Raw genomic sequence first — 72,089 nt, 5'->3', positions numbered from 1 at the left:
GTGAGGGTCCGTGTACCTTCGCATTTTTGAATGTTCCGGATTTGTTCATGTGGGTCCGTGTGGTCTCGTTCAAAGACAGTATCTTGAAGATTTTGAAATGTTGGGAACGGACCCAGACACGGAGGGTGCACAGAGTTCGTGAATTTTTATTCAAAAAGTTGGGTTTTGTGCAGATTAATGCACGGACTCGGGCACGGAGGGTGTGCGGGGTCTGTGATTGCTCTTAAAAAATATTCTTTGACCTTTTTGTTCCTGATTTTCTGTTGATTATTGAACGATCTTTCTTTGATTAGATGATTAGAATCTGGTTCCTCACATTAAGCGGTATCATAGCGATAAAATATTGGATAGAATTAGAGTGAGTGGGGTAGATCGAGTCCGCATAAATTGAATTCTCACATGTGATTGAATTATTTAAATGATTATTTAAATGTCATGCGAGCATGCTTTATTATTCCATGAACTATTTGAATTACATGATTGTGTGATTTAAATTATAAAGCATGATATATTAGAAATGCAGATTTGAATATTCCTGAGATGGAATGAAATTTTTGAACAGAGATTAGGAACACGAGATTACTGAAATTGAGATATTTGTGCCCTAATTCTCTTGAATATGAGATATGTTTCCTCAATGAATTTTGAACATGAAACATTCAATAGCGAACTCCGATTGAACAGATTTGTTTTGCGACTGAAAGAATGGATGTCACTCCGACACCAATGGAAGCATTATTGATGAGGTTTCAGTCGTTCAACCCACCGAATCTGAAAAGTACTGAGAATGCTGTGGAGTGTGAGAATTGGTTAGAGGAGATCGACCAGTTGTTTGATTCTCTGGAATACACCGATGACCGACGAATTCGGTTAGTTGTGTACCAACTTCAGGGGATGGCCAAAGGTTGATGGATTTCGAGGAAGAAACCTTGGAGAATCAAGGCACGATTGTTTCTTGTAGCTTGTTTAAAGCCAAACTTATTCGGCAGATCCCATTCTAGAAATCGACCGGATATAGAGGAAGTACCACTAGGGATCATTTGCAACCAAAAGGAAAATAATTCAAGAAGTCTGGGAGTAGTTTTTTTAGCTCTAGCGGATCAAAACAGTTTGGTTCAGGATAGAGTTTTGGATCTTCAGGAATTTTTTGCAACAATTGTGGAGGTCGTTACCTCAGTGAGCATTGTCTGGGAAATTATGGTAGTTGCAATATCTACCATCAGACAGGACACTATGCTAGGAGATGTCCACAGCATAACACCGTTGGATCTCGATCGGGGAGTTCTTTTAGACCGATGGTTCAGTAGGGACGACAAGCTTTTGTGGTTCATTCCTTCCAGCCGCCGCAGCAAAATTGACCAGGAGGTTATCCGAGTGTGAATCAACCTCCGATGCAACAAATGTTAGTCTTCGCTCTTAACGAGGATCCGCGTACTAGAGCTGTACCTGAGGATGACTTAGCAGGTAACCGTTCGAATTTTGGTTTTTCTGCTTTTATGACTGATAGAATTGGGTAAGTCCCCTTATTTTCTTATTGAGGAATTTAGTTTGATGTATTCCCTTTTTGTTGAGCTTTTGGGTTACTATAGTTGCAACCCTTGATTTGAATGGAAATAAGATTGAACTGGGCAGTATGATACTTAGGTTATCAAATTTTGATTTTTATTATCCGTTGAGCTGCTTTAACCAAGTACATGGCATCCGAGGAATATTTTCAGAAGTTGACAGATTCAGATCTGAATCGTTAGACGAGTAAAAATCCTTCGGTAATAATTCTTGATTTAAGGATTTCCTAGATATTTGTTATGTAGAATGACCGTTTATTACAGAATGTGCGGAGAATTCTCGATGCTGCAGTTGATGTCCTGAATTGTAACCCGAATTGGTTGATTTACCAGTGGTTACAGAGTGTGCCGACGTTGATCCGGATGAGATTCTCGAATTGCCTCTGATTCTTCAGATCGAAGATAACTCTGACTTGAGACCAGGATATCGCAGTTGAGAATTGAGGGGAAGTGTACGATCGCTTTGAATTTTGTCATGCCGTTTGAATTGACAGACGCTCCTGCATCATTTATGAATTTTAGGAGCCAAATTGTTCAGAGATATTTAGATGAATTCAGGACTATTTTTATCGATGAATTTCTTATCCCTTCGAAGAGTCGTACTGATCTTTCAAATTCTTAGAGAGCTTGTTGCAGATTTGCATGCCGATCAGTTCTATATTATTCTATCGACGTCTGAATTATGATGGGATCGAGTTGTCTTTCCTCAATCATATTATCTGGAGGTGGAATTTTTGTTGATCACCTCAAGACCGGAGCTGATATGAATTGTTCTAGATCGACATCCTTACCTGAGATTTGAAGATTTATGGGTTCTATCCCTGATTCATTGAGGAATTCTTATCGTTCGTGAAGCCGAGTACTTAGCTAACTCCAAAAAATGCGTCTTTTGGTCTGAACTAAATTTTATTAGACTAGTTCTTATTGATTCGAAGAAGAGATTGATCAGCGCTTTAGTATTCTTTATTTTTTCTGTATTGATGATCTTACAGTGCATTGCACTTGTTCTTATTGAGATTGGAGGTATATTCTTGTTCAGAAGAGTCACTTAATAGCTTGAGCATCGAGACAGCTAAAGACGCTTGAGACTCAATGTTTTATTCTTGATTTTGAGCTCGCAACGATCTTATTGATTAGAAGATCTGACATCATTCTTTTTATGAGGAGATTTTCATAATCTTTCCTGATCTTGGAAGTTGGAGTAATTGTTTCGCCGTCTGAACTGGATATGAGAAAAAAAATATGATTAGATATACTGAGGAAATTCTGATTGGGAATCTGATTCTATTCGAGGAAATCGAATGCAGCAGCTGATGCTATGAGCCGAGAGATCTGTTCTTGTTTTATCTACTATCGGTATTTCTTTTGATTGATGAATACTGCACTTCCGATTTAGAATTTGAAGCAGATAGGAGTTCTATCAGAATTGTTTCTTTGAGCCGGATCAGAATTGTTTGAAAAGATCAAGAACGTACAGAAATTTTATTTGATTTATTAGAATTCAATGAAGAAAATACAGAACTGAACCAGTCTGAGTTTTAGGTTGGTGTTGATGTTTTATTTGCGATTAAGATTATCGTTGTGCCAAATAGTTCCGATTCACCCTGGAAGCATGAAAATGTATAAGGACTTGCAATCTATGTTCTGGTGGAAAGTAATGAAGCGAAGTGTGTATTAGTTCGTGTCTAAATGACTATGAACTTTGTCACCCACTTGCCTATGACCTCTAGACAGTGTGATGCTACTGGGTCGTTGTGGATTGATTGACTAAATCTGCATACTTTATTCATTACAATCGTGAGTAATAATTTGATTGCATGGCACGCTTATACATCCAGGAGATTGTGAGATTCCACGGTGTTCCATTGAGCATTGTTAGTGACCGAGATTCACGATTTACCTCAAGTTTTTGGGGTAGTTTTCAACAAGCACTAGGTACCACACTGAGTATGAGTACAACATATCATCCTGAGAAGGATGGAGAGTCAAAAGAGGACAATACGTACTCTTGAGGATATGTTGCGAGCTTCTGTCATGGACTTTGGTTTGTCTTGGAAAAATCATTTACCTCTGGTTCAGTTTGCCTATAATAACAGTTATAACTGTAGCATTGGTATGGCTCCCTTCGAAGCATTGTATGGTTGTCGTTTCCGCACACCTATTTTCTGAGATGAGGTTGGTGAACGACAGGTGGAGGGACCAGAACTGGTGCAACAAGTTGCGGATAAGGTGGAATTGATCAGGTGACGAATTAAAGTTGCCCAATACAGAAAATCAAGCTATGCCAACACCCATCGAAGGCCATTGCAGTTCGAGCCTGGAGAACATGTTTTTCTCCGAGTATCACCTTTTCGGAAAGTGATGCGATTAAGCTTGAAAGGCAAGTTTTCACCTCGGTATATTGGACCATTTGAGATACTATAAAAGATAGGAGACGTGGCTTATCGTTTGGCGTTACCACCATATCTATCTAGTATTAATAATGTGTTTCACGTATCATTTCTTCGGCAATATATAAGTGATGAGTAGCATGTGATATATCCGACTGACGTACAGCTTGAACCTGATCTGTCATACGTGCAACGACGACTCCAGATTCTTTACAGAAAAGATAAGGTCCTCAAGAGAAAGTGTACACCATTGGTTATGGTACAGTGACAACGCTGAAGTGTTGAAGAGGCAACTTGGGAACTAGAGAGCAAGATGCGAACAGATTATCCTGAGTTGTTTTATTCCGTCAATATGTATGGAATGTATAGTATCTTTTGATAAAATAAACATAAGTGTTCTTGTTTCTTACCCAAACTTAAATTTCAAGGACGAAATTTCTTTTGTTGGGGAGAATGTAGCAACCCGTACCCTGTTTTAAGTAATTAAATGTTAAACATGATTAAGGTTTACTAACTCAAGAAACAAAAGATTAAACAAGACCAATCATCATAGGAGTTATAAATTGAACTTCAGCTAGTTTGGAAGGACCAAACTATGTTCGTAAGATCCGAACAACATGCACTACGGAAGCAGCGAAGTCAATACGGTCAAATCCAGATATAAGAGACAAGTTTGGAAGATCCAAACTGATGATCGGAATGTCCAAAACTCATTAGCCAAGTTGCCCATGAGTAGTCACGAGGTGAACTAACATGTGACACATTTCGGACCATCCGAAGTGACAGATCGGAACATCCGATGACATGGAGCGATGACTAAGCCATGAAATTGGACACGTGTACTTCATGCATAGATTGAAACCATCGAATTCAGGATCGGAATGTTCTGGCATTCGAAAATATGGCGAGCATGCAGAGATTGGAAGATCCAAACTCCATTTCGGAACTACCGATATCCACTATAAATAGGGGACTTTAGACGAGATTTTAGACACAATTCACAAGTTTCCCTTCTTGATTCAGTCTATAATTGAGGGCCCGATGATATAAGTGAGGTACTTTGGTAATAGCATTCAATTGAGAGTAGAAACTAGGTTGTCGACGTCAACGGGCTAACTACAGACGAAGGTATGATCCGAGAATCATATTTAAATTGTAGGAGTATATGTTACCTTAGTTAAAGCTTTTAAAACAGTTTTAGTGATACGATGAATACTTGACAATAGGCTTGGAGCCTAGACTTTGTTAGGCTTGATCTACTACTAGAGGTACGTAAGTACTGACTGAGATTTTCAGCTGAGTATGCATGATTATGTGTTGCATTTATGTGCCATGATATACGTTTCACTATTTTATATACATACTTCATGTGCACATACACGTTGAGTCATATCTCTTTCGAGATAGCCTTTCTCGTAGGGTCGCTCAGCCCTACACCTGATTATATTGTCTAACACCGAGAGTTACCGCACGGAGCGAAGACTAATACTACGGTGATCTAGACGAGTGTGTGAGCTACCCAAAATGAGGAGTCCCAGATAGTGCTACATATTCATTGGCAGGGGCGGATCTAATGTAGGGCGAAGGAAGGCCACGGCCCCCCCGAAAATTTTTGAAAAATTTAGTAGTATATATATACTATACTTTTTCTGTTTTAAATATATATATATATTTTGCCCCCCATAAATTAGCATTCATTTGTTGGTCTACTGGTTGGGCCTTTTTTTTTTCTAGACAGATAGATTCAAGTTCGATTCCGTGAGCCGTGACACCACTTGAAATTTGTTTTATTATTTTTATTGCTCGTTTTTACCCGTTTTATTTAAAATTCTTTTTTTTGACAGAATTATTTAAAATTATTTTATCATTTTTTATTTGTAAAATTAATACTTTATTTAAAACTCTATTACAATCTTTTATTTTTTCGATTACTTGAAAAATTAAAATATTTTATTTTAAAAAACACGTGAATTTTTTAATTTTTTAAAGATATTATTTTATTTGTTTTCAATGTACATTACTTTGGTATATTTTTAATATGTTTGAAGTTTAATGAGATTTTGGAGCTTTTAGTATTCAATAATTTCATTATTTTTTTTAAACCAAGATTAATAAATTTTCGGCTTTTCTTAACTTCAAAATTGGTTAATTACGTGATAGATAATTTTTTATTTAGTCACGTGACTTCTGTTAATCTTTCGTTCTTTTTTATTATTATAATTAATTTTATTTTTGGTGTCTTTATTGATGATCTTGTTTTGCTTGCAAGTTGCAATGTTTTTTTCTGAACGAAAATTTACTCATCGACTTGGACCAAAAACAAACTCAAATCCACTTGTGTCTTCAAAATAATATATATTATAAAATTTATGCCTTATAATACTTTATGTATGCTTATTTGAATTAATATGTCTTAGCATGTTATTTTTAAGATCGAATCATGTTTTAAATACATTATTGTTTTGAGATTATATATTTTATAATTTCGAGTTGCATGTAAGAAGAAGTTCAGGCGTTCCTATATACATTAGTATCATTTTGTTCAACGAGATTTTAAACAAATTTTGAGTCATATGATCATTTTTGACTTGTTCATTGAACTTAATTTTGTGTGGTATTTTATACCTACGAACATAACACATCCTTTAGAAAAATCAAAAAATTATTCCGCATTTCATATTTTTATAAGCATCAATCAAATATACGAAACGTCACAATATTTATTTTTTATTTATTATATTTTTGTTATTAAAAGTTATATATAAACATATAATAATTATTTTTTTTCATTGTGTATACTGACACGGCCCCTCCTAATATAGTATCCTGGATCTACCCCTGTTCATTGGCGCCTAGTCTGAGCACGACTTGGTATTTGACTAGTCACCCCAGTCATCACGCTGCATACATCATATTAATTTTTGTATACTCATATCTACGTACTGAGCGTTATTCGCTCACGTCTTTGGTATTATGTTGGACACCCCATTCTAGGGGCAGGTCTTATGTTGTACGGAGCAAGGTTAGTTACAGGTTCTGGAGATGCCAGGAGTTACTTGTTACATTCATTTTCAGTTGTATATATTTTGGGTAAATACATTTGGGTTTGCAATGTCGGTTGTATACCGCCGGTTTATCTTGTATTTAACTAGTTTTTAAGTTTCCACAATAAAATCCTTTAAGTTTGATTTAATAAATTTTATATTAAGCTAATGACATGCTTAAAACTGCTAGTTGTAGGTGATCCGGGCGGGTCACTACATGCAGTCAGATGGAAGACTCAATTTTTCAGTTAAGTATTTCACATCCCGGAAAGTCATAAGACTTTGTTCTATATCCCCAAGATTAGTATCGCGGTCCAAAATCTCACCCGAAGTAGGATCAAGAGGAACCCAAGTACACATAGACCCAAATTCACTCGAAGAACCCAAGTCATCAGAACCCAGGTAGCTCAGGAGAGAGGAGGTATCAGAGTAACAGGAGAAAGTATCTGAAGCTTCACTCCCGCTGAAGCGAGTCCCAAGAGAATAATAATGCTTGCGACTAGCCATTAATAAAGAATATTCTTTCCCGCAAGGCAAAAACCCTAGAGAAAGTTTTAAAGGCATCTGTTATTCAAATAAAAATAACACTACGTACCTCTATTATTTTTTAAATGGCCACTTGGGAGCCTGATAACCAGTTAAATTTTAGCTGAGAACCTGAGTTCAACCATGGTTGTGTAATTCAGCTTGTGGATTACGCCCATATCAAACCCAACCCAGCCTCAAACCCAAACCTGAATCCAAATCCAACTCATACATAAGCCCGAATACAAACATAAGACCAGATCATACCCAACCCAGTCCCAAACCCAAACCTAAGCCCAAATCCAACATAACAAACCCAAAATCCAAATCCAACCCAACAAACCCAAGCCCAGATCCTACCAACCAAACCCAAGTTCGTGACTCGACCCGTCAAACCCGAACCCGTGTCCAACCTGACATAACCAGATCACCCGACTTGAGCCCAGAACCAAATTAAGCCCAAAACCCCAATAATCATAACCCAACCCCATAGCCGATTCAGTCTCATTTCCCCACACACCCATCACGTATGCCGATCACCATATCCGGTAGAGCTTTGGACGCCGCTACCAATAGGATTCCAAAGAAGAAACCACCACCGTAACCATAGAAAACAGGCGGCACCACCACACTACCACCACCCAAAAACAAAAACAAAAAACAAACAAAAATAAGTAGAAAAACCCAGCCCACACAAATCGAAAACCCATAACCGGAGAAGCAAACTTTTAAAAAAACCATACAAAAACACTCCACCACCAACGCACCTATGAACGCCCGAACCTACGCTACAACCCAAAACACAAGGTCTAGCGCACAACAATATATCATATGGTACATAACTCTGAATCGATCCATAGAAATAGACATCTTTGAGCTTCGTAACAGTCTGAGGTACGTAGAACAGGGCGTCACCGGAATCCTAGATCCCTTCTCCATCGTGAGCGAGATTCATCATAGCCCGTTTGAGAAAAGTCTATAAATAGAAGCTCTTCTTCAAGTAAAAGGTACACTAGCTATATATATTTTGGACAGATCACTGACTTGAGTGTCGGAGGATTTTCGTTGGGCATCCTCGGGTGCCTCTAACCTTATTTTATGACGCATGTGACGACCTTGGTTTCGCTGGATTGGACATGCAAGGAGCACTTGGTTTCTTAAAGTTTTTGTTTATTCTAATTGACTGAGCAAGTGGAAAACCTTTTTCAGAGTAACAAGGTTTCGTGTAGCATCACATAATAAAACCCCTTAAATCATGTTTTCCCAAAATAATAACCTGAAACAGAATTCTGGTTACTATATTAGTTTTATGCGTCTTGTTCTAACTATCCTACATTTGAAAGAGATTGAGCTAATAAGCAATGAGTCCAGTTATCCCATGAGTGTATTCATAATTTCATCTACGGTTTATTGTCGAGTGTTATCTAATATAAAATCGTTCCATTCTTGAAGGAGAATAAATTTTGTTCTACCTGATTTTTTGTTCCATGTTGATTTCTTTGTTTCAGTTTTGGAATGCGACTTCAAATATCGATTTATATTGCAGCAACAAAGTACTCTGGAGCAAGGAAACATACTTAATTTATCACCCAAACAAAGAAGATCACAAGTTACTTTTCAAATTAGAAAAACCTTTTTCATACAAGAATGAAATAATATCAATAATTGAGGATGGTTTTGAGAAATCATAACAACTCAAGAGAAACATTACAGAAAATAAGAAAATAAAGACTCGGAGAATCAAAATATTAAATACAAAATCATGATAAGAAGAAACCAAGCGCGAAGAAAATGGAAAAAACCACAGGAAAAAGGAATAAAACCCGTCATCTTCCAAAAATATACCAATGAGATCAAATATGACAAGAAGATTGCTAATTTTAATAGAAGGATGAAGAATTTGAAACAAAACAACATAAACATGGTCCAAAAATTGAAAATTAAACCAGAGAAGAATTAATAATGCTTTTTAATATCAAGAATTTAGAATTAAAACCATGTTTTTCAATATTCGAACTTATAAATGGAAATTGAATTTTCTGTTTTCTCAAATAAATCTATATAAATATATATAAATTCTATTAACTCCTTATAAATAGAGCTGTCAGACCAGAGACGGAAGCCCAGTCTAGCCCACACCCTTAACCCCTCACATGTATATGTATATTTGTATATGTATTGAGCTTAATATAATTTTTATAGTACAACCCAAATCTTCACTACATTTATTAGGCTTAATGCTTCTTAGCATGTTTACGAAATATTTTGGCTATGAAAATGTAATCTTGAGTTCAAAATTTAGTGCGTTTTTTAGTTTTATTTTTTCGTAACTTATGGATTTGCAGGGGAGTTTGTTTATATTTTTTCAATTTTCTTCTTTGAAAAATACTAATAGAAAATTGCAAGACATGAATTGGTACATTTGGATAATATATAATAAACTATTAATTCAAGCAAATTAAAAATCAAAAATAAATTTCTAATCACGCAGTCAAATTTTTACAAAATTGTTTTTTTAAAAAATATATATGATTAGGAAATATAAGATATATAATTTAATAGTATTAAATATTAATGCAATGTAAAGAACTTGTTAACATGTTTAACAATAAAAACATAAAAATTTAGCCCTCCCTACTACATAACCCTGGTTCCGTCCCTGTGTCAGACGGGCCAACTCATGGTGAGACGGACTGACCTACCAAAAATCCGTCGTTTGGAGGGTTGAGAGCGGGCCGACCCACCATCCCGACGGACTAAAAATCCTCAATCCAACCCAAAGTGGGTTGCAGGTTAGGTGTGCCGGCTCGCGGGTTGGCTCACCACAAATAAAAATAAATAAATAAATAAAAATAAAAAATAATTATAATTAATTATAAATCTCATAAATAAATAAATATTAACATATTAATAAAAAAATTTAATTATTGATTTCACACGTGTAAATTTTATATAAATTAATTAATACAAAAAATTCACAACTTTCATTAAAAAAATAGATATAATATCACCATAAAGTATAAAAATAATTTTAAAAAAATTCCCCAGACCCGCGGGCCAATTCAAGCCCACCTCGGGTTGGCCCGCCTAGACAACACACCTATGTTGGGTTGAAAAAATTTCAACCCAACACGCTTAAATTGTGTAGAGGGACAGACCCAACCAAATCGACGGTTCTACTTATAAACATAATGTTACCACGTTTCCGATGTGCAAAATGGAGAATGAATCTTTACTTTTCCAAATAAATCTATATAAATATATAATTTTCATTAACTCTTAATAAACTTAATCTTATCACATTGTATGTCACGTGCAACACACATCTTACTTACTAGTAAATAGAAAAGTAAGTAATGCTATTTTTTATTAATGTAATTAATTATGAGTCATTCAATTAATTATTAATAAATTATAGATATGATTTAGAAACAAAAGTAATTAACAATAAATAGTAAAAAAGTACTAAATTAAATTTTCAAACTTTCTCTACGACAATATTATATTGGAATAAATATTAAAATGAAAATGTGGCTTCATTCATCATAATCCAAGAATAGCCAATATTTTTTCATAAACAAATCACCTATGAGTAGGGGAATTAAAGGGGGGAAAAGAAAGAAAAAATTATGAAATTGTTTATGAGTAGGGAAAAGAGAGAAGGGAAACCAAAAAATATATATATATTACTGGTTTTTATGAAATAGTTTATTTCTAGGATTTGGATTTTATTTCCTTTGCTAGCATCACAGCTGCATGCATTATGCGAGCTGTCTTTTGGTTGTCTTCTAAAATTACTTTTTAAGACATATATTTTCTGGTGTTTTCTGTCTTTCGAAACAACTCTCAATCGGTGCAACTTGTGTAGACGTCACTCGACTAAATTCCTACCAACTTCTTTAATTGCTCAAATACATGCAGACAAATTCATACTACTCTAACCAACAGGTTCTTGTGTGATTTATAATAAACAAATATATATATATATATATATATATATATATATATATATATATAAAGAGTTGTATGTTTTAGGCAAGACTAGAGTTACAGAGAATAAAGAAAAACGAAAATGGTGATTGATTTGAGGCAAGTGATGGCTGCAATCCTTACATTTTCGATGTTCATAATGCTGGGAAACATGATCAAAAGGGACCATATTGATCCACTTTTCGTAAGTTCAAAAAATCCTTTCCTCGTATGTTTTATCAACGAAATGTAGAGTTTATGATTGACATATAGTTTAAGCTATGTTTGTAAGTATAAAAAAGAACTTTAAACGATCATTAATTTAGGCATGGATTTCCCTAGATATTTTGTAGGTAAGGGGTAAAAGATCAGTTGAATTGTTAAAAAAAAATGTTGAATTTGAGTCAACTCGATCGCAGTTGCATGTTTCATGCATTGATTGAGACAGAAGGGAGAAGTTTTGAGTTAATTTTGAAGGGCAGTTTTTCCATACTCAACAAGTGAATCATGCTTGATTTCCTTCTTTTTTGGCCAACTAGGGCATCAAAATTTTGTTGATGTTAACTACTTTGAAAGTTGTTTATATATGAAATTGAAATATTTTACTATTTTCATAATTTTGTGACATCCCAATTCATACAAATTAAAATTTATGCCATTTTTTTCACAAATTTTCACATATCGATAAAATGTGAGAGAATTTTAAAAGTTGTAACCGTAAAAATTTCATGTATCTGATGAATTAATAAAATTTGAATTATTTATCGAAGGAAACCGCGCAAGAGTCATCCAGAGTCTCTGGTAATGAGTACACAGTTTCGAAAACCATTCTAGTGGTAAAAGAGAGTTACGGTCCCTGGCAAGAACACGACTACAAACCAGCTAAACGTTGCTGGAAAAAACCGACGCTCAGTAAGTTTAATTTCCCAAATGTAAATATATTTTATTAAAAATCCAGTTATGTGTAGAATCTTGTATCAAATTTTTAATAAGATTCATTATTAATATCTTTTTAATATTTTTGTTTGTTATGCAGAAGGAAAAGATCGGTCAAATGGCTACATCTTTTTCTCATTAACCCACGGCCCTGAATTTCATGCGTCCCAGGTTTTTTATATTTTATTTGTTGGTCTACATATAGGGTAAAATAATTTTTTTGTCTATTAACTTGTTTATGTTTTGATTTTGATTCATTAAATTTTTTTATGTGGGTTTTGGTAAACTAGTTAACTTTTCATTTTCAGTGATTTTTGGTCCAACTGCATACGTGTCAGCTTCTGATTGATCCACGTCATCATTTTTGGACCAATCAGAAGTTGACACGTATGCAGTTGAACCAAAAATCACTGAAAATGAAAAGTTAATGTACCAAAACCCACGTCGAAAAAATTAATGGAGCAAAACCAAAACATGGACAAGTTAATGGACCAAAAAAATTATTTTTCCTATATGGGAAAATATATGTATATATATCTCTACTATTTTATTAAAGTTGAGATATGATCGGTATAGTAACCGTTTTTTTCATCTAATGTGGGAACACTAAGTTTTTTTCTCATTTTACCCTTCATTTTACTTTTTTCATGAAAAAAAATTTGTGCTCATTTTGAAAAACATCTCATTTGAAAATACATCAATCTCTATACCCCACATTCCCCAAAAAATCGAATTCAGTTACTGAATTAGCAACACTTCTTAAAAAAAAAAAACTGAAGCATCAACACGTTTATTCATATTTTCACACGCAAAGTGTGTGTCTATCCCGCTAGTATATATTAAAATTGTGTTTGTGTATCTCAGGTAGCAAATGCTGTGGAAGTAGCAAGACGTCTTGGTGCAACCCTTGCACTCCCTGATATAAAAGGAACAAACTTTGGAGAAAAAAAGTACGTTATGAAAAATTTTATAATCATAATCACTTGATCAAAGTAGGAAATACTAGAAAAAGTTCCGAATTAAAGTCATCCAAAAAGTTGATCTAGATAAGGTTTTGATAATCTAATTACGTGGTTTCAATACAATTTAGCCATTTATATCTGTTTCAGAAAATTCTACCGCCACTCATTTTTAATATTTTGTTTGTTATTAATATACGGAAAACTTTAATTTTGGTCTTATATGTTTGTTATTTTGCGCTTTCGATTCTCTATATTTTCATATTTCGGTTTTAATCTTGCATATTCCGAGTTTTGGCAATTTCCGTCCTTTTTTCTTTGAAAACGCTTACGTGGCATTATACACGTCAGCTCCACATCAGCACTGCATTGGTGTCACATCAACGCCACATCGGAAAAAAGATTAAAATTACCAAAAAAATAAATATAGCGGACTAAAACTGATATCTAAAAATATAAAAGACCTAAATCGCAAAGTCACATACAATAAAAAAAAAAAGCAATTTTCACTTAATACACACTTGATATAACTCTTTTCCAGGTCTTTCGGAGACATCTACGATGTCAAAAACTTCGTCACAAGCTTGATGGGAGTAGTCCGAGTTGACGATGATCCACCCATTGAACTATCGAACTCGAGGCTGCCCATTGTGAAGATCCCCGAAAGAGTTTCGGAGGCTTTCATCAGCTCAGAAATCGAACCTGTTTTTCGCGCCAAAAGAAACTTGAGGATCGTCACTGGCTTCGACTCTTCACCGATAAAGGCAAAAGAGTACAAGTTAGCAGCAAGTACATACCAATGCCCGGCTATGTTTGAAAGCCTTAAACTTCAGACTGAGTTGCAAGGACTTGTGGATTCGATGGTGGGAGCATTGCGTAGCCTGAGCCAGACGACTAAGGGACGTTTCGTCGTGGTCGACTTGAGGTCTGAAATGCCGCAGAAAAACATCTGCCGGGAGGCTGATGCATCGAGTAAACGGTGCTACGATGGGGAGGAGATGGCGGAGTTTTTGAAAAGGATTGGCTTTAAACAACAGGCAACTGTGTATTTGACTCAGACAGGATGGCAAGGTCAAGGTGGCGGTTTCAAAGAATTCAGGAATGCTTTTCCCAAAACTTTTACTAAGGTAACATTATTAAACGTCATGATTATATCTTAAAAAAATTAATTAAACCTCTGATGGTACTTTAATTTGTGATCGATGCATGCTAGGATGTAATAATGCCTGCTTATGGAAAGGCGAAGTTCTTAAACTCGGAAATTCCTGAATACGAAAGATTACTGGACTACTTCATGTGCGTGCAAGGAGACGTGTTCGTTCCAGCAGTCGTAGGCAGGTTCTACACCACTGTCTTGGGGCAAAGGATTGCTTCCGGAAGGACACAAGTGTTTGTTCCCGCCGATAAACGTGGTTCTAATGATTCTGCCATCGATTACTTATCACTCTATATACGAAAGAAGAATCATGAAGCACACTCGTGTTTTTGTTAAACTAAGGACTATGCATCTCGATCTGTATTGTGGGTGGCTAGCTAACTAAACTAAATATAAATATTTGGTTGTAAGTGAATAAGATCGAGAATATATATATATATCCTGGCTGCAGCTTTTAATTAAGAGTTGTTTGTAGCTTTGCTAGCTTTGTAAAGTGGCTCGATCGCAGCTAGCTCATAAAAACTAGCTAGTTGCGACTATATATATGCATTGCACGTAAATGTCTTCTAATATCTAGAGGTGTTTTCTGTGTTGTTCTTTTGTGTCATAACTTAGTAACATTAACAACAAAAATTAGCTATAAGTCTATAACTAGAGTGTTACACATAAGTTGACGTGCAGGCAGCATGAAGCGACGAACAGTTAAATGATTTTGGATGCAAGAACAAATTAACACATAAAGAGGGTTTTGGAAATTTCCTTAGTGTGACTCATTCGATGCTTAAACCAAATCATATGAGAATTACAAGTTGATGAATAATATTTTAGACGGGAAAAACATGACGATCGATCATACCTAAAAGGAAAATGTTACATATACACGGAAGATTAATACACGTTGTGTTACATATTGCACTTGAAATTACAAAATTATCCTCTATTTTATTTGAAAAAACTATTTTCCAAATACATTAAGGATATTTATGTAATTTTAATTACAATGCGTAACTCAACGTGTAATTCTCTGTGTACATGTAGCATCACCCTACCTAAAATGACTAGTCCTTTTTTTATTGTATGTGATGTATCTTGACGTGAATGGAATCCGAATTCTAGGAGAAATTTAAGGTAGATCTAATTGACATATGCATCTCAATTTATGAGTGTGTGGCACTCAAATAGGGTTTTAATTAGAGTGAGTCGGGTGACTTCGGATCGGGTTGTCGAGAATATTATTAAAAGATTTATTGACCCGAACCTGAACCTGAACCCGAACACGTCTAAACAGACTTCCAACGACTCGATAGTAGTCTAATTAGGAGATATTATCACCTCGATTCTTCGATAAATGTTGACTTGTATCTATAGGGGTTTTAGCCAATGCAGAGTCATCCTTATTAAATTTCTCAAGTACTTTGTCCACATAATGTGACTCACTTAGAAACATCTCTTTTGATGTTCTATAGATTTTAATTCTAAGGATAACATCGGCTAAGCCTAAATCTTACATGTCGAATTTTGAGTTCAACAATTTCTTGGTGGATTTAATCATCTTATGATTGCTCTAAATGATAAGCATGTCATCTACGTAAAGACATAATATGACATAGTCATTTACAGTATTCTTAATGTATACACATTTGTCACACTCATTGACTTTAAACCCATTGTCTAACATGACTTTATCGAATTTTTCGTGCCATTATTTTGATGCTTGCTTTAAGCCATACAGAGACTTTACCAATTTACAAACCTTGTTTTCTTGCATTCTGAAGCTTTGCGACCCGGACCCCCATATTTGTAGCATTTTCCAAAGTGAAAATATCTTTATTGGTTTCCAATTTGGCTCTTTTTTCGAAATGGACCAATGTTTTCCATTGGCCTTCGAGCTCTGTCCATGCACGACCATGTTGGCTTTAGACACATCAAGATTGAACAATCACTTTTCAAGAGACTGTTGTTCACTGCGAAGCCTGGAAACAAGTTCCTCCACGTTTATTTTCTTTTGTTTGTGTTTCAGATAATTCTTGAAATAATTCCAAGCAGGAGGCAACTTTTCAATGATAGCCGCCACTTGAAAGGTTTCACTCAGCACCATGCCCTCCGCGTGAATATCATACAGGATTACCTGACTGATGGAGTCGACCATCTTGTAATCCATGAATCGTCCAACAATGAATTTCTTGGCTCCAGCATCCTCATACTTGTATTTTCGATCCAGACTTTCACAAATCCTTACTTGTTATTTTGTCGATAGAGACATTATACAGCAAGTCGGACAAACCATTCATGATATATATAATCTTTATACAAGAAATCAAAATGTGTCATACATCAATAACACTAGCAGATTGAACATCTCCTCGACAAGTTTAGTAGTATCCTCAGTCAAAAATCTTGTCAGATTCAATGGAGTGAAGTAAAAAAAATACATCTTTTGTTACCACCTCTTGAAAATTGAGCCATCGAATTTCTTCGGTTTATGAGCATGGTTGACGGGAATTATAGCAAAAATGAGCAATGACCCTGATAACAGGGGGAAGTAACCTTTGGCACATTTGAGTCATTTGAATCAGTAGTCATATCGAAATAAATCACATAATCAGTATACCAAATCTGTTTTAATTTTATTGGTCAAACGTACAAAAATTCAAGATATGCATGAATACAACAGAAAATGATCTCGTAAACAAAATGCAAAACAATAACTGAAAGCAGTAATAATACTATGAACGAGATATAGTAAAACTTTGTCTTAATCCTGATTCTTTGATTGACATTGATCTACTCTTGGATACTTGCTTTCCTGCCTATTTTGTTCGAACCTAGTGGCAACTGAAAAAATTCCTTCTGATCTGTGCGAATAAAAATTGGACTTGGTGACATAGGAGTTTTAGTCTCCGAACATCCACAAACAACTTATGTGTTTTTATTTTCAGTCAACTCTTCCTGCCTTGTGTTCTATCTGTTAAAGTTGATCTTATTCCGCACATTTCATGTTGATCACTTAACATATCGACGGTGAAGAAGGGAACAAGTTGTTTAGTTGTAACTACGACTAAGCCAAGTCTTTATTTCGAAGAAAAGTGCAAGTGGTGTTGTAGTGACCCGCACCGTGATCACCTACTAATCAGAAGCTTAAACATGCATTTAACTTAATTAAATAAATCAGAATTTAAACAGCGGAAAACTTAAACAACAATAAAATACTGTTTACAACCATATCGAAATAAACCAGTGTATTAACCCAAATACATCAGAAAACAAAATCCTAGACAATAACTCTGCTGGTACTCCATCGCCTAAGCTCTCCTGTAACCACCCGCATCGTCCAACAGCAGACCTGCCTCATGGAATAGGGTGTCCAGATACAACAAAGTACGGGACGTGATCATGATAAGCTCAGTACGAGAGTATGAGTATACGGTGTTATGTGTGCATGTATGCAAGTGAACTGGGTACCAAGACTCTCAGATCAAGAAACAAGCTCATAGACTGGGCCCAAGGTATATAGCACGCTGCATCGTCGCATCAGGAGGTGGCTCATATACCCAGTGGATAATGGTGACCTGATACTAGTACATGTGTCCAACCATCACGGTGACCTGACACAAGACTTACGTATCCAACCATCCACAAACTTGTAGGGTGAGCACCCTACTACAGGATACCTCTAAGGTAAAAGCTCAATATGCTCATGTATGCATCATACAGTCATGACATGCTTATAAAACATGCAATCACATAATCCATGCAAACACATAATACATGCATACTCAATCTGGATATCTCGAATAATACTTCCGTACCTCATAACCTAGGCAAGATAGACCAGCGCTATGTCCAAGCCTATAATCCGCACTACAATGCAAAGTACTCATGCATTATAATCTTATTCTAAAAGTCTTAACTACGCTATAGCATACTTCCTATTTACTATAAGGAGCCAGAGCTATACCTGCGTCCGTTTTCAGCCCGCTGATGACGACTGCACCAGAACTTGGGCACCGCTCCGCCGTAACCCCGGAGCACCTGGCCAACCTCCGGACCAAGCCTAAGAAGGCTGGAAACACCCCAAAACCCCTAGAATACACTAAAAACCGAGAGAGAAAAGATGATTTGGTGTGAAAAATGAGGCCCTCGGATGGCCTATTTATAGGCAAAGTTCGGACGGTCCGAACTGGGTTTGGACGGTCCGAACTGCACTTGTTCGAGCCTTTAAGACACCTGGCTTTGCTGAGTTCGGACGGCCTGAATTCGGGTTCGGAGGGCCCGAACTGGTCCGTGTGCTCCGAACTATTTGGGTCCTTCTGAAGTCATTTTTGGACCCCCGGGACCTATCCCATCATTTTCGGACGTTCGGGATCTGATTTTCCACTTATTTTCACCAAATAAGGACTCCTTAAACATGGTTTGACACTTTTAAAATTATATGTCATTTTTTTATTATGTTTAAAGTCACTTAATCTTGTAAAATGGAACCGGACTACTACATTCTCCCCCTACTTAAGATATTTCGTCCTCGAACAAATCTTAAGTACTGAATGCAGTAAAACACTGAATAAACATATTTTATTCAAACTGATTCATTTTACAAGTTACAATCTGTAATGCCCCGATTTTATTATAATTGAGTTTAATATAGATAATCAGAGTTTTTAGTGATTGAGGATCGTTTTGATATTTAGCAGGGGTTACTTTGCAAGATTGGAGAAATAAAGGACTGAAATGCAAAAGATGGATTTTATATATTATCTTTAGGCAACTTGCCTCATCATCTCCATCACATCACTCCATCCCTCTCCCTTCTCCTCTCTCCCATTTCGTACGTACTGATCGAAGCCATGGGAGACGCCATTTCAAGCTTTTCTTCCGTCTGATTCGCTCGATCCGACCGTCAGATTTCGATTCCGAGTTGAGTTTCACGATCACCGCAACGAGGGCTTCATTTAGACGTAACTTTTGCTACGATCTCTTGAACTTCGATTTTGTTGAGTTGTCAGAATTTGATAATATTGGAGTATGTCGTTCTTGAGCTAGTATAGATCGTGTATTCGAAGTCGGTTTGGAAAAAGAACGAAGTTTGGATTTTATATGATTTTTGAGGCATTAATTCGAAAATGGTGCTTTTGATTGAGGTTGGAATTGAGTTGTTTGGATGTTTGGTTATGATATTCGAGTTGTTATGATTGTTGTTGATGATTTGAGTTTTTCCAGATAGTCGATTTATAGTCGTTATGCCGTCGAAATCGAGTTTGAGTTATCGGTTTTGGTTCGGTTTGATTGGTATATCGAATTTGATTGAGTTTGAACTCCGAGTTGATATCGAATCCGTGTCTCGATGTTTTGACAGTTGATTTGAGATTGGAATTGGAGGACTTTGAGATCAGTTACCAATCGAAGAGTTGGAAGCCGGTATAGATTGTTTGATTTATCGAATTTGAGTTTTGAATTGTTTAGAGTTTGAATCGAGTTGTCTTTTGTTTGACAGGATTGATTGAATCTTCGAGAATAAGGTAAAAGTCGACATTGAAATGAATGGGAACGAATACTCGAGATCGACTTATTCTCGAGTTCCCGAAAATCACATACTACATATTTATTTGCTTGAGTGAATTTGATTGTTATTCTATTTTCACTTGCATTCATATTGAGCCGACTTTCGATTCGTTTTGAAATTAGACGTTTTAGGAAGCTATATTGAAGTGGCTTTGGATTTCGAGTTTTTCCAATTGCCAGAAAACTTCTTATAGTTGCTCTGAAGTCTAGGGGATCGAGTTGCTCGACTTCCACCCCGAAAGGGTGCGTCGGTGAGTTGCCGTGAAGACTTGACCCCGGGATCCCAACTGAGTACCGATCGATTTTATGATTATCTGACTTGATAATCTCGACTTTTAAATTCATGCATTCATTCAATATCATTTCGATGTTATGATTTATGTTGACACATTTCGATTGAAGTGTTTATTTGATATTGAGTGCATGTCTCTTTTACTTAGAAATTATATTTCTAACCGGATTATTCCGGCTGTTGTTTTTGTTTTGTATGTGTAACTTGGCAACAGGAGGATCAGGAGCTGGATCGAGTCGTCCTGGTTAGCTTGGGGTGAGATTGATAGAAGTGAGACACCGTGCATCTTAGGGTCGTACCTTTTGGAGTTGTACTGTTTTGTTTAGTTTAACGAACCCCTACCGTCAAACTTGTACTGTTAAACATCGTTTTGTTGGTGTTTCAACTCCTTAGATCTCATGGATATTTTATGTTTGAACCTGGGTTGCTTGGATTTTGGATTCGAGTTCGTAAAGATGTATTTTTATGCTTTGGTTTTTCTGCAGCCGAGTTGACGGCGCGGGCGCGCCTTTGTTTTGCGAGGTCACGGCGCGGGCGCTCGGATTATTGGCGCAGGCGCGTTGTCCTTTGCGAGACTCCGGCGCGGGCGCGCTGTTGTAAAAAAAAAAAAAAATTGATTCGTTTTTATGCGGCTCTTCGTGTTTGTTTTTGTTTAATTATTCGAGAATAGGAGATTAGAAATGGGGTCTCACATTATGTGGTATCAGAGCGATAAGATTCTTGGAGTCGAACTAGAGTGAGCGGGGTAGATCGAGTTCGCATGAATTGAACTCTCGCATGTGATTGATTTATTTAAATGGTTATTTTTAAATACGTGCGAGCATGCTTTATTGATTCTTGAGTTAGTTGAAATACATGAGTAGTGATTTAATTTATAAAGCATGAATTACGTGATATATATTTGTCCTTGTACTATTATCTGTTCTCGTATATCATTGAGATTCTTGAGTACTCAGAGCAGAGTTTTGGACACCAAGGTTATGAGATTGAGAATAAGTTTGAGATATTGTATCCTAACCCTTTGATATCAAATGGCACCGCGACGATCTTTGAGAAGGAATCAACCACCTTTGACTCCTCCTTCTACTGAGAATCCTCCGCCAGTTATTACTCCTCCGAATGATCAGGATAGTACAGGAGTGGATCAGTTTGATGCAACTGCGACCCCGATGGAGACTCTTCTGAAGAGATTCCGATCTTTTCGACCGCCTACTTTAACGGGTACCGAGAACTCCGTTGCTTGTGAAAGTTGGCTAGACGAAATGGATGAGCTCTTCGATTCCCTCGACTATACCGATGACCGCAGAATCAGGTTAGTCAGTCATCAGTTGCAGGGTGTTGCTAAGAATTGGTGGACCACAACCAAGAGAGCGAATGAGAACCGAGGCACCGCCATCACTTGGAGCTTGTTCAAGACTGAGTTCTTTAAGTGTTTCTTTCCTGTCTCATATCGAAAGGAAAAGGGTGCCGAATTTGCGAATCTGATACAAGGGAACTTGAGCATTGAGGACTATGTGAGTAAATTTGATAGTCTCTTGAGGTTTGCACCTCACGTTGCAGATAACGAAGAAGCCAAGGCCGACCATTTCATCAATGGATTGAACCCTGAGATATTTACCTTGGTCAATACCAGAAGACCCAACAACTTCGCAGATGCTATGGATCAAGCAAAGGGAGCCGAAGCTGGATTCTTGATGCAACGAGGTAATCAGGTAGCTCCTCAGCAGCAGCAGAGATCTTTTCCGAATCAGCCTGTTCAGTTTCAGCCTCAGCAGTCTCAGTATCAGTACCAACCTTCTCAGCAGTCGAATCAATCTCAGAGGGTTGAGGGAGGCAACAGTGGCAAAAACAGGCGAGATCAGTATCGGCCGAAGGGGAAGAATTTCAAGAAGTCTGGTAACAGTTCATCGAGTTCCAGTGGCTCTAGACAGTTCAATTCTGGGCAGAGTTCAGGGTTTTCTGGAGCTTCGTGCAGCAAGTGTGGAGGACGTCATTCGAGTGATCAGTGTCGAGGCGTGTTTGGTAGTTGCAACATTTGCCAGCAGCCGGGTCATTTTGCTAGAGTCTGTCCTCAGTGAGGACCCAATAGAGCTCAGAGCGGCAGTTCTTCACGACTGCCAGCTCAGCCCGAGAGATTAGCTTCTGCAGTCCATTCTTTTCCACCTCAGCAACAGAATCGTCAGGGAGGTAATCAGAACCAGAACCAACCTCCACGATAGTAGGCGAGGGTGTTTGCCTTGACAGAGGATCAAGCCAATGCAGCTCCGAATGACGTGATAGCAGGTAACTGTTCGATCTTTGGTTATCCTGCGTTTGTTTTGATTGATACGCGTGCTTCTCACTGTTTCATCTCTGAAAGATTTGTTGTGATGCATGATTTAATTGTTGAGCTTTTATCTGATGTTGTTTCTATTACTTCACCTTTGGGTGGAGAGACTGTTTCGGTGAGATTGGTCCGTAACTGTGTGTTAGAATCCTAAGGAAATTCGATTGAGATTGACTGCATCGTTCTTGGATTATCTGATTTTGACTGTATTGTCGGGATTGATGCTTTGACCAAGTATATGGCGACATGAGATTGCTTTCAGAAAGTGGTTCGATTCAAACCTGAGATGGCAGATGATTGAAAATTTTTCGGTAAAGGTTCTCGATCCAAAATTCCTTTGATTTCGGTGTTAACCATGTCTCGTTTACTTCAGAAAGGAGTAGAGGGATTCTTGATTTATGCTTTGGATATTCAGAAGTTTAGCCCTGAGTTGTCCGAGATACCGGTTGTTAGCGAGTTTCCTGATGTTTTTCCAGACGAGATTCCTGGTTTACCGCCTATTTGAGACATCGAATTTAGCATTGAACTTGCGCCAGGTACTCAGCCTATTTCGAAAGCACCTTACCGAATGGCTCCATTAGAATTGAAGGAATTGAAGGAACAATTAGAAGATTTGATTTCCAAGGGATACATCCGACCTAGCGTATCGCCTTGGGGTGCACCAGTGCTTTTTGTGAGGAAGAAAGACGGTTCTATGCGACTTTGCATAGACTACCGCCAGTTGAACCAAGCGACGGTCAAGAACAAGTATCCTTTACCAAGAATTGACGATCTTTTTGATCAACTGCAAGGTTTTTCAGTGTATTCGAAGATAGATCTGCGATCAGGGTATCATCAGCTGAGAGTTCGCGATGAGGATGTGCCGAAGACAGCTTTCAGAACCAGATATGGGCATTTCGAGTTCATAGTCATGCCGTTTGGTTTGACCAATGATCCAGCAGTTTTTATGGATCTGATGAATCATATATTTCAGCGGTATCTAGATGAGTTCGTCATTATCTTCATCGACGACATTCTGATCTATTCGAAGAACTGTTCTGATCATGCCGAGCATTTGAGAATCGTATTGCAGACTTTGCGAGCCGAACAGTTGTATGCTAAGCTATCAAAGTGCGAGTTTTGTTTGGACCGAGTGGTTTTTCTAGGCCACATTGTATCAGGAGATGGAATATCTGTGGACCCCAGTAAGATCGAGGCAGTTATGAATTGGCCGAGACCGACATCAGTGCCAGAGATCCGAAGCTTCATGGGTTTAGCCGGGTACTATCGCAGATTTATCGAGGGTTTCTCTTCCATTGCAAAACCGATTACTCAGTTGACCTAGAAGAATGCACCGTTTGTTTGGTCCGAATAGTGTGAGGCTAGTTTCATTGAGCTGAAGAAGAAATTGATCAGCGCTCCGATCTTGTCTATTCCGTCAGGTACGGGAGGATTTTTCGTTTACTGTGATGCTTCTCACCGTGGTCTTGGATGTATTCTTATGCAGAGGAAGCACGTCATAGCTTATGCTTCGAGGCAGCTGAAGCCGCACGAGACTCGTTATCCGATCCATGATCTCGAGCTAGCTGCAATCGTGTTTGCTTTGAAGACTTGGCGCCATTACCTTTATGGTGAGTCGTTTGAGATATTTTCTGACCACAAGAGCCTGAAATACTTGTTTTCCCAGTCCGAGCTAAATATGAGACAGAGGAGATGGATGGATTTGCTTAAGGACTTCGACTGCGAGATCAAGTATTATCCTGGAAAGTCGAATGCAGCTGCAGACGCTGTTAGCTGAAAGATTTGTTCTTTGTCTCTTTCTACGATTGGTGTCTCTCGTTTGATTGAAGACTGTTGTACTTCTGGTTTGGAGTTTGAGACCGATAGGAGATCCATCAGAGTTTTTGCGATTCAGGCCGAGCCAGAGTTGTTTCAGTCGATCAGAGAGGCTCAAAGATCCGATCCGAGCATTCAGAGTTCGATAGAGAAGGTCCGATCAGGTCATCAGTTAGAGTTTCAGTTCAAGGATGATGTTTTGTTTGTGAACAGTCGTATTGTTGTTCCCGATGTTTCTGAGTTGAGACAGCATATTCTTCGAGAGGCGCATTGCAGTCGGTTCAGTGTTTATCCTGGAGGTCGAAAGATGTATAACGACTTGAAGACTCAGTTCTGGTGGAAGCAATTGAAAGGAGATGTCACGAGGTTTGTGTCCCGTTGTCTGAATTGTCAACAAGTGAAAGTCGAGAGGAAGAAGCCCGGAGGATTATTGCACAGTTTTCCTGTTCCGAAATGGAAGTGGGATCATATCTCAATGGATTTTGTCACGAAGCTACCGCGTTCAGTCAGAGGTTGTGATGCGATTTGGGTTGTGATGGACTGGTTGACGAAATCTGCTTGTTTCATTCCTTACCGTATGACATACCGTCACGATCAGATGGCCGAGTTGTATGTCAGAGAGGTTGTGAGATTGCACGGCATGCCGAATTCGATAGTATCAGATAGAGATCCAAGATTCACTTCTCACTTTTGGCACAGTTTGCAGGAGGCTTTGGGTACTCGTTTGCACTTGAGCACAGCGTATCACCCTCAGACCGACGGTCAGTCCGAGCGTACGATCCAGACTTTGGAGGATATGATTCGCGCTGTAGTGCTTGATTTTGGATCAGGTTGGCAGGAGTCCTTGCCTTTAGTGGAGTTTTCGTATAATAACAGCTTCCAGGCGAGTATTGGAATGGCACCTTTTGAAGATTTGTACGGGAAGAAGTGCAGATCTCCGTTATTTTGGGATAAGATTTCAGAATCACCTGAGTTGGGTCCAGATATGATTCGTGATATGGCAGAGCAGGTGAAGCTGATTAGAGTCAGAATGAAGATAGCCCAAGATCGACAGGCCAAGTATGCGAATGTCAGACGCAGACCACTGTGTTTCGATCAGGGAGACCGTGTGTTTCTGAAGATTTCTCCTTTCCGAGGCACTGTCAGATTTGGGAAGAGAGGAAAATTGTCTCCGAGGTTCATTGGTCCGTATGAAATTCTGGAGAAGATAGGCTATCTTGCCTATAGGATTGCTCTTCCTCCATCTCTTTCAGGTATCCACGATGTGTTTCACGTTTCGATGCTACGGAAATATCATCCGGATCCGTCTCACGTTCTTCAACCAGACGAGGCCGAACTAGATGAAACTCTGAGTTACTTCGAACGACCGATTCAGATTCTTGACAGAAATGAAAAGCAGCTCAGAAACAAGTCGATTCCGTTGGTGAAGATTTAGTGGAGTCGTCACGGAGTTGAAGAAGCGACTTGGGAGACCGAATCCGATATGAGGCAGCGATTTCCAGAGTTGTTCGATTGAGGTGAGTTAGTCTTCATTTTGTTTCGTTTTGTTTCAGTCTGTGACCTGTCAGATTTCGAGGACGAAATCGAATCTTAGAGGGGGAGAATTGTAATGCCCCGATTTTATTATAATTGAGTTTAATAGAGATAATCAGAGTTTTTAGTGATTGAGGATCGTTTTGATATTTAGCAGGGGGTTACTTTGCAAGATTGGAGAAATAAAGAACTGAAATGCAAAAGATGGATTTTATATATTATCTTTAGGCAACTTGCCTCATCATCTCCATCACATCACTCCATCCCTCTCCCTTCTCCTCTCTCCCATTTCGTACGTACTGATCGAATCCATGGGAGACGCCATTTCAAGCTTTTCTTCCGTCTGATTCGCTCGATCCGACCGTCAGATTTCGATTCCGAGTTGATTTTCACGATCACCGCAACGAGGGCTTCATTTAGACGTAAGTTTTGCTACGATCTCTTGAAATTCAATTTTGTTGAGTTGTCAGAATTTGATAATATTGGAGTATGTCGTTCTTGAGCTAGTATAGATCGTGTATTCGAAGTCGGTTTGGAAAAAGAACGAAGTTTGGATTTTATATGATTTTTGAGGCATTAATTCGAAAATGGTGCTTTTGATAGAGGTTGGAATTGAGTTGTTTGGATGTTTGGTTATGATATTCGAGTTGTTATGATTGTTGTTGATGATTTGAGTTTTTTCGGATAGTCGATTTATAGCCGTTATGCCGTCTAAATCGGTTTGAGTTATCGGTTTTGGTTCGGTTTGATTGGTATATCGAATTTGATTGAGTTTGAACTCCGAGTTGATATCGAATCCGTGTCTCGATGTTTTGACAGTTGATTAGAGATTGAAATTGGAGGACTTGGAGATCGGTTACCAATCGAAGAGTTGGAAGACGGTATAGATTGTTTGATTTATCGACTTTGAGTTTCAAATTGTTTAGAGTTTGAATCGAGTTGTCTTTTGTTTGACAGGATTGATTGAAGCTTCGAGAATAAGGTAAAAGTCGACATTGAAATGAATGGGAACGAATACTCGAGATCGACTTATTCTCGAGTTCCCGAAAATCACATACTACATATTTATTTGCTTGAGTGAATTTGATTGTTATTCTATTTTCACTTGCATTCATATTGAGCCGACTTTCGATTTGTTTTGAAATTAGACGTTTTAGGGAGCTATATTGAAGTGGCTTTGGATTTCGAGTTTTTCCAATTGCCAGAATACTTCTTATAGTTGCTCTGAAGTCTAGGGGATCGAGTTGCTCGACTTCCACCCCGAAAGGGTGCATCGGTGAGTTGTCGTGAAGACTTGACCCCGGGATCCCAACTGAGTACCGATCGATTTTATGATTATCTGACTTGATAATCTCGACTTTTAAATTCATTCATTCATTCAATATCATTTCGATGTTATGATTTATGTTGACACATTTCGATTGAAGTGTTTATTTGATATTGAGTGCATGTCTCTTTTACTTAGAAATTATATTTCTAACCGGATTATTCCGGCTGTTGTTTTTGTTTTGTATGTGTAACTTGGCAACAGGAGGATCAGGAGCTGGACCGAGTCGTCCTGGTTATCTTGGGGGTGAGATTGATAGAAGTGAGACACCGTGTATCTTAGGGTCGTACCTTTTGGAGTTGTACTGTTTTGTTTAGTCGAACGAACCCCTACCGTCAAACTTGTACTGTTAAACATCGTTTTATTGGTGTTTCAACTCCTTAGATCTCATGGATTTTTGATGTTTGAACCTGGGTTGCTTGGATTTTGGATTCGAGTTCGTAAAGATGTATTTTTATGCTTTGGTTTTTCTGCAGCCGAGTTGACGGCGCAGGCGCGCTGGGGTAGGCACGGGCGCGCCTTTGTTTTGCGAGGTCATGGCGCGGGTGCCCTGACTATTGGCGCGGGCGCGCTGTTTCTTGCGAGGTCACGACGCGGGCGCTCGGATTATTGGCGCGGGCGCGTTGTCCTTTGCGAGACTCCGGCGCGGGCGCGCTACTTTAGGCGCGGGCGCGCTGTTGTTAAAAAAAAAAATGATTCGTTTTTACGCGACTCTTCGTGTTTGTTTTTGTTTAATTATTCGAGAATAGGAGATTAGAAACGGATAGTACTGGATAATCTGTAAGCAAACGACTCTCAAGTTCCCAAGTGGCCTCCTCAGTGCCTCGGAACTGCCACTGAACTAGAACAAGAGGAATGGTTTTGTTGCGTAACACTTTATCCTTATGACCTATGATACGCAAAGGTCTCTCAACGTAGGTCAAATCTGAGTCCAACTGTACTTCAGACGGCTGTAAGATATGAGACTCATCTGCCACATACCGTCGCAACAGTGAAACATGGAACACGTCGTGGATATTTGACAAATACGGCGGTAACGCCAACCTGTAAGCCAGATCTCCAACACTTTCCAGGATCTAGAATGGACCAATGTACCTAGGAGATAGCTTACCCTTGAAACCGAATCTCAAAATCCTTCGAAATGGCGAGACTTTTAAGTATACTTTCTCACCCACCTCAAACTGTAAAGGTCTGCGCTTAACATTTTCATAGCTAGCCTGTCGATCCTGCGCAACCTTAATTCTCTTCTTGATCTGTCAAACAATATCAATAGCATGCTGGACTAACTCTGGTCCCTCAACTCGTCGCTCCTCCACTTCTTCCCAGAATAGTGGAGTACGACATCGTCGCCCGTAAAATGCCTCAAACGGAGCCATCACAGTACTGCGATGGTAAGTGTTGTTGTACGCGAACTCAATCAATGGCAACTGATCTTGCCATGCTGGACCAAAATCCATAGAACATGCTCATAACATGTCTTCAAGAGTACGGATCGTGCGCTCTGACTGCCCGTCAGTCTCTAGGTGATATGATGTACTCAAGCTAATAATAGTACCCATAGCGCGCTGAAGACTCCCCCAAAACCTGGAAGTAAACCTTGGATCTTGATCACTGACTATGCTCACAGGCACTCCGTGCAATCGAACAATCTCCTGGATGTACAACCGTCCCATCCTATTAAAAATTTAGTCCCGATTATAAGGAATGAAATGTGTTGACTTGGTGATTCGGTCCACCACAACCCAGATAGCATCACAATTCCTCGAGCTCACCGGTAAATGGGTCACGAAGTCCATCGTGATCAACTCCCATTTCCACTCAGGAATAGGTAAACTGTGAAGCAACCCTCCAGGTCGTCGGTGCTCTGCTTTGACCTGCTGACACACCAAACATCTAGAAACATATTGATACACACTCTTTTTCATTCCTTTCCACCAGAACCTAGTATGCAAATCCTTGTAAATCTTGTTGCTCCCTGGATGAATACTCAACTTAGAACGATGAGCGTGGGATAAAATCTCCTCCCTCAGAGTATCATCCTCCGGAACAACAATACAGCCAGATAAACAAAGAAAACCATCTGACTGATAGTGGAATCCAGATGAACTATCATCCTTGTCTAAACGAGCCAAACGCTGGGTCTTCGGATCAGCCATCTGTGAGACCTCGTTTCTAAACAACTAATATCAGACAACAAGCGATAAGTAATCAAGAACCCAATAAATATATTTTTTTTTTTAAAAGGAGGCTCGCGCGCCCGCGCTAACATCAGCGCACCCGCGCCTACATCCCGCAAATCCCAGCGCGCCCGCGCTCATATCTCGCAAAGAGGCCGCGCGCCCGCGCCGTCCCCTCACCCAGAAAAGTTAAGGCACTGTAATAAACTCAAACAAAACCTAAACACTTGCATTAAGAGTATTTGGCATTCCAATAACAATACAAGAAAGGTTTAGGGAAGAGCAACATTCAATTCGATAGCACCTACATCGCTTCTTGCTTACAAAACATATACGAGAAGTTCGAATGACTAAACATGATCGTAAAACATAACTAGGTTGACATGCTGATTCGACTTCTAAACGAGTCTCACTTCTATCTCTTGCTCTGGACGCTAGCCAGGTCTATGCTGACTTGATCCTGCCCTTCCTGTTGCCAAGTACACATACAAAACAAAGCAACAGCCGGATAACCGGTGAGAATGATAATCCCAGTAAAAGCAACATATCAAGTAATGAATATACAACATACTGTCAAACCACATATTCAAGTCGAAGTTAATGATATGCATGTCTTTAAAAACAGGATATCAATTCTGATAAACAAGGAAGTATTACTCTGCTTTTGGGATCCCGAGGATGAGATCACGTAACGACTCACCGACTCTCCCAATCGAGGTGGTGCCACGTATCACATTCCTCTAAACTTTGAGCAACCATAATGAGTATGCTAGCACTAGGCGAAATACTACAACCTAGGCCACTCAATCATAGTTCCCAAACGTCTAACAAAAAGGGCGGTTCTGCCCGCTAAAATCAAAGTAGGCTCAAGATGAATGCATAACAAAAACATAAACATGAGCCACATAACAAAAACTCAATCAATCAACAAATACAAGTTCCACATGCTAGAACAAGTATCGATGCAATATGTGATTTAAAAAGGGGAAACTCGAGAACCAACAGTCCCGAGTATGCTATCCCGCTACGATGACTGCTTTTACCTTTCAATGCAGTAGTTCCAACTCTGGATAAGCTACAACAAAAGGTTTAATCAACAACTAAACAATCCACAACAAAGGCAACGGTTCAAGGTAATCTCTTTACCGTTCTTCGTCCAATTCTCGACGACCAAATGCTGCTAACACAGGGCTTGACAACTCCAAACGAATCTGTTCAGATACAATCAAAGATCAATTACCATGATCGACTTACAAGCCAAGTTCAACAACTTCAAAAACGGTTCAAATCTCCAAAACTCAAACCGACGGCATAACGGCTATAACTGAACAAACCGACAATGCAGACAGCAGTTCAATAGCGATATAACCTCATAAAAATTCTAAGACAACCAAAACAAAGCAAACCCATCAATCTCAAAATCCACATTTTCGAAAATGGCTTCCAAAAATCATAACAAATCCGAACGTCGCTCTAATTCAAAACCGACAGATAATAAACGATCAGAACTCTGTAGAGAACAACATACTCGAATCTCAAACGATTCTAACAACATCCAAAAACTAGAATGTATCCGATCGTAGAAAAACTTACGATATAACGGAGCTCTTGCTGCAGTGATCGCTAAACTGCCTTCAGAAATAAATTCCAACGGCCGGATCGTGCTCGGACTGGAATCCCAAAGCTTGGAAAAGCTTGGAGGCATGAGAATGGAGGGAGACGGCTTGGAGGGGATGAAGAAGACTTTGTCAACCAATTTCTAAGAGTAGATAATATATAAAATCCACAATTTGTGTTTTAGTCCCTGAAAAATCCAATTTTTGCAAAAAGGACCCTAATCAAAATCGAGTCGGCTCGTGAACTCTGTAATCTCCGATTAACTCAAATAAACTCATTTAAGATAAAAAAAAAATGGGGCGTTACAATTCTCACCCACTAAGAATAGATTTCGTCCTCGAAATCAACAAGAACCACAACTCATAAGCTAGAATAAAGAACTAAAGACAGTAAGAAGAACTCACGTCAACTGAATAACTCTGGAAAACGCTGTCTCAAGTCAGATTCTGTCTCCCAAGTCGCTTCTCGACTCCGTGACGGCTCCACCGCACTTTCACTAACAGGATCGACTTGGTTCTGAGTTGTTTCTCCTTCCGATCAAGGATCTGAATCGGTCGCTCAAAGTAGCTCAGAGTCTCGTCTAACTCGGCTTCGTCAGGCTGAAGGATATGAGAAATATCTGGTTGATACTTTCGCAGCATAGAGACGTGAAAAACGTCGTGAATACCAGATAAAGACGGGGGAAGTGCAAGTTTGTAGGCAAGATCGCCTAACTTCTCGAGAATCTCGTACGGCCCGATGAATCTCGTAGATAACTTCCCTCTCTTACCGAATCTGACAGTGCCTCTGAAAGGTAAAATCTTCAGAAAGACTCGGTCTCCCTGATCAAAACTCAGAGGTCTACGCCTGACATTCGCATACTTTGCCTGTCTATCTTGAGCTGTCTTCATTCTGGTCTGAATGATCTTAACCTGCTCTGCCATATCTCTAAGCATCTTCGGTCCCAAATCTGGTGACTCGGATAAATCATCCCAAAACAACGGAGATCGGCACTTCTTACCATACAAAGCCTCAAAAGGCGCCATACCGATACTCGCTTGGAAGCTGTTGTTGTAAGAAAACTCGACAAGAGGCAAATAATCCTGCCAACTAGTGCCAAAGTCTAGCACTACCACTCGCAGCATATCCTCTAACGTCTGGATAGTCCGCTCTGACTGTCCATCGGTCTGAGGATGATAAGCTGTACTCAGATGCAATCGAGTACCAAGTGCCCCCTGAAGACTGTGCCAGAAGTGAGAAGTGAATCTAGGATCTCTGTCTGAAACGATCGACTTCGGCACACCATGCAGTCTCACAACATTGCTAACATACAACTCAGCCATCTGATCATGAAGATACGTCATCCTGTACGGAATAAAACACGCAGACTTCGTCAATCGGTCGATCACTACCCAAATGGCATCGCATCCTCGAACGGATCGTGGTAGCTTCGTGACGAAATCCATGGAAATGTGATCCCACTTCCATTCAGGAACAGATAGACTGCGCAACAGACCTCCTGGTCGCTTCCGTTCTGCTTTCACCTGCTGACAATTCAAACACCGAGATACAAACCTCGCTACGTCGCTCTTCATTCTCTTCCACCAGAACTGGTTCTTCATATCGTTGTACATCTTACGACCTCCAGGATGAATACTAAACCGACTGCAATGAGCCTCTCGAAGAATACGCTGCCTCAAATCCGAAATATCAGGCACAACAATACGGTTATTCACATACAGTACATCATCTCTAACCTGGAATTCAGACTGATGCCCAGATCTGACTTTCTCTACTGAAACCTGAATGCTCGGCTCAGACTTCTGTGCTTCTCTGATTGCAACAAACAACTCCGGTTCGGCTTGAATAGCAAACACTCTGATAGTCTCCATATCTGTTTCAAACTCTAAACCAGAAGTGCAACAATCATCGATCAACTGAGAAACACCAATAGTAGTAAGAGATAAAGAACATAGCTTTCGGCTCAAGGCATCTGCAACTGCATTCAACTTCCCCGGATAATACTTGATTTCACAATCGAAATCCTTCAACAGATCTAACCATCTTCTCTGTCTCATATTCAGCTCTGCCTGAGAAAACAAGTACTTAAGACTCTTATGATCAGAAAAGATCTCGAAGGACTCACCATAAAGATAGTGACGCCAGATCTTCAGAGCAAAGACGATCGCAGCTAGTTCAAGGTCATGAACCGGATAACGAGTCTCGTGCGGTTTCAGCTGCCTCGATGCATACGCTATCACATGCTTATGCTGCATCAGAACACAACCCAAGCCTCGGTTAGAAGCATCACAATAGACTGTGAAACCTCCAGTACCCTTCGGAATAGAAAGAATTGGAGCACTGGTCAGTCTCCTCTTCAGATCAACAAAGCTAGCCTCACAATCTGCAGTCCAGACAAAAGGCGCATTCTTCTGAGTCAGCTGGGTAATAGGCTTGGCAATAGATGAGAAACCCTCGATGAAACGACGGTAATAACCAGCTAAACCCATGAAGCTTCGGATCTCCGGCACTGAAGTAGGTCTAGGCCAATTCATAACCGCTTCAATCTTGCTGGGATCGACAGAAATCCCATCTCCAGAAATGATATGACCGAGAAAGACAACTCGATCTAACCAGAATTCACACTTAGACAGCTTGGCAAACAACTGCTCAACTCGCAAAATCTGCAGTACGGTCCTCAAGTGCTCTGCATGGTCAGTACGGTTCTTCGAGTAGATAAGAATATCATCGATAAAGATAATGACGAACTCATCTAAATAACGCTGAAAGATACGGTTCATCAAACCCATAAAAACCGCTGGAGCGTTAGTCAAACCAAATGGCATGACTATAAACTCAAAATGACCATACCTCGTTCTGAATGCGGTCTTAGGAACGTCTTCCTCTCGCACTCTCAACTGATGATAACCTGACCTCAGATCAATCTTAGAGTAGACAGAAGAACCCTGCAGTTGATCAAACAAGTCATCTATTCGGGGTAAAGGATACCTGTTCTTAACTGTAGCCTGATTCAATTGACGGTAGTCGATACAGAGCCGCATAGAACCATCCTTCTTCCGAACGAATAGAACATGAGCACCCCAAGGCGACACACTAGGTCTGATGTATCCCTTGGCAATTAAATCCTCAAGCTGCTCCTTCAACTCTCTCAATTCAACAAGTGTCATACGATAAGGAGCTTTTGAAATAGGTTGAGTACCTGGCACTAAGTCAATGCTGAATTCAACCTCTCGAATGGGTGGCAATCCAGGAACATCTTTCGGAAACACATCAGCAAAATCTCTAACCACTGGTAAGTCAACCAAAGCTGGGCTAGATTTCAGTACATCAACCGCATAAACCAAAAATCCTTCTGCACCTCTCTGTAACAAACGAGTCATAGATAACACTGAAACCAAAGGAATTCTAGATCGAGAACCCTTACCAAAGAATTTCCACTCGTCTGCCATTTCATGTCTGAACCTGACAACTTTCAGAAAACAATCAATTGTTGCCCTGTACTTGGTCAAAGCATCTATACCGACAATACAATCAAAATCTGACAACCCAAGCACAATACAGTCGAATTCTAACAAATTCCCCTTGAAACAAAGTTCACAGTTCCTGACTAGTCGGACAGAAACAATTCCTCCACCCAAAGGTGAAGTAACAGCTACTACTGTAGGCAAAAATTCAGTTGGCAAAACATGCAATAACACATATTTCTTAGAGATAAAGGAATGGGAAGCACCTGTATCTATCAAGACATGAGCAGAATGACCGAAAATAAAACAGTTACCTGCTATGACATCGTCAGGTGCTGCCTGAGCCTGATCCTCTGTCAATGCAAAGACTCGTGCTTGCTGTCTCGGAGGCTGATTTGCACTAGAGCTACATCCCTGTCTGTTCTGCTGTTGCTGGGGTTGGAAAGAGTGCACTGCCGACGACTGCCTCTCCGGCTGAGCTGCAGGTCTAGAAGAACTCCCACTCTGAGCTCTATCTCTATTACGTTGAGGGCACACTTTAGAGAAGTGTCCCGGTTGCTGACATGTGTTACAATTGCCGAAGACTCCCACACACTGATCCGGTGAGTGTCTTCCTCCACACTTGCTGCAGTACAAGGATGATGACCCAGAACTCGATCCTGAACCGAATTGCTTCGAACCACTGGAACTGGACGAACTGTTCCCCTGTCTCTTGAACTGTTTACCTCTTGCCTTGTACTGATCCTTTCTGTTTCCCCCACTGCTTCCACCTTCATACCTCTGCTGCTGGTTCTGATGTTGAGGTGGCTGATTCTGGTACTGAGATGGTTGGTTCTGATACTGCCTCTGCTGCTGAGGTGCCCCCTGATTACCTCTTTGCCTCCACAAGCCTGCTTCTGCTCCCTTTGCGTAATTCATGGCATCCGCAAAGTTGCTAGGCCTGTTGGTGTTAACCAATGTGAAGACATCGGGGTTCAACCCGTTGATGAACTGATCTGCCTTAGCTTCTTCATCTCCGGCAATTAGCGGTGCAAAACGCAACAGACTATCGAACTTAGCCACGTACTCTTCAATGTTCAGATTCCCTTGCCTCAGATTTGCAAACTCTGCTCCCTTATCCTTACGATACGAGATAGGGAAAAACCGCTTATAAAACTCAGATTTAAAAAGAGTCCAAGTAACCTCTGTACCTCTACTCTCAAATGCTTTCTTTGTCATGATCCACCAGCTCTTAGCACCACCACGCAGCTGATGAATTACTAACCTGATTCGGCGGTCATTTGTGTAGTCAATGGAATCAAACAACTGATCCATATCATCCAACCAACTCTCGCAGTCAACTGGATTTTTTGAACCCATCAATAACGGCGGATTGAACGACTGAAACCTCTTCAGCAAGGTTTCCATAGGCGTTGCTGAAGCATCCAACTGATCAACTTCAGTGCTAGCTTGCTCAGTCGCAGGGATAACTGGCGGTGTGTTTCTGTTTATCACTCGACGAGGACCCATCTGATAATCAAAGGTTAGGACACGAGATATCTCAATCGCTACAATCAGTGCCCTTACAACCGCTTGGAATACCGGATACCAGTCGGTAACAGAAACAGTTATATCTCAAGTAGATCATGCTTTATAAATTAAATCACATAACCATGTAATTCAATAATTCTCAATAATAAAGCATGCTCGCATGGAATTAAGTACACAGTTAATATAATTCAAACACATGCGAGGAGTCAATACACGCAGACTCGATCTACCCGCTCACTCTAGTTCGACCAAGAATCTTAACGCTCTGATACCACTTAATGTGAGACCTCGTTTCTAAACAACTAATATCAGACAACAAGCGATAAGTAATCAAGAACCCAATAAATATATTTTTTTTTTTAAAAGGAGGCTCGCGCGCCCGCGCTGACATCAGCGCGCCCGCGCCTACATCCCGCAAATCCCAGCGCGCCCGCGCTCATATCTCGCAAAGAGGCCGCGCGCCCGCGCCAACAACCGTGCGCCCGCGCCGTCCCCTCGCCCAGAAAAGTTAAGGCACTGTAATAAACTCAAACAAAACCTAAACACTTGCATTAAGATTATTTGACATTCCAATAACAATACAAGAAAGGTTTAGGGAAGAGCAACATTCAATTCGATAGAACCTACATCGCTTCTTGCTTACAAAACATATACGAGAAGTTCGAATGACTAAACATGATCGTAAAACATAACTAGGTTGACATGCTGATTCGACTTCTAAACGAGTCTCACTTCTATCTCTTGCTCTGGACGCTAGCCAGGTCTATGCTGACTTGATCCTGCCCTTCCTGTTGCCAAGTACACATACAAAACAAAGCAACAGCCGGATAACCGGTGAGAATGATAATCCCAGTAAAAGCAACATGTCAAGTAATGAATATACAACATACTGTCAAACCACATATTCAAGTCGAAGTTAATGATATGCATGTCTTTAAAACCAGGATATCAATTCTGATAAACAAGGAAGTATTACTCTGCTTTTGGGATCCCGAGGATGAGATCACGTAACGACTCACCAACTCTCCCAATCGAGGTGGTGCCACGTATCCCACTCCTCTAGACTTTGAGCAACCATAATGAGTATGCTAGCACTAGGCGAAATACTACAACCTAGGCCACTCAATCATAGTTCCCAAACGTCTAACAAAAAGGGCGGTTCTGCCCGCTGAAATCAAAGTAGGCTCAAGATGAATGCATAACAGAAACATAAACATGAGCCACATAACAAAAACTCAATCAATCAACAAATACAAGTTCCACATGCTAGAACAAGTATCGATGCAATATGTGATTTAAAAAGGGGAAACTCGAGAACTAACAGTCCCGAGTATGCTATCCCGCTACGATGACTGCTTTTACCTTTCAATGCAGTAGTTCCAACTCTGGATAAGCTACAACAAAAGGTTTAATCAACAACTAAACAATCCACAACAAAGGCAACGGTTCAAGGTAATCTCTTTACCGTTCTTCGTCCAATTCTCGACGACCAAATGCTGCTAACATAGGGCTTGACAACTCCAAACGAATCTGTTCAGATACAATCAAAGATCAATTACCATGATCGACTTACAAGCCAAGTTCAACAACTTCAAAAACGGTTCAAATCTCCAAAACTCAAACCGACGGCATAACGGCTATAACTGAACAAACCGACAACGCAGACAGCAGTTCAATAGCGATATAACCTCATAAAAATTCTAAGACAACCAAAACAAAGCAAACCCATCAATCTCAAAATCCACATTTTCGAAAATGGCTTCCAAAAATCATAACAAATCCGAACGTCGCTCTAATTCAAAACCGACAGATAATAAACGATCAGAACTCTGTAGAGAACAACATACTCGAATCTCAAACGATTCTAACAACATCCAAAAACTAGAATGTATCCGATCGTAGAAAAACTTACGATATAACGGAGCTCTCGCTGCAGTGATCGCTAAACTGCCTTTAGAAATAAATTCCAACGGCCGGATCGTGCTCGGACTGGAATCCCAAAGCTTGGAAAAGCTTGGAGGCGTGAGAATGGAGGGAGACGTCTTGGAGGGGATGAAGAAGACTTTGTCAACCAATTTCTAAGAGTAGATAATATATAAAATCCATAATTTGCGTTTTAGTCCCTGAAAAATCCAATTTTTGCAAAAAGGACCCTGATCAAAATCGAGTCGGCTCGTGAACTCTGTAATCTCCGATTAACTCAAATAAACTCATTTAAGATAAAAAAAAATGGGGCGTTACACCATCTGAGCGTCTCGAATTCGAGAATACAAAGCAGACTCAGATAAGATCGCAAACATCTGGATACTCTGCATACCTTTCTTATGCTTGAAGGTATAACCTGAAGAACAACAATCTTCAATTGCACTTGCCACAAAACAAGTCTGTAGTGCAGACACTCGCATCTTGCGACTTAAAGCATCAGTAGTGAGATTAGCAGTTCTTGGATGGTACTTAATTTCACAGTCATAATCCTTAAGCAAATTCATCCAACATCTCTGTCTCATGTTCAATTCTGCCTGAGTAAACAAATACTTGAGACTTTTGTGGTCTGTGAAGATCTCAAATCTTTCTCCATAAAGATAATGACGTCAGATCTTCAACGCAAATACAATAGCTGCTAACTCAAGATCATGCACTGGGTAGTTATTTTCTTGAACTTTTAACTGTCTAGAGGCGTATGCAATCACATTCCCATTCTGATTCAGGACACATCCCAGTCCCTGAAGAGAAGCATCCGTGTACACTATATACCCTCCAGATCCAGACGGCAAAGCCAACACCGGCGTAGAAGTCAACTGTCTACGAAGTTCACAAAAATTCTCCTCACATTCTGAAGACCACTCAAAATTCACACCCTTCCGAGTAAGTTGTGTCAGGGGTCGAGCCATCTGCGAGAAATTCACGATAAATCGACGATAATATCCTGCTAGACCCAGAAAACTAAGGATCTCAGCTACCGTCGTCGGACGCGACCAATTCATTACAACCTCAATTTTGCTCGGATCTACGGACACTCCATCCTTGGATATAATGTGGCCAAGAAATACCACCCGATCTTGCCAAAATTTGCACTTACTCAATTTGGCGTACAACTATCTATCCCTTAGAGTCTGCAACACCAGCCTAAGATGATATGCGTGCTCATTCACATCATGTGAATACACCAAGATATCATCAATAAATACAACGACGAACTTGTCTAGAAATTCTCGGAATACTCGATTCATCAGATCCATGAATACAGCCGGTGCATTAGTCAACCCAAATAGCATTACTAAGAACTCATAATTCCCGTACCTGGTTCTAAATGTTGTCTTGGCTATATCTTGATCTCGAACTCTCATCTGATGATATCCAGATCTCAAATCAATCTTCGAGTAAACCGAAGTACCCTGCAATTGATCAAACAGATCATCTATACGAGGCAAAGGATACTTATTCTTGATTGTTACCCTATTCAACTGGCGATAGTCAATACACAGACGCATAGATCCATCCTTTTTCTTCACGAACAGAACAGGTGCTCCCCAAGGAGAAACACTAGGACGAATGTAACCCTTGTCCAACAGATCCTGAAGCTGCTGATTCAACTCACGCATCTCTGACGGAGCCAGATGATACGGTGCTTGAGAAATAGGCGAAGTCCCTGGCATCAGCTCTATGCCAAACTAGACTTCGCGCACTGGAGGAAATCCTGGAATCTCATCTGGAAATACATCTGGAATATCATTTACAATAGGAATAGCTTCTATACCAACACTTCCAGCGAATGTATCAACTGCATAGATGAGGTAGCCTTCAGCGCCAGATTCCAAAGCTCGACAAGATTTCAAAGCTGATACCAATGGCATCTGAGGTCGCGCTCCCTCACCGTAAAAGAACCAGCTATCATCGCCAATCGGATGAAATTTAACCAATCTCTGGTAGCAATCCATTGAAGCTCGGTATGTAGTTAACATATCAATTCCCAAAATGCAAGATATTCCCTTCGAACTCTAAAGGGCAACCCATCACTAGACGCTTAGCTGACGTAGACTGACCTGTCGGGGTAGAAACAACAACCACTGTGTCTAGTGAAATGTATGGCAACTTATATCTCTTAAAAAAATGTGCAGATATGAAAGAATGAGATGCACCAGTGTCAATGAGTGCAAAAACAGGTATATCAAATAACAAGAACGTACCCGCTATAACTTTCTCATTCTCATCCACCGCCTGATCATGCCTCAAGGCGAACACTTGGCTGGAAGTATGAGGTTTCAAATTAGAACCCCCTGTCGACTGTCCCCGTGGCCTCTCCTGCACTGAAGCCTGAGAACCAGAACCAGCTCCCCCAGTCTGTGGACAATCCTTCTTCAGGTGGCCAATTTCTCCGCATCGAAAGCACGCCCCTGAAACCTTCCGGCACCTGTTGACAGGATGATTCCCACCACAATGTTTACAAGGACCTTGATTCTTTCTGCAAAAATGTATCACATCTCCGGATCCTGAGGAAGAAGAAGTAGAACCAGACTTCTTGAACGACTGAGCACGGGGACCCAAAGAACTCGCGGGTCTAGATGAGTAGAAGGATCTGTTACGGCGGATGCTGTCCTCTGCCTGGTGACATCGGCTCACTAATCCCTTGTAAGTCATGTCGTCTCCCACAGTAACTCGGTCATGAATATCCGGATTAAGACCTTGGAGGAACAGATTATACTTCGCCTCCGTGCTATCAGAAATCTGGGGGCAATAGGGCAGTAACTCAAAGAACTTCAACTGGTACTCATCGATCGACATCGATCCCTGCCGTAAACTCAGCAACTCACTTGTCTTCGTCTGTCGGAGAGCAGGAGGAAAATATAGCTTATGAAAAGCATTGCAGAACTCATCCCAGGTAGCAACTGCTTGGGCTGCAATAAAAGGCGCAGAAGTAGAACCCCACCACTTCTGAGCTCGTCCTTCGACCAGGAAATCAAGAGTCTCCATCCGTTGCTCCTCAGTGCATCGGAACTCCCGGAAACAAACTTTCATACGTCATAGCCAGTTTCCCGCATCCTCCGGTGACTCTCCTCCGATTAAAGGGTTCGGACCCATCTGCATAAACCTATGCATGCTGAAACACCTGCGATCATCATGGCGATGGTGATGACGGCCCCGACGATGCTCTCGATCGTCCTGATCACCCCAGCGTCCACCTATGCTGCCTACTCTCGTCACCATGATCCGCCATCTACACGATGATCAAATATTAAACCCAATTCCAGCAATCTAAATCCCAAGATTACTATGCATGCTCTGATACCATAAATGTAGTGACCCGCACCGTGATCACTACTAATCAGAAGCTTAAGCATGCATTTAATTTAATTAAATAAATTAGAATTTAAACATCGGAAAACTTAAACAACAATAAAATATTGTTTACACCATATCGAAATAAACCAGTGTATTAACCCAAATACATCAGAAAACAAAAGCCTAGACAATAACCTTGCTGTTCCTCCATCGCTTAAGCTCTCTTGGAACCACCCGCATCGTCCAACCGCAGACCTGCCCCATGGAATAGGGTGTCCAGATACAACAAAGTATGGGACGTGAGCATGATAAGCTCAGTACGAGAGTATGAGTATACGGTGTTATGTGTGCATGTATGCAAGTAAACTGGGTACCAAGACTCTCAGGTCAAGAAACAAGCTCATAGACTGGGCCCAAGGTATATAGCATGTTGCGCCGTCGCATCAGGAGGTGGCTCATATACCCAGTGGATAATGGTGACCTGATACTAGTACATGTGTCCAACCATCACGGTGACCTGACACAAGACTTACGTATCCAACCATCCACAAACTCGTAAGGTGAGCGCCCTACCACAGGATACCTCTAAGGTAAAAGCTCAATATGCTCATGTATGCATCATACAGTCATGACATGCTGTATATAAAGGCTTATAAAACATGAAATCACATAATCCATGCAAACACATAATGTATACATACTCAATCTGGATATCTCGAATAATACTTCCGTACCTCATAACCTAGGCAAGCTAGACCAGCGCTATTTCCAAGCCTATAATCCGCACTACAATGCAAAGTACTCATGCATTATAATCTTATTCTAAAAGTCTTAACTACGCTATAGCATACTCCCTATTTACTATAAGGAGTCAGAGCTATACCTGCGTCCGTTGTTAGCCCGCTGATGACGACTACCCTAGAACTTGGGCACCGCTCCGCCGTAACCCCGGAGCACCTGGCCAACCTCCGGACCAAGACTAGGAAGGCTGGAAACACCCCAAAACCCCTAGAATACACTAAAAACCGAGAGACAAAAGATGATTTGGTGTGAAAAATGAGGCCCTCAGATGGCCTATTTATAGGCGAAGTTCGGACGGTCCGAACTGCCACTTGTCCGAGCCTTTAAGACACCTGGCTCTGCTGAGTTCGGACGGTGAATTCACTTAATCTTGTAAAATAGAACCGGGCTACTACAGGTGAATTCACCCTCCATCCCCCCTCTACACGCACTTCCCGATCCAACATGATTTAAGTCTTAAAAATCTTATGCATGATTTGATACCATGATTGTTCGTACAGACCTGGATCACCTAATGCAGAACTTAAGAATGCAATTAACTTAAATAGATAAACATAATCAAAGATACTAAAATAAATGCGGAATCAAAAAGATCAACTCAAAGAAAATCCAACAGAATACAACCGAAACAACTTGAAACCCAATATCATTTATACAACCATGTTGAAAACCGTATCAGAAACTGAATAGATTACAAAACAGATAAACCTCCATAAGAGGTCACTGGATCTGCCTCTAACCCTGCCTTGTTTAACCTTAGACTTGTCCCGTAGAATGGGGCCAAAATAATACCGAAGACGTGAGCGACTAATTCTTAGTATGTAAAGTATGAGTATACAAACCAATATGTGGATGCAAATGATATGACTTGGAATATTGGGTCAAGTAGATCAATCCTACTCACACTCATTGGTACCATCTGAAAGAGTGGGTGCCCGGTGAGCCAACTTGTGGCTAAGGGCTTTGATGACTCTTTGTATAAACAATCTTTTGTTTAATATAATTTACACTTTTATTAATGGCAATGACTTTATCTTTCTTCATATTGTTATATTGTGATATACTATTGTTGTTTTGATAAAGACCTTGAATATACTATAGTGTATGTAAGATGTGGTAGAACATGGGGATGTCTATCATGAAACACATCTTATAGTCACTGTATATTCTAAACTGTTCCTAGTCGATTGAGCCGTCCGTTAATAAGGATAAGGATCGCTCGAGTTTGAGACTAGCATTTGCGATGCAGAGTACCACGTTTTATTGGTAGGGAACATAGAGATGTTCGAAGCATGCAAATGGATATTCATATGATGAATGATCGAACTACCCTATCTGGACTTTCCAAGTGGTTATCACTTATCGAGTGGTAAAGTCCACGGTTTTGGTTGTACACAATTAGTCCTTACTACTTGAAACATCATTGAGACTCTATATGCTAGTACTGTACTTTGACTCGTTTACCGACTCTATTGGGGTCATCAGGTGTCGGGATTGGGTACAGTTATGACACATATAGGAGTCGATGCTTTGTTGTCAAGGATTCACCACATACTTGCGAGTGTGGATATCCTATGCGATCTGAAGAGATATTAGTGTGACGAATCTCTGGCCAGAGTACATGATGTGTTTTAAGAAATGGTTTCTTAGTAGCACATGCGATGTCACTATTTGATCTTCAAGATGTATTGCATAGTTATCGAATCTCGAACGACTCTCGATTTACCAATGGTTGTTGATTCGATCGGGATATTTGGATGAAGGGACCGTACTGTACGCTAACCAAAATCTATTGGTTCTTGTAGGCACTATCAGTGATACCTAGGGAATCATGGGGCGATGTTGCTAGGCGTTCTTACCATGATTCGATGGGCAAGTCGGAAATTGTTGTTCCGAGTCACAAGGAGTTGTGAGCCCACGGCTAGCTGTATCCCTGAACCATTGAGGGTCACACAGAGTAATGGATTTTTAATCCCCGTTGAGATAGTTAAATTTAAAGAGTTAAATTTAATGAACAAAGAAGTTGGACTTCTTATTTAAGAGTAGAGGAGTAAGATTTCCTAAAATGACATAGGGATGGGCATTTTTGGAAACCACTGAATTCGGATTCAGAAAATTTATCTTGACTCTAAAAGATGCAGAAATGGTTTCTGTGAACATTGGTAAAATTGGTTTATCAATCTGAGTCACGATGAATTTTATATTAATTTCTGAACATGCGGGCTTTGCTTGTCAAGCTTGAACTTATGACTAATGGGCCCTAAGCTGTTAGCAGCCCACATTATAAATAAGTTATTGCAGTACAGAAATTACACAACAGAGGTCACAAAATATTTTTGAAAACCCTAGCCTTGTTTTCTCTGAAGTGGCCGCCCCCTCCCTTCTGCTCGGGAAAAATCCAGCCTGTGAATTTTGAATTACAGTCTGGTTTAACGGATCAAATTCGTTAATTCTCTTCGTAGAAACTTCTGATAGATTTTCTAGTGCAATCTATCAGAGGGATTAAATCTCTGTTCGTGGACCTGATTGAAGAACAGTTCGTCCATCAGTTCCTGGGAGATACAACAAGAGCAGAGCAATCTTTTGGTGTCCATAATCTCGATTCGAGATTGGAGGTAAAAATTTATAATTAATATTTAATTTTTACACACACAATTTAATCGTAAAGTTTTGATACCCATTATGGAATCGTTCCATATAAAATTCTTAAACTTTCGCTGCACCGGGTATCAATTCTGATTGATCTGATCACCGTTCTCCAACAGCGGTATCAGAGCCAGGTTGCTCAGATCAAACGATTAAATTAATCGATTGTACAAAAATTTTTAAGCCTCGGTTTTTGAAACAAAATAAATTTTTAAATTAAAAATTTTTCGGGCAAAAACACGGGCAGCGAGAGTCGCTGCCCCGGGCAGCGCACGGCGCTGCGCAGGGCGGCGCACGGCGCTGCCCAGGGCAGCGATCGTCGCTGCCCTAGGGGCAGCCGGGCTGCCCGGCCCGAGCCCTTTTGGGGCGCGGGCAGCCCGGGAACGTCCCGGGCGGCCCGCGGAAAAATTAATTTTTAATTTTAAAATTAAAATTTTAATATGTTAAAATTCTATTTTTGGTCCGATCGAAAATTGTTTTTGATTGATCCACGAGGCGTCGGATCGAATTGTTTGAGTCCGAAAATTTTAAAATTGATTTTTGGATAAATTTGAATTTTTGGAAAATTTATAAATTTTATCCGTTAAATCAGATTTTATGAAATTAATTATTTTTGGTACAATTGATGATAAGATATGATCTTATGGATATATTGAGTAAAATATGATTTTATATGTAAAATATGATTTTATTTGATAAAAAGATAAAATATGATTTTGTATGTAAAATAAGATTTTATATATGGAATATGATTTTATCCTTTTAATTTAAATTGCCATTGCATGTTATCCAATAAATTAATTTTGAATTAAATATTATTGGATAAGGATGATCGATTGCCATGACCAATTTTGTAGGTGTATGTTAGGAATTTACATTTGTTTTTATTGTTGTTGGATTTATTAATGGGTCTGGTTTATGGCCCTATATGAATTGTCATATGTAATAAAAGTGGGCCTGGTTTATGGCCCGTTCCCACCCCTTGAAATGTATCCCCTACTTGTCATGGTTATTTATTGTAAATACATTAGACTTAGTGGGAGATGAAGATTTGAAGATGGAGGTGGGCCCAGCAGACAATAAAGACAGAAGAAATGTAAATTGGAAGCTCAATGTAATAGGATTGCATTGCATACTGCATATTACCTAGGATTGGACTAAGACTCGTGATTGGCAACCACGGGTCGATTAGAAATGGAATCGATCATCCTATATAATATATGATATTATCGTTGTATGCATGTTTTAGACAAAATTGTATGAATCCCACAAGCATACAAATTTTTAAAATGATGAGACAAATTTTCAAAATTAAAATCCCTCATTTTAAATATGATTTAAAATTGATATCAAGATAAATAAAGGAAATTTAAAATTGTTTAAATGTTCCTACCTTTCATCAACGATCAATGTATGAGATGCTACCCGCGGATATGGTCCGGCTCATATTATTGGGGGGCCCGTTCGTCGAAAAGCTGTACATTGGATCGACACATGTTGTAAGTTGGGTGGAACTCCCATGGGATCGGCTCATATTATTGGGGGATCCACATGGCGACCGTCCATCACAACTTAATATTGATGGGTCATCTTGACATGTCACAATAAACGGCGTCATATTATTGGGCCCTTATTGGACATGAGATAAAAACGTGGAGGTTGCTTTGGAAGCAATTGGGCTCTACCTTTTGAAAATTGTGGTTGGCTGATTTTATTCGGGACCATAGTTTGTCAATTGGACTCCATGTTCTCACTAAGGAAAACAGTTCACCGTTTTCACTAGAGGGTAGTGAAATCGTTAAAATAGTGGGAGTGAGATTCATAAAATAAATTACGCCTATTTTATGTCTTAGTAAATTAATTAAACAATCACTGATATTTGTCTGTTTCTTTTCAGTATTTCATAAAGATGAATTCGCGTAATCCACTTTTCTCTATCCTCGAACAAAATAAGCTGACTGGCGCAAACTATACGGAATGGTTCCGTAAGTTGAAGATTGTCTTGACTTCGGAGAAGATGCTCTACGTGTTAGAAAAATCTCCTCCGAAGGAAGCACCAGCTGACATAAGTCCGGAAGAGTTGGCCAAACTTGATACATGGTGGGACCATGATATCAAGGCCAAATGCTATATGCAAGCCTCGATGTCTGATGAACTCCAGAGGCGATTTGAGGATACCGTGAATGCTGCTGACATTCACGTACAACTCAATGAACTTTTTGGGGCTCAATCGAGAGCTGAAAGGTTCGCTACTATAAAAGAGCTAATGACGTGTCGCATGCGTGAAGGGACTTCGGTCCGTGATCATGGGGTACGAGTGATTTGGCTCATACAGAAGTTGGTAACGCTTGATTTGGTGTTGGAGCATGAACTCAACGTGGACTTATTACTTCTATCTCTTCCTTCTTCGTTTGACGGATTTGTGGTGAATTTCAATATGAACAAGATAGAGGCCTCCCTTGAAGAGATGGTCAATATGCTTGTAAATCCACAATAAAGAAGGATAAACCGGCTTTCTTGGTGGGCTCCTCTTCTTCTGCTAAGAAGGGGCCAAGTACAAAGGGTAAGAAACGTTCTGCCCCACCCAAGAAAATCGAACCCGAGAAGAAGTACAAGACAAAGGCTTCAAACATGGAAAAGTCCAAGGATGTTTGCCATTACTGCAAGAAGCCCGGTCATTGGAAGCGTAACTGCAAGGAATATCTAGAGCAGTTGCGAACTGCGAAGGGTATGTTCTATATTGAAATAAATGTTTCACTTAATATTACTTTTTGGGTATTGGATACCGGATGTGGATCTCACATTTGCAATGATTTGCAGGTGATGACAAGAAGTCGCAAGCTTAGAATGGGTGAGACCCAGCTGAGGCTCGGAAATGGTTCCAGAGTTGAAGCTAAAGCTGTGGGAGATGTTTATTTAATTTTGCAAAAAGATTTTAAGTTACTTTTGAGAGATGTTTTATTTGTTCCAGATTTGATTAAAAACATTATTTCTGTTTCTATGCTTGATAGAATGGTTTTTCTTGCAATTTTGTGAATGGGATTTGCAATATTTACAAGAATGAATGTTTGATTGGAAATGGACAACTTGAAAACGATCTATATAACTTAAAATTGAAAGACGTTCCAATAAATTATGTTGATAAACCGGCAACAACAAACAAAAGGAAAATCGATAGTCAAAACCCGGCAAACCTTTGGCATGCTAGGCTAGGTCATATTTCCTCAAGGAGGATGAACAAGCTAGTGGGAGAGGGCATGTTTGATATGTCTGATATTAACTTTCTACCTACTTGTGAATCCTGCCTGAAAGGAAAAATGACTAAATCTCCTTTTAAGGGGAAACCTGAGCGTAGTCAAAATCTGTTGGATTTGATCCATACAGATGTTTGTGGTCCATTTAGAATTGGTACTCAATTTGACCACACCTACTTCATTACCTTTACTGATGATTATTCAAGGTATGAGTATTTATATTTAATGAAATATAAGTCTGAAGCATTTGAAAAGTTCAAAGAATTCAAGGTTGAAGTAGAAAACAAGCTAGGTAAAAGTATTAAAGCACTTCGATCGGATCGAGGTGGAGAATACTTAAGTACCGAGTTTTTGGACTATCTAAAAGAGAATGGGATTCTCTCTCAGTGGACTCCTCCTATGACACCACAGCTGATTGGTGTATCGGAGCGTCGTAATCGAACTTTGTTGGACATGGTTCGATCCATGATGAGCTTCACTGAGCTTCCACCTTCGTTTTGGGGCTATGCGCTTGAAACGGCGGTGTTGTTGTTGAACAACGTCCACACCAAAGCAGTGGACAAAACACCATACGAGTTATGGAATGGCAAAACTCCTAAGTATTCGTACTTGAGGATTTGGGGATGTCCTGCTTACGTGAAGCAGACAGTGGGAGATAAGGTGGATAGTCGATCCACCTTATGTTATTTTGTAGGGTATCCGAAGAATTCAATCGGATATTATTTCTATCATCCTGCTGAAACAAAGGTGTTTGTTTCAAGGAATGCCACCTTCCTGGAGAAGGAGTTCTTATTGGATAAGAAAGGCGAGATGATGGAACTCGAAGAAATTCGAGAAGAACCCGAAATACAAAATAACGATCCTACACCTCAGGAACCATTGATAGACACGCCTATACCTAGAAGATCCGAGAGGACTTCTAGACCTCCTATTCGATATGGTCTTCTTCTTGAAGGGGATCAAGATGAACCCGATGTTGGATGTGATCCAAGAAACTTCAAAGAAGCAATTTCTGATGCGGATTCAAATTTATGGCTTGAAGCTATGCAGTCGGAAATAGATTCGATGCATACAAACCAAGTTTGGTCTTTAGTAGATCCTCCCGATGGAATTGTTCCAATAGGGTGTAAATGGATCTACAAGAGAAAGCTTGGGCCTGATGGTAAGGTATTGACCTACAAGGCGCGATTGGTGGCGAAAGGTTATACTAAAAGACAAGGAGTTGACTATGATGAAACCTTTTCACCAGTTGCAATGTTCAAGTCCATAAGAATCCTTATTGCCATAGCTGCTTGGTATGACTATGAGATATGGCAAATGGATGTGAAGACTGCATTTTTTAATGGAAACATTAAGGAAGAGATCTATATGACGCAGCCTGAGGGATACACATCCATGGGAAGCGAGCATAAGGTATGCAAGCTTCAGAGATCAATCTATGGTCTAAAACAAGCATCAAGAAGTTGGAACCAGAAATTTGATGAAACAATAAAGGATTTTGGTTTCATCAAGAACCCGGAGTACCATGCGTGTACAAGAAAGTAGTTAAGGATGCTGTGACATTCTTAGTACTTTATGTTGATGACATCCTACTCATTGGGAATGACGTAGGGATGTTGCAGTCAACAAAGATATGGTTATCAGGTAGATTCTCGATGAAGGATTTGGGTGAGGCATCCTATATTCTAGGGATACAGATCTATAGAGATAGATCTAAGAGAATGATAGGACTCACTCAAGCAACCTACATCGACACCATATTGAAACGGTTTTCAATGGATGGGTCCAAGAGAGGACATCTACCTATGTGTCATGGAGTTTCTCTATCCAAGTCTATGTGTCCCAAGACTGATGAAGAGATAGAGAAAATGACACATGTACCATATGCGTCAGCCATAGGTAGTATCATGTATGGGATGATATCTACCAGACCGGATGTAGCATTTGCTCTGAGTGTCACGAGCAGATATCAAGCTAATCCTGGTCAAATGCATTGGAAAGCCGTGAAGGACATTCTTAAGTACTTACGAAGGACTAAGAATATGTTCATGGTATATGGAGGAAGAGAACTGAAATTGGAAGGCTATACCGACTCTAGCTTCCAAAGTGACGTGGATGACTCGAAGTCAACCTCTGGATTTGTGTTCATGCTCAATGGCGGTGCTGTCTCTTGGAAGAGTTCCAAGCAGGACACCACAGCGGATTCCACCACTGAGGCAGAATACATTGCAGCATCAGCTGCTGCTAAAGAGGCCGTTTGGTTGAGGAATTTCGTCCAAGAGTTGGGCGTCATTCCTGAAGTTGTTGGTCCAGTCCCGGTGTACTGTGACAACACGGGTGCCGTTGCTCAGGCAAAGGAACCAAGGTCTCATCAAAGATCCAAACACGTACTGAGGAAATACCACATCATCCGGGAGATCGTGGAAAGAGGAGACATCACTGTCGAAAGAGTGGCCTCTGCAGACAATATTGCTGATCCACTTACTAAGCCCTTGACAGGACCATTATTTGACAAACATCGCGAAGCAATGGGTCTACGTAGTATGACTAGTTGGCTTTAGGGCAAGTGGGAGATTGAAAGAGTGGGTGCCCGGTGAGCCAAATTGTGGCTAAGGGCTTTGATGACTCTTTGTATAAACAATCTTTTGTTTAATATAATTTACACTTTTATTAATGGCAATGACTTTATCTTTCTTTATATTGTTATATTGTGATATACTATTGTTGTTTTGATAAATACCTTGAATATACTATAGTGTATGTAAGATGTGGTAGAACATGGGGATGTCTATCATGAAACACATCTTATAGTCACTGTATATTCTAAACTGTTCCTAGTCGATTGAGCCGTCCGTTAATAAGGATAAGGATCGCTCGAGTTTGAGACTAGCATTTGCGATGCAGAGTACCACGTTTAATTGGTAGGAAACATAGAGATGTTCGAAGCATGCAAATGGATATTCATATGATGAATGATCGAACTACCCTATCCGGACTTTCCAAGTGGTTATCACTTATCGAGTGGATAAAGTCCGCGGTTTTGGTTGTACATCATTAGTCCTTACTACTTGAAACATCATTGAGACTCTATATGCTAGTACTGTACTTTGACTCGTTTACCGACTCTATTGGGGTCATCAGGTGTCGGGATTGGGTACAGTTACGACACATATAGGAGTCGATGCTTTGTTGTCAAGGATTCACCACATACTTGCGAGTGTGGATATCCTATGCGATCTGAGGAGATATTAGTGTGACGAATCTCTGGCCAGAGTACATGATGTGTTTTAAGAAATGGTTTCTTAGTAGCACATGCGATGTCACTATTTGATCTTCAAGATGTATTGCATAGTTATCGAATCTCGAACGACTCTCGATTTACCAATGGTTGTTGATTCGATCGGGATATTTGGATGAAGGGACCGTACTGTACGCTAACCAAAATCTATTGGTCCTTGTAGGCACTATCAGTGATACCTAGGGAATCATGGGGCGATGTTGCTAGGCGTTCTTACCATGATTCGATGGGCAAGTCGGAAATTGTTGTTCCGAGTCACAAGGAGTTGTGAGCCCACGGCTAGCTGTATCCCTGAACCATTGAGGGTCACACAGAGTAATGGATTTTTAATCCCCGTTGAGATAGTTAAATTTAAAGAGTTAAATTTAATGAACAAAGAAGTTGGACTTGTTATTTAAGAGTAGAGGAGTAAGATTTCCTAAAATGACATAGGGATGGGCATTTTTGAAAACCACTGAATTCGGATTCAGAAAATTTATCTTGACTCTAAAAGATGCAGAAATGGTTTCTGTGAACATTGGTAAAATTGGTTTATCAATCTGAGTTACGATGAATTTTATATTAATTTCTGAACATGCGGGCTTTGCTTGTCAAGCTTGAACTTATGACTAATGGGCCCTAAGCTGTTAGCAGCCCACATTATAAATAAGTTATTGCAGTACAGAAATTACACAACAGAGGTCACAAAATATTTTTGAAAACCCTAGCCTTGTTTTCTCTGAAGTGGCCGCCCCCCTCCCCTCTGCTCGGGAAAAATCCAGCCTGTGAATTTTGAATTACAGTCTGGTTTAACGGATCAAATTCGTTAATTCTCTTCGTAGAAACTTCTGATAGATTTTCTAGTGCAATCTATCAGAGGGATTAAATCTCTGTTCGTGGACCTGATTGAAGAACAGTTCGTCCATCAGTTCCTGGGAGATACAACAAGAGCAGAGCAATCTTTTGGTGTCCATAATCTCGATTCGAGATTGGAGGTAAAAATTTATAATTGTTATTTAATTTTTACACACACAATTTAATCGTAAAGTTTTGATACCCATTATGGAATCGTTCCATATAAAATTTTTAAACTTCCGCTGCACCGGGTATCAATTCTGATTGATCTGATCACCGTTCTCCAACACCATCTGACGTCAAATTAGTTGTGTAGCTCACACACTTATCTCGATTCCAGATATCAGTTATCCTAGTCACCGTAGCCTCGGTCTACGCCATCACGGTAGCTCCTCGTGCCCGACCGTATATCGAAAGTGTAGGGTTGAGTGAACCTACTAGAATGGTTATCTCGAAGGAGATACAAATTCAAAATGATATTTGCACATGCAATTATGAATAAAGCAATAAACATATGGATAAAACATAAAATGTAACGTATAAGCATGCATACGTAGCTAGATATCTCAGTTAGTACTTACGTACCTCTATTAAACAAGTCGAGTAACAGAGTCTATAGTCCAAGCTTACATGTCAAGCTAATATCGTATCACTATAATTTGTCTTAAAAGCTTACCTAAGCTAATCGCTACTCCCAATAGCTACTAAGAGCTTAAGACTATATGTGCATCTGTCGTTAGTCCTTTGATGTTGCGAGACCCAAAACTCGAGCACAGATCCACTACGACCTTGGAAGAACTTTGCTATTGTCCAACCCTTGATTAAATGGCTAAAAACATTCAAAATATAAATTGAATTTCTATAAAATTTACTCAAATTCTACCTTGAGAGTGAGCCTCGCTTGACCTATTTATAGGCGAAATTCGGATGGTCTCGTCGACAGTTTGGACGCTCTTCTGAACTGCGCATGCATGGACGTGTCATCAGTGTCTTGACACCTCGGTGAACAATACGTTCGGAAGGTCCGATCTCCAAATTGTATCGTCTGAACTGTTACGTGTCACTCCACTGGCCAGGTACACTTCGGAAGATCCGATCTCAATTTCGGATCGTCCAATCTAGTCCAGTGCTTTTGAACTCACTTTGTTGGTTCTGATCACTTCGGATGGTCCAAACTACAATTCCGTGGTTCCGAACTTTGTATCAACTTAACTAACCTAATTTGCTTATTAAACCGGAATATATTCATTATTTTGTACGACAAAATGTAGCATTTGTTATGTATGAAAGTAATAAACAATTTTACTTATTCTCTGTTATATCGGGGGCCAATTTGAGAAATAACCTTCTTAGAAACATTTGTTAGATTTTTGACCTTCTTAAATTTTTCTTTGTAAACTAACCTTCTTTAATAAATATAATTTTATTTTTGTCAAAAATGTCCTTTGGCTCCTAAAACTCAATTACATTCAATAATTCCCTCCGTCGTCTCGTCGGCCTACCCATCATTTTGGCGCCTTCTCCATTCTTCCAAATCCCTTCTCTTGTAAAGATTTTTCATCAAAATTAGATACCGCCCATAAGAATTGGCAGTGATCGAGCTCTCAATATCATTTTATTCTTCACATTTGACAAGCTTTGTCTCATCGTTTTGACTCTACTGTAGGTGGGTTTTTGTAATTTTTTTTCTACTCAATAATTTATTCTTTTTTGTGGGGTTTTTTTGGTTTATTAATCGTGTGACAAAGAACACAATTTTTTATTTAATTGAATTAACTGCAAGCATGAATGATTGAGATGAAATATTTCACTGTTAATCAACTTGACTCCATAATTGATAGTTGTTATTCGATGCTTGGGCTATGAGATTAATGCAAGCACAAGAAGTAACTATTAATTTGTTATCGAATTCGATGAAGGTTAATCAATTTGATATTGGATGTTTATTACTGCGAATTAACTACGGTTATTTGAATTTTGGATTGTGATATATCGGAATGATGAGAAAGTCTAATTGATGGAATCACTCCTGAATTAGAGGAAATGAGAAATGTGCATTAAAAAAAATTTTGTGTACAAACGTGCTTTTGGTTTTTAATTGTTTTATATTCCGAATTGGTTGAATATCAGTGTTGTAATTGTAAAATCGATTCTGATTTACTGGATTAGCCTTTATCACATTTATTTCATTTATCTATGAGCTTAGTTTATTGTAATCATTATGGCATATTATATGGGGTTGTATATTCTAACTTTACATATGAGTAAAGTTTTTATTATTTTGTTAATCTCATATGTATTGTTGTTTCCTTGTAACAGGAAAATGACACATATTATTGTTTTATTCCGATATGATGGAAAATGGGAAAATAACGAGCAAGGAAAACTTGAATGGTGCTCGGGGTTAAATGGTGGCTATGCAGCAGTAATTTTTATGCCTCTGAAGAGACTATATCACGATTGAAAGATGAAGTATACGAAAAGTGTGCCTGGAACAAAAGTGAGATTGAATTAAAATTCAGTTACTTCACATATATTTGTGATCATCCTATTGGCCCAATATATTTAAAGGATGAAAAGTGTCTGCAGACATATTTGTTACTTGGTGATGCAAATAACAGGCCTTTGCTTCATGTGGAAATAAAGGAGAAAGTTAGGATCATTTTTTATAATAATGTTGATTCAGAAATTATTTTAAATGGTCATGATGATTCTGGTGGTTCTCAACTTGGATTATTTGTTGATAATGTTTGTAATGATGATTGTGAGTTCGGTTTTCGTCAAGATAATGTTTGTGGTTGTAATGTTTCTGATGATTGCGATGATTATGTTGATACTGAGCTTTACCCAGATGAACATTTTGATGGTGCATTTATAGTAAAAGGGATTAAAGAAACTGATGTTGAGGAAAATCTAAATGATTATATCCATTGTAGAGAAACGCAAGGTGGTCAATCGGAGTTTCAGCATTGTGAATCAATAGACAATGATGACCAGAATTTTGCGTTGCTTAGCTCTAGTTGTGAGCAGATATACAATTTTACTGATGAGTCTAATTTGTCAGTTGGAAAGGAATTCGACGACAAAAAAGACGTTCAAAGAGAATTGTATGATATTGCAATTAAAGCTTCGTTTGAGATGCGAGTTATAAAATCCACCAAAACTCTTTATGAAGTAAGATGCGTAGATGAGACTTGTAGTTGGAAAGTGCGTGTAGCACGAAAAGAAGATTCATCCCGGTTTTCAGTCCGAACTTATTGCAATAAGCACACGTGTGACTTGACTAATAGAAAGAGGAGGCATCGACAAGCAAGTGCAGTCGTAGTAGCAGATATGTTGGTAGAAAATTTTAGAGGGCAACAAAAACTGCCTGCCTTGAAAGCTATACAAACAATGATGCAGAATAAGGGTGTCGAGATAAGCTACTTCAAAGCATGGAAGGGAAAGCAGCTTGCTATAAACCAGTTGAGGGGAGATCCGGTGGAAAGTTTCAAATTACTTCCAGCTTACTTGTATATGCTTGAGCAAGTAAATGCAGGGTCAACAACATATTTGAAACTCAACCCAGATAATAGCTTCAAATATATGTTCTTGGCATACAAAGCATGTATTGCAGGATTCAAATACATGAGGAAGGTAATATCGGTTGATGGTACACATCTGACATGTAAGTACAAAGGTGTTTTGCTTATAGCCACAGCACAAGATGGAAACCATCACCAATATCCCATTGCTTGGGCAGTTGTTGACGTAGAAAGTGAAGAATCATGGACTTGGTTTTTTGAGAGGTTGCATGACTTGATACTGGATGATAATGAATTAGTTTTTATTTCTGACAGGCACAGAGGAATCATCAATGGTCTTGCTTCTGTATACAAACAAGCAAAACATGGACATTGTATATGGCACCTTGGACAAAACATCAAGACAAGGTTAAAATCCAAAGCAGGTGGAGTTGCATTGTTTATGTGTACTGCTAAGGCTTATAGGCAGACTGAGTTTAATGAATTGTACGATGAGATGAGGAAAGGTTATCCAAGTATTACAGGATATCTCGAGGGAAACATTGATCAACAGAAATGGGCTAGAGCACACTTTCATGGTTCACGGTATAATATCATGACAACCAATGGATCTGAGTCAATCAATTCAAAGTTGGTATTTGCACGTGAGCTTCCAGTTGTTGCTTTGTTAGATGCAATTCAAAACCTTATTATGTCGTGGTTCAACAGCCACCGCAAAGCTGCTGCTGCTTCAACACGACATCTCACTCCATGGGCTGAGAAGATAGTGAGGACAAGATTTATTGAGTCACAAAAAATGAAAGTTGTTCAAATGAATACTTCTGAATATCACGTCACTGAAGTTGGTCACGATGTTGTTGTGGATTTAAATAAAAGAATATGTCGTTGTCGAGTATTCGACATTGATAGACTTCCATGTGCACATGCTATTGCGGCTGCTAGTCATCAAAATATGGATATTTATGAATTATGTTCGCATTACTACAGCACAAATGTATGGAACTTGGCGTATGTGGAAACAATTTATCCAATGCCTCCTTCAAAGGAATGGAACGTACCTGCTGACATTGATTCTTTGATAGTGCTACCTCCTAAAGTTAAAGTTCGGAAAGGGAGAGTGAAGAAAAAAAGAATTCCTTCTATTGGAGAATTTGGAAGTAGAAAAAAGAAATCAATTGTTTAAGATAAAGATTTAATATTTATTTTTCTGTGTAATTAGACAATATCATTCCACTGAATTTTTACCTTTGGATTATGCTAGTTGTTTTTTGTTTTGATTTTTTTCCGTTTTTTTGGATGTTGATGATTACTTACTAATTTTTGTAATCCTTGTGAAAAGGGAAACATGTAATTTTATTGAATCTGGAACAGATTACTTGTTTCAAATGCAAAACTTCCTTTCGACTTGTGTTGACTCGGTTTCTGTCATGGTTTCAGAACAGCCCATTTTGGTTCAGAAATTTGTATTCAATTTCCTTCTATATTTTCACCGTTCCAATAGACATCACCTGATTACATACAATGTCTCGTCTCTATTATGTTAAGCTACAGAAGTTCGGCATTTAACTTTGTCTCATTTTTTTTTAACTTAAGCAGAAAAGTGTGCTATTCTACTTTGTTAGGTAGTGAATGAAAAATTCAGGTTTTGCCATCTGTTTCCACGCACCATTGTTCTAAAAATCTACCTCATCGATTTTACAAAGGAATTCTAAATATCTTGGTGCAGTAAACATAAATCTTAGACTTTTTGTATAAACTTTTGGCTTGTTTGAATTCAAAATATAATGTCTCGAATAATAAATCTATATTTTCAAGACAAGATTAATTATAATATTTTATAACATAAAATAATATTTAATTGTCACTAAAAAAAAATTTCCTTGGCTACAGTAGTGTCGTAATAGGAGTTAAAAAGCATTCATTTATCTTTTTTTTGTTTTAAATGTTTGTTTATGGGAGATATTATTTAAAAGGGTAAATGAGTAAAATTAAATTAATTAAAAGGAGGAGGTTATATTTCTAAGTGAGAGTGAAATGAAGGTTATTTTTCTAAATCTTTCGTTATATCGGCCATTGTGACTAACACATGATTTAAGGAAATAGCTCTCTAAATATTTGGACTAACATAATATTATCAAAATTGATTTTCTGGCTACAAAATTGGGCCGGGCCAAATGTCACATTACAGCACCCTCAATGTTGTTGAGAGCTTTTTTCGCAATCTTGAACTTTCTTGTCAAAGAATTTTGGCTACTCAGAACGTACTTGGTGATGAAGAACTCGATCCCGTTCCTCAGAGATTCATACTCAGGAATGGTAGCAATGCGTGTAAAAACATTCCAGACGAGTTTATCTGGAAACTCGAGTATGGCCTCAAATAAAACCCGGAAATGCATAATCCTTTTGGGAGACCGATGGATGGCGTCGTTTAACTCAACTGCCTTCAAAACTGCTAACGAAAGACTAAAACATGCAACCATTTCTCCAACAAATTTAGCTAGGTTCATGGATCTGATCAATGGCATTGAATCCAGTTCCTTGAAGTGATCCCACAAACAGTACTGTGAAGTTTAAACAAAGGGCTCAGATAAGTTTAAGAAATGCTAAAAAAAAAAGAAGTGGAATGACCAGTTATCCTGTGATCCCACAGAAAAAAGAAAAGCCACAGCAAGACGCACATGGCAAATTTGTATCCATTAAAAAATTTTCAACGGCAAATGCCATGAATGGAAATCAATGCCGAGTAAAGATAAATAAAGAGATCGGAGTAGCTTATATCAACATAGATGCTCAGCTAGTTCAGCATTCACAATTCCAGAAATTATCCTTCAATCATTCACAGCTAGCCACGTGCAAACTACCAAAGTTGAAAACAATATTGCGGAGGCATAGATCTTAAATGCAAACTACTTGACAGCGGACCAATAAAAAGCAGGTATTACCAACCCCAATCTCATAAAAATTTAAAGCAGCCTTTATTTTTTAAAAAAATCTACATTACTGTACTGCTAAACTATCAGTTCATTTCAATTCCAGATTCCAAATAACTACAGCAGAGCTCTGAAACGATTGGTACTTCAATCTCTCAATTATTGAATAAACGTTTAAACTAGAATACTTGATAAAGACATTCTGATCCAAAAATCAAGAATTCCTACCTGCAAAGTGAACTTGTGGTTTTTGTCGAAGCTGCACAATTTAGATGCAAGAAGACAGTAGTACTTGTTAAATAATTTCTCCTGCAGACAACACTCCACCAGTACCCGCATGATCTCTCGATCCTAAACATAAATGTATAAAAGATGAAACAGATTGTGAAATATCCAATAAACAATTAAGAAAACAGAATACATATATGGAAAACCTGCTTCCCCAGTAACTCTAGTCTCGTAAGTTTCTCAAATGCATCAATGTAATCCTCGGCACTCATAATTATGCAAAAAATTGCCCTTCTTGCATCTGTATTCATCTTTTGTGCTGCAGCGAGCTGTAGCATCTTTTTGGTCTCAGGAATCTCCTTATCGATTGTTCCGGCAACGTCTTCGAGGTTATCTGTATCTGAAGCAATAACCCCCGACAACCACCATTGGCCTTTCTTCTCGGGGTCAAGAAGCTGACTCCATTTTAACCCTCGAATTAATATATTATCTACTTTTAACTGCAAAAACAATATAACATTACCAAAAGACCATTGACATTCACATCACAAAACAATGGCAACTCAACTTTTTCATTATCTATATCTATTTAATATGGAAGAAATAAATAGAAAAAACAGACTATTTAAACTATTTTTCAGGCCATTATTATCATGTTACAGCTTGTGTGTTTCGCTAAGTAATCAAGCTAATGCTTCTTTCACAAATTTCAACATTTTAGTTAACTTTGTTCCGCAGACTGCATAATTTAGTCTTGCAGCTTTTTCCAACAAAGTGGTTTATCATTGTTCCAGGCCATCTTAGATAAAAAAAAAACAAAAAATAGAAAAAAGTTACTAGCCTTCAACATATTGCCTGAGACAAATAACTGAACAAATATGGGGAAAATTGGAAAGATACTAATATACTGGAAAGCAGACAAAAAGGGGAGTAGCTTGCAACTGGGTCCTAACAACAGACACAAGACAAAAGAATTACTATTTGATTCAATTAAATATATGAAATTAATAAGAAACATGAATCAAAATAGGAACGGCAGGGTCTTCTAATGCACTTGGGAAGAAATTCATGACGTAACAGATAGTATTAAACAGGAAGGAAAACATAAGCCAATAGACACCTTTTGTAGCCACTTCTTTACTTGGGTATACTTTGGAGTATTTTCCTCGGATCTTTTTCTATTGTTCTTGATATCGTAAATAGTTTCAAGCATAAACCTCATCTGCAGAATATAATGATCATCACTTGATGTTTGAAGCATATATGTAATATGATTCAGAAATCAGAAAATACTGAAAAATTATGTACTCTGTTATTGATCAAATTTGATTGCCCCTCTTCAGAAGACGCCTTCAAATAATTTGCCCTACTCTGAACACTTGAGATTAAGTTTTTCATCTCACTAGGATCATCTCCTCGTAATTTCATGCCACAACCTATCAAAAGCAAGACGATTTTATGAGAAGCTTGCCTAATAAACCAGAACCGAGTTCATTTAAATAAAGAACAAAGAATACAACTGGCTGTCAAAAGATATAACTATAATTTATTTACAAGCGTGTTGGTAAAAACATTCTGCATATATGAAAAGAAAGAAAGACCAAGAATATTTCTAACAAAAAAGCTCCAAGATGATGTGTATCTCGTACATTTTGGAAATATTAAGCTATTATAGAAAGAATTTATGAAATTTTGAGGCAAAAATCTTGAGCATCAGTGTTCCCTGTACATGAAGTTTCCTTGATAACTGTAAATAACTGACCACCAGAACTACTTGAATAGTTGAAGCAACGCAAAGTTTACAGTTTCTAGCATAAACCAATATAAACATCTCATTTCTGAAACTGCTCTTTTGTATCTAACACTGAAAAAAGAGCTCTTGTTTAAGATGAGGTGACAATGGTAAACAACAGGCACAAAAACAAAGGTTATTTAACATCCAAAGCCATAAAAGGTTTGATCAGTCAAAAAGATAGGGGAGAAAAGATTATGAACTTACATTGTAAAACTGTTTTGATTGTAGAAACATCAAGCTCTGTTAACCGCTTGCTTAGGATGATCAAGAAATCATACATCAAATCACTGGAAATTGTAAAATTGAGAGCTTATCAACGGGTAAAAATATGCACATACAAAAACAATTATTGTTTAGACAAGAATAATGTTCACGTGTCAAAGATTTAAGTCACTGATGGAGGGATTATTCATTTTAAAAAAAGTACAGAGGCAGTATTCAATAGCAAACAGATAACACTTCTGGTAAAGTCAATATCAATACTGCAAATAAGAGTACGACAAGAATTACAAATTTCTAATGGTCAGATGCTCAAGAAAATATTTTCAAGAGACGCAGCATAACTTCTCCGACATAGTAAATTACCTCGAGCAGACTCCAAACACATACAAGTTTGATAGTAAAAGAGCCAGATTCTGTATGGAGATTTTTTCCTCCTTCAAATACACTTCCTGGAAATAGAACACAAAATAGCCTTACTTGAATGAACATGGGAACTAGCACATTCCACAATTAATTACACATACAATTTTGAGCTACATAACCAATGCCTTTTCATTAATTAATTGCAGCACTGATGACTTACATAGAATATAATGACATAAATAAAATTATGTATAACATGCTCTAAAAATAAGCACCTCAAAGCATTTTGCTAGGCATGATAGCAGCTTGGCCCCAAAGTCAATCCCAACCAAACAAGCCATGCCAGCGACAGAAGCAGCAAAAACAGCTGCATGACTTCAAAGAAAACATAGAGCGAGGTTCCGTGTCAGAAAAATGATAAAATAGAAGCTAACTGATAGGAATCATCGATCACAAAATAACTAAATAATCTTTGACTTTAAATATCATTCAACAGCAACTAAAAGACAAAACAGATTACAAAAGTAAATAAATCAACGAACTTAGGTAAAAACTCAGATGGTGGTAGTGGGGTGTAGCAGAAACAGTAAAGAAAAAAATGAGTTAAAGCAAATAACAGCCGAATAAATGGCATAAACTTCCAAAAATGCAATTAATTTCTTATTCTTGCATGGCTTATCACCTGCATGTTAAAAAATTTGCTCACTTTATACTTGATGTGCAATTGATTCCTGCAAGCCTTTATACAGGAATAATTAAACCATATATTCAGGAACTGAAGACGAGAAAGAAATAAATAGGGGAGGGGAGTGTGTAGAGAGTATGTCAAATATTTCTATATGAATGCCAGATAAGCTAGGGCAAGAGGGAGTATTCCTTCCTTCAGAGTAGGAAGAGGCCAAGAGGAGGTACAATGAGAATCCTCTTGCTGTAATTCTTCTTATTATATGAGCAATATAATTCAATACATTTCACATTATAACATAGTTGTTCCATTCATCAATTTCTTCTATTCAATTATCATATTTGTGTTAACTATTGAAGACTTCATCAGAACCATATACAGAAATTCTCAAATAATGTGTCAACCAAAAGATGCATCTGACTGGTGCCAAAAATTGTAAACTTTTAATTTATTGACTGGTTCCACTGGCGGCAAAAGTGGGGAAAAAAAAGAGAAAACAATAAGAAACTTAAAGGAGCCATCAGACTCAACTGTTCGAAGCCGTGGTACCCCCTAGAACATGATCTGACAATCTCTTCACACGCAATTTGAGAGCAAACACCGTGGCCAGCTGACTGTGTATAGATGACAAGAAGTTATCAGAAAACGGAATACCAACAAATTTGCTCTGCTATTCCATAATGATGTGGGCATTCATAAGAAACAATGATAGAAAAAGTGAAAGCACTCCAAATATCATATAAAATAGATGATATAAAATGAATATAGTAATGTGCAGCTTACTTCAATACATCTAAAAACTTCACCCGTTATTGATTCAGCCTCGGAATGCTTATTTAATATCCCTGAAGATAGACAAGTAAATCAGGAGATATAACATCATGGTGAAGAGATCATACACTTCACTTATTGTCAATTGCACTGCACTTTCACTTATTTATTTATTTATTATTTGTATATAAATTGACCATGCGCTTTATAGATAAATTTTCGATCCAAAACAAAGCCATCTCAAACTTTAGTTGCCAAAAATTATATTTATTAGCATTTTGTGTATACTTACATAAAATGAATAGAATTCAAAATAATTTCTTGACTTCAAAATTTATGAAAAATTAATAGAGGGTATACCAGGCATTTTGCAGGAGAGAATGTGGAATGCACTCGACAAAGAAAATGGAGCATCTTCCATCAGTACAAAATCAAAAGGAATCAACATGCTGAGGTAAATTCATACCTCGTACTAGGAGCCGTAGTTGAGCATATTCTTCTGATTCATCCCCACCATGAGATCTAAGATGAGGAGGCAAATATTTTGCTGGTGCCTCATTTTCTATTAAGGTTTTTTGTTCTTTTTTGAGCCGCTTACAAGTTTTACGTTTTTCAACCGAAAATTGGTCGAGGTCTTTGCTTGGAAGAATTTGCAGCTGCTCATCCTTACACGAATCAATTACTGAAGGAATACCATCAAACAACATATTGATTTCATCATCTCCCCGTAAGTTCCCTTCCTTTACCTTGAGTTTCTTTGCGAGTTTCCTTTCCAATGTCAAATCAACTTCAGCTAAATTTCTGCCATCCAGTATGTCTGCCTCAAGATATTCTTCAAACTTTGTTTTCCTTCTTTTCACCTTATTGGTATGATTTGTTGAGATCATTTCCGCCACCACGTTGTTATGCTCCTCAAAACTACCAACCCTTGAGTTAAAATCTTCGCTCCATTCATCATCTGAATTTTCATCTTGTACTCTTCCACTCTCAGTACTTTCAGGAATTCCTTCACTTGCCGCAGTAGGATCAAGAACAGAAGGTATTCCCTCGATTAATGCATCAATCTCATCATTCGCGGCACTCAACCTCCCACTTTTCACCTTGAGTCTCTTTGCAAGTTTCCTCTCAAATCTCAAATCTTCCTCTGCAGATAAAGACCTTCCTCCCATCTCCATTTCAAGATACTGACTGAAACCGCTTTTCAAACACCCTACTAAACCTTTCATTCTCTTCGATTCCTTCGACTTAATTTTGGAGTCTGCTATCATAGAAAGCTGTTCACTGCAATCCTCGCTACTTACACCCTTTCCAGTTATCAGACTAATTGATTTTCTTTTGAATTTCTTCACCTTCTGGGGCTGATCGGTGTAATCTTTTACTTTATTATCCAAGGGAGGTGATTTTTGGACAGGCTTCAGATTCAACTCTGCCAAGGATTTCTTTGATTCCCGAGACTGCTAACACAATTTGCAAATAAATAAACAATCCATTGACGCTAATCATTAGAAGCAAACAAAAACAGGGCATATAAACGAAATGAATCCATCAATACTATACATGATGTTCGACCCAAGAATCGAATTTCTTCTTGTTCTTAGCTGATCGAGCTTCTTTTCTGCGCTCTCTGCGTGATATATCACCTGATTTTTCATTTGCAACCAAATTACCAGAAAAATTCCAGAAGGAAAGATATATAAAAAAATAAAATAAAATAAAAACCAGCAGTCTCTTCCATTTTCTCCTAATACTGAAATACACGTGAAAGTTGAGAAAATCTCACCCATTATTCTTCAGCAACAGCACTTAATAGATATTGAAACCTGAGATTTACTCGTCAGTACAGTATATACGTACCTAATAACAATTCTATTTCAATAAATTATTCCGAGCAAATCGATATCAACATTCATTAACTCTACACAATAACATAAAATCATACTTAAACGCTTCAACGGCAACTCAGAATCGACTCAAGGAGGGTCGCGGCGGCGTGCGTCGGCCGGTTACCGGCGAGCGGCTAACTTCAAGGAGTGGTGTTGTGCTGATCGATGATTAGAGAAGCAGAGAAGAAAAGGGAGGAAAGGGGAACGAGAAAGACAACTCATTTAGGGCTTTTTTTTAGGCCAATTGATTTTAAATTATTTATTTGTCAGTGCTCAGCAATTTCATGCTTTTCAATTTAACCCTCAAAAACTTTTATTTATTGGAAATTGAGTTCAAACGTACTCAAACTTTTAAAAGACATGGGTTTGTCGTATCCAGCATGCGTGTTTCACCAGTATCCGACGCTTCCAAAAGAAAGAATGGAGTACTGTGGGATAATGCCTTCAAATGCCCTTATTGTTTCCGTTTTTTCCTATTTATGTCCCTCAAAATATTTTGATTCTATTTATATCCCTAATTCGAACTTTAATTACCAATAAATATCCCTACCGTCAACTACTCTGTGAACATGTAACGGAACTCTCATGTGCAAGGCACGAGAGTAGGGAAACGCCCAAATTAAAGCTCAACACTCCATTCTTTCAAAGTGACGAACCCTAATCCCCAAAATCCACCTTCCAATTTGCTCCAAATTCCATCCCCATATAGCCCAGCGTGGAGGATAGGGGTAAATTTTACTCGTCGGGTCGATACCCTTTGTTTTACTGCCACCATGGGAATGTGGATCGAATGTGGACTCTATGGCGGTTCTTTTTGCCAAGTAGCAAGGTTCCAGACAATAAAATCACGGACCCTGATTTTCTCAATGCCTTGTTCGTATTCTACGACGAAAACTCTAATCTCGTGCGTGTGTATGTGAAGGATACGACTACGAAACAATCGACCTTCCCTGGCTCGACTACAAGCCTCTGAATCAAACTGCCAAGGTCAATAGAGCTGGCACAACAACACAAAAAGTAGACAAAGTCTTCCCTCTCAACCTTAACAAAATTGTGCAAGTCCTGGTCCCCAAAACCAAGAAAGGGAAGGTTGATGAGCTTCTGGTGCTAGAAAACATAACTGTGGACACTGCCATGTTCTTGAAATTTTACGTCTTCATCAAAGACGAGGACGAAAATGTCGGGGAGCTATACAAGGTCGCGTACATTGGTACCTATGCTCAGGTTCCACACAAGACACCGAACAAAATGGCAACGACTTCGATCTGGTTGAAGCTGACCGATGTGAACGATGATATGGATGTGGCGGATGATGAAGACGTGTTAGTCACATTGGTGCCGAGACACAAGGGACCAGGCGTGACCATTGATGGTATCAAGTTCATCCAGAATCCGTTAACTGCGTCTTCAAGATAAATTGTCCGTCGATTTTTCACAAACTATGGATGATGATTTGATGTTACGTTCATTGTAATAAATATTTCTCCTTTTTTGGGAAGGAGCCATAATCTGTGTCGTAATAAAGATTTTTTCCTTATCGACCCAAAGGGGGTGCATGCCACAATGTGTAATTGTTTTTAGGTTTGGTTCTTTTGATGATTTGCATGGTTTTCCACTGGTTTGGTTGTATGCATTATGTTCTTGGTTTGAAATAATTTTTCTTATTTAATTTTCTTCAAATTATCTTATTAATTGGAGAAGCCAAAATTGTTTTTGATACCGCATGAAATCATTGCTATTAACCATTTTAAACTTCTAATTAGTAATAACTTATAATTCATAATAAATGTATTTCTAACACCTTCCATCGCAAAGGGGAAGGAGGATTTTGGGGATTAGGGTTCGTCACTTTGAAAGAATGGATTGTTGAGCTTTAATTTGGGCCTTTCCCGACTCACATGCCTTGCAGATGAGAGTTCCGTTACATGTTCACGGAGTAGTTGACGACAAGGATATTTATTGGTAATTAAAGTTCGAATTAGGAATATAACACCGAAATGTTTTGAGGGACATAAATGGGAAAAGGCGGAAACAATAGGGACATTTGAAGGTATTATCCCGAGTACTGTGCTACATAGTTTGATAGCAATGTGAAATTTTGTGGAAAAAAGCTTAGAAGTGTTTCTTAAAAGTTTTCAAACACTACCTTAACTAGGAATAGAAGGAATTTATGACGATGTTGATGCTGCAGCGAAGGCAATCCTCGACCTTGAGTTTCTTGGTCGTTGCAAGATTCAAATGCCGGGGTGCGTTGATACAAGAGAAAAGGTTGCCACCTTACGAACTAATAAAAAAATTGGTTGGTTTGCTTTTTTCATTTTTTATATACAAAAAACGTCTTTCAAAATAATGTCAACCATTTGAAACCACATAACAACGAAGAGGCAGCCTAAATTGATCAATTCCCACTCACAGAATTTTCAGAAGCATGTAGAATACATAAAGCAATGAAAATTTTCAAATTTTTAGCTTGAGACTTGTTTTCTCTTCCACTCTTACTATCTGTCCTCCACAAATTTTGGCCAAAGATTTACAAAACGCTGCTCGGCATGAACGTAAATAGAGAAGAAACTCGTGTGTGGGGATCTCGGGTTTCTAATCTCATCTTAAGATAATTAATGATTAATAACACAATTAATCAAGTCTTTAAAAAATACTCAAACCAAATAAAAAATATTTTTTTTTAAACTTGCACCTCGCTAGATCGGACGAACTCGCCCGATCGAGCGAGCCCCAAAAGCTCAAATCTTGGGTTTGAAAATTCTCAGGCTGCGCTCGAGCGGACGTACTCACGCGATCGAGTGCGCCCAAAAATAAAATTCTCTGTTTTGGAAAATCACATGCCGCGCTCGATCCGACGAGTTCGTGCGCTCGAGCGCGCAAGGCCTATTCGAAAAACTGTAGGATTTGGTTTTCTGTCAAGTTCCAAAATTCAATCAAAATCAATACAAAACCAACTCAAGTCATGGTTTAATAAATCTCAAACATGCATATATCCATGTAGTAAGTTTCAAGCATCAATCTATGCGATTATTACATCAAACTAGTCATTTAAAACATGATAAACAACACAACTATAGCAATACTCAAAAGTGTTCTTCAAACTACACTATGCTATCATGTTTGATGTTTCTAGTCAATACAACTTCAACTAAAACCCAAGTCCTCACGTGCTAAACTCACTCCTGAGCTGTCAATGTCGTTGCTGACCAGCTCCTGCCCCCTCTGTTGCCATACACACATACAAAACAAAGCAACAGCCGGATAACTCCGGTGAGAAATCATTCCCATTATATTCGACATATATAAAGCATTAAATAAATAATATCAACTCTATTCATAATCGACTCAACAATAGAGTAAATAACTCATATATCGATTAAGAATTGATTCATATAACATTTTTGCCATCAAGATTCGTAAACGATCTTGACATGGATATCCATCTATTGAAATCATTCCGGATTCGAAAATAAGGTCACCCTCCGACCTCGGCATAGAATCAATTCCATAACATCTCGTATCATAATCATATCAAAATCAAAGATCCACTACCTGTGATGGATCGACAACATCAAAATAAAACAAACAATAACAAGTATGTGATTTTTTGCGGAATAACTCAAGAAACGTCATTCTTGAGTATCAAAATTCTTGACCCGTGATGTCGTCTTATACCTTTGTTTCTCTCGGTTCGAAATGCTTCAAATCTGAAACACAATATCAAAAGACACATATCAAACCTCATTCAAGTCTATCATTTCATAATCGATCCAAAATCATCAAGAATCGTCAATCAAAACCACTTCAAACCTTCGTCACTTCTTTCTTCAACTTGAAGTTGAGGTTCTTGAGTCAATAGTCTCCGAATAAATGCTGAAACTGAAAATAACATTGCTACAATATCAACAACATAACAAATAACTTCCCAGCTCAATAATCGGCTATCAAAACGGTCTCAACACACGAATCGACGGCGTAGCGATTGAAAATCGGTAACCGACAAAATATCGTAATCATTTCTAATCATTCAAATCATTTGTACATCATATATCAGCTGAATACATCACCCTAAACATCATATCAGCGGCTATAATCATCGATATACATGCTGGAAATCATATCGAATACAAAACAAAACCCGTTCGTTGCGCCAATGACGATACGATACCACAACTCATCTCAAAACATGCATACATAAAAAAAATTCTGATCTGTAGCATATCTCAATCTTCAAACATGCTGGAAAGGTAATAAAACTTACACCAAATCGAAGCCTTCTTCACAAGGATTCTAGAACACTTTTCGGAATCGAAATCGGACGATCGAATCAAAAGTTATGAGGTTTTGAAAATCAAGAAATCAAAAGAAAAGAGAGATCTCGACTTTCTGCTTCAAATTTCTGAATTGGATATATGTTATACACGTGCACATGCTGAATAATCAATATAATCTGATAACTTCAACCAAAATTGCATTTTAGCCCCTCAATTCTTCAATATTTGCAATTCGGTCCTCAGTCCTTATTTTAATTCAATTTTAATCCTAAATAATTTAAGAATATTAGAATTTAAATCAAAACTCTAAATATTTCCAAATTAAATATACTCGGATTAAAATTAAATTATCTCGAATTACTTTAAATAATCCTGGATTAAATTAAATAATCTCGGGCTTTACATTTTTCTCCCCCACTAAGATATGAGTTCGTTCTCGGATTCATAAGAAATATAGATATGCAGTCTGTATACTCATAAGAATAAAGAATAATCAAAACCTGAATAAGAACTCACATCAATGGAATAGATAGGGAAATCTCTGCCTCATGTCATCTTCTACTTCCCACATCGCCTCTTCAACTCCGTGTCGACTCCATTAAATCTTCACCAATGGAATGGTCTTCGTTCGGAGTTGCTTTTCCTTTCTATCGAGTATCTGTATCGGCTGTTCAAAATAGCTAAGTGTTTTATCCAACTCAGCTTCATCAGGTTGCAAGATATGAGACTCGTCAGGTTGATACTTTCGGAGCATTGAAACATGAAATACATCATGAATTCTAGACAAAGATATAGGAAGAGCGATTCGATAAGCAAGATTGCCTATCTTCTCAAGAATCTCATACGGCCCAATAAATCGTGGAGATAACTTTTCTCGTTTGCCAAATCTAATTGTGCCCCTAAATGGTGAAATCTTCAAGAACACACTATCCCCCTGTTCAAAAGATAACGGCCGACGTCGAACATTTGCATATCTGGCTTGTCTATGCTGTGCTGTTCTCATTCTCTACTGTATCACCTTTATCCTCTCAGTCATCTGTCTGATCATATCTGGACCCAATTCAGGCACCTCTGACACATCATCCCAATATAAAGGCGATCGACACTTCTTTCCATATAACGCTTCAAATGGAGCCATCTTTATACTTGTCTGATAACTGTTGTTATAAGAGAATTCCACAAGTGGTATAGAATCTTGCCATGTAATACCAAAATCAAGTATCACAGCTCTAAGCATATCCTCAAGAGTCTGAATATTTCATTCAGATTATCCGTCAGTTTGAGAATGATAAGCAGTACTCAAATGTAAGCGCGTACCCAGAGCTTCCTGTAGGCTATGCCAAAAGTGCGAAGTAAATCTAGGATCTCTATCAGATACAATCGACTTTGGCACACCGTGTAGTCTTACCACTTCTCGAATATAGAGATCTGCCATTTGATCATGACGATAAGTCATTCGGTAAGGAATAAAGCACGCAGATTTTGTCAATCTGTCAATGATCACCCAAATAGCATCGCAACCTCGAGATGATCGTGGCAATTTCGTCACAAAGTCCATAGAAATATGATCTCATTTCCATTCAGGAATAGACAAACTCTATAATAAACCACCTGGTTTCTTCCTCTCAGCCTTCACCTGTTGGCAATTCAAACATTTTGATACAAATTCAGTCACATCAGACTTCATTTGCTTCCACCAGTACTGAGTTTTCAAATCGTTGTACATCTTTCTGCCTCCAGGGTGAATACTAAATCGACTACAATGAGCTTCTTTCAAAATATTTTGTTTCAAATCTGAAAGATCGGGAACAACAATTCGGTTATTCACATACAGAATATCATCATCACTAACCTTGTATCCAGACTGATGTCCTGATCTGATCATTTCAATCGATTTCTGAACAGTTAAATCAGATTTCTGTGCTTCCTTGATTCGAATCAATAATTCAGGCTCAACACTGATAGCACAAATTCTCATTGGTCTTCTATCTGTCTCAAACATATATCCAGAAATACAAAAATCTTCAATCAAACTAGATACACCTATAGTAGACAATGATAAAGCACATACCTTCCTACTTAGGGCATCAGCTGCTGCATTCGACTTCCCTGGATAATATTTGATTTCACAGTCGAAATCTTTCAGTAAATCGAGCCATCTTCGTTGTCTCATGTTCAATTAGATTGTGAAAACAGGTACTTCAGACTTTTGTGATCAGAAAATATTTCAAACTTTTCCCCATATAGATAATGTCTCCAAATTTTTAATGCAAAGACGATAGCTGCCAATTCAAGATCATGAATTGGATATCGGACTTCATGTGGTTTCAATTGTCGAGGGGCATAAGCGACAACATGTTCTTTCTGCATTAAAACACATCCCATACCTCGGTGAGAAGCATCACAATATACAACAAAATCACCAGTACCTGAAGGGATTGTCAAGACTGGTGTTGTAGTTATTGCGTGTTTTTCGCTCGCAAGCGCACGATGTCAAGTTATAATATAGAAATTAAGTCCAAGTCGATCCCACGGAGAATGAATAAATGATATTATATCAAATATTTGCAACTAATAAAATCATAATCCTATGTAGAGCTACGAAAATGGTTTGATTTTTATAAAACTAAAATTTGCAAGAACAAAACTAAATAACCACGAGTTCACGAGAGTAAAATTCAATAAGCGATGAATGCTAGAGGTTCGACTTCACTTGACTGTCCACCACAATTTATTTCTAATGATTGTTCAATTATTAATTCTTTCCTATTATTTTATACTACCTCTCTCGAGTGTCAAGCAAAAATTCGTATTCAATAACAAACTCAATATCTCTATCAAAGTTTAATTATTAAATCCGATAAAAAACACAAGAATTCTTCTAATGACTTCTATGGAGTTATATGCCTCTCGAACAGTATAAACACCATAGATGTATTTTCCTATGTCGTATTCAAAATCTCCTATCTCGAGTGATAGATTCTAAATAAAATATCATTCAATCTATGGCCAGTAAATTGAAAGCATTAAGATCAGGAAAACACAAATAAACTGTGCGAAGAAATTTAAATATATAAATCAAAATATCTCAATCATGGTTTCCAGTCAAGATCC

The 72,089-nt window shown here is 38.7% G+C and overlaps 3 protein-coding genes across 5 annotated transcripts; 2 read left to right on the top strand and 1 right to left on the bottom strand.

The window, feature by feature from the left end:
- The first annotated feature begins 11,596 nt into the window (after nt 1-11,596).
- On the top strand, nt 11,597-14,880 carry LOC140889172 (protein MANNAN SYNTHESIS-RELATED 1-like). The gene is made up of 6 exons (XM_073296880.1): nt 11,597-11,698; nt 12,264-12,405; nt 12,530-12,600; nt 13,294-13,379; nt 13,930-14,515; nt 14,602-14,880. Exons 1-6 carry the CDS (start codon nt 11,597-11,599, stop codon nt 14,878-14,880), a joined length of 1,266 nt encoding a protein of 421 aa, XP_073152981.1.
- A 39,808-nt stretch (nt 14,881-54,688) lies between these two features.
- Nucleotides 54,689-57,004, top strand: LOC140889170 (uncharacterized). The gene has a single exon (XM_073296877.1). It carries the CDS (start codon nt 54,689-54,691, stop codon nt 57,002-57,004), a length of 2,316 nt encoding a protein of 771 aa, XP_073152978.1.
- An 872-nt stretch (nt 57,005-57,876) lies between these two features.
- Nucleotides 57,877-64,939, bottom strand: LOC140886836 (uncharacterized). 3 transcript variants are annotated; one of them, XM_073293716.1, is made up of 14 exons: nt 64,755-64,939; nt 64,596-64,681; nt 64,373-64,455; nt 63,282-64,269; nt 62,828-62,889; nt 62,576-62,658; nt 61,635-61,734; nt 61,360-61,445; nt 60,979-61,061; nt 60,288-60,415; nt 60,100-60,201; nt 59,186-59,479; nt 58,980-59,102; nt 57,877-58,382 (listed from the first exon to the last, which is right to left on the bottom strand). In XM_073293716.1, exons 2-14 carry the CDS (start codon nt 64,597-64,599, stop codon nt 57,999-58,001), a joined length of 2,520 nt encoding a protein of 839 aa, XP_073149817.1. In that variant the 5' UTR covers nt 64,600-64,681; nt 64,755-64,939; the 3' UTR covers nt 57,877-57,998. The 3 variants fall into 3 exon arrangements, with proteins under 3 accessions (XP_073149817.1, XP_073149816.1, XP_073149818.1); XM_073293715.1 differs by having other exon boundaries at nt 64,596-64,669; XM_073293717.1 differs by having other exon boundaries at nt 64,596-64,635.
- Nucleotides 64,940-72,089: the final 7,150 nt, after the last annotated feature.

This window comes from Henckelia pumila, chromosome 3, assembly GCF_033568475.1.
Source record: "Henckelia pumila isolate YLH828 chromosome 3, ASM3356847v2, whole genome shotgun sequence".
Classification (NCBI taxonomy): Eukaryota; Viridiplantae; Streptophyta; class Magnoliopsida; order Lamiales; family Gesneriaceae; genus Henckelia; species Henckelia pumila.
The sequence above is the reverse complement of the archived record's forward strand: the minus strand, read 5'-3'. Positions and strand labels throughout refer to the sequence as shown.

What these genes read in the sequence shown, in the direction of transcription:
- LOC140889172 (XM_073296880.1), top strand. Translation starts at nt 11,597, where the DNA reads ATGGTGATTGATTTGAGGCAAGTGATGGCTGCAATCCTTACATTTTCG. An exon ending in CTGAATTTCATGCGTCCCAG is followed by an intron (nt 12,601 to 13,293) that starts GTTTTTTATATT and finishes TGTGTATCTCAG; the next exon opens with GTAGCAAATGCTGTGGAAGT. An exon ending in ACAAACTTTGGAGAAAAAAA is followed by an intron (nt 13,380 to 13,929) that starts GTACGTTATGAA and finishes ACTCTTTTCCAG; the next exon opens with GTCTTTCGGAGACATCTACG.
- LOC140886836 (XM_073293716.1), bottom strand. An exon ending in ATTCTTGGGTCGAACATCAT is followed by an intron (nt 64,270 to 64,372) that starts GTATAGTATTGA and finishes TTGTGTTAGCAG; the next exon opens with TCTCGGGAATCAAAGAAATC. An exon ending in TAGAGTTACTGGGGAAGCAG is followed by an intron (nt 59,103 to 59,185) that starts GTTTTCCATATA and finishes ATTTATGTTTAG; the next exon opens with GATCGAGAGATCATGCGGGT.
- LOC140889170 (XM_073296877.1), top strand. Translation starts at nt 54,689, where the DNA reads ATGGTGCTCGGGGTTAAATGGTGGCTATGCAGCAGTAATTTTTATGCC.